The following is a 72089-nucleotide window of genomic DNA, read 5'->3' on the forward strand; positions in this document are numbered from 1 at the left end:
GGGTAACAACTTCCTTTTTCAACACCAATTCTTAATTTTTGTCTTTGTTAGTTAGTTGTTACATTGCATGATAGGTTGCATGTTAGTTATAATTTGTATATATTCTATCATTTCTTTTTATGTTAGGACTTCTTGGTTAGGGTGATGATTTCTTTTCCAAGAAACTGTTTTTAGGGCACCCTAACAATTTGAAAAAAAAAATTTGTTGAACTTGCTTGAAGAATTTATTTTGGAACATGGTTTTTGAGCTAAGAACACAAGCATGTGAGCTTTGCGCCTAATTGCGTGGTTACATTTTATAACCACTTATTTCCCATTCTTGTGTGCATTATTCTCTTTTCTATGATTGTAATCTTTGAATTGTTTGATTCTTTATGTCCATTATTCCATGTATATCTACATTTATATGATTGAGGCCATCATTTTATTTAGCTCACTTATCCAAATAGTCTACCTTTCATCAACCATTGTTAGCCAAATTTGAGCCTATTTAATCCCTTTTGTTCTTAATTTTAGCACATCACTATCCCTAAGTGAAAAATAATAAATATCCTTAATTTGGATCTTTGATTAGCTTAGGCTAGTGAGGGTGTGTATCATTTAGGTATGTGAAACTTGGGACATTGGTTGAGGTAAAAGTGTAATTTTTGTATTTTTGTTGAAAATATTGGAAATTGGGTACATATTCATGCACTATATGTAAAACCATATGCATTGATACGTTTGTATATACTTTTGAAAAAACAAAAAAATGAGAAAAAATGATAAAGAAAAATATATATATATATATATATATATAGAAAAAGAAAAAAAAGAGAAAAAGAAATAAAAAGGGGACAAAAATGCCCCAAAGTAAAGTTCAATAAAAATAAATGCATATGGAATGTGAATTAAAGAGAATGCATGAGTATGTGAAAAGTGAGAATCGTGGGTAGCTAGGTTGTGTATTAGAATTGTATAGGTTGTTATATGTGTTTGGTGAGAGCTTAGGTTAATCAAAGATTCAAATTTCAGGCTCACTTGACCATATGCATCCTACCTTGACCCTAGCCCCATTACAACCTATGAACAATTCCTCATGATGAATGTATACATGCATTGAATAATTGTTGATTGTTAGATGAAAAACAAATCAGAGAAAGCATGATTAGAAGAGAATTGAGTGGATCGACCCTATACACTTGAGCGACTAGAGCGGATACACATCCGGTGAGGGTTTGATGCTCAATTCCTTGTTCTCGGCTTTCATGAGCATTCTTCTTGCAAGTCTACTTGAACTTCATTTTAATGTTTGAATTGGTAGGATTCATGGATCATCATATGATCTTAGCCCTACTTGTTTATACATGCTCTTGGATATTGATTTGCTTTTGACCAAGTAGGTAGAATTATTTTGCATTTAATTGCATTCATATAGATAGGTGCATATAGTTTCTTTGCATTGAATAAATGTTCATACCCTTTTCTTGTCCTTCTTTATTCTTAGCATGAGGACATGCTTGGTTTAAGTGTGGGGAGATTTGATAAACCCCAATTTTGTGATTTATCTTGGGCTTATTTTGGGGGATTTTATCACCTTTTCTCACATTTATTCAATGAAATAGCATGGTTTTGCAATTCTCCCTTGATTTGTGCTTAAATATGAAAACATGCTTTTTAAGCCCTAAAATTGGTGATTTTAATTCACTTTAATTCCATTTAATGCCTTGATATGTTTGTTGAGTGATTTCAGGTTCATAAGGCAAGTATTGGATGGAAGAAGTGAGGAGAAAAGCATGCAAGTGGGAGAACTCATGAAGAAATGAAGGAACCGTAAAGCTGTCAAGCCTGACCTCCTGGCACTCAATCAACCATAACTTGAGCTATAGAGGTCTAAATGAGGCACTTCCAGTTGCGCTGGAAAGCTAACATCTGGAGCTTCAAAATGATATAAAATTTACCATAGTTGCATCGCGTATAGGGACGCACACACGCCATGTACATGTGCGCACCGATGGAGCACGTGGTTCACTAAAGTGAAATCGTGGCCAGTGATTTTGCAGCTCATTTTGAGCCCAATCCAACTTATTTCTAAGGCTATTTCATGCAGAATTCAAGCTTGGGCAAGGGGGGGGGAATAATTGTTTGGTAGTATAGCATCATGTAGGTTAGTTTCTAGAGAGAGAAGCTCCATCTTCTCTCTAGAATTAGGTTAGGTTAGTTTAATTCCATCTTAGATCTAGGTTTTGATTATTGTTCTCATCTTGTTTCTTCTACAATTTCTTGGTTCTACACTTTCATTCTCTTGTTAATTTCTTGTTTTGCTTTCTTTTATATTTATGAATAATTGTTGGATCTTATTTTTCTTTAATGCAATTTTATGTTTCCATGCTCTTCTATGTTTATCTTCATTGTTATTGTTGATTTCTTGCTTGTGATAGTTATGGATTTTGCTAATTCTTGCATTTGATGATGTTTACTTTTCTTGCACTCTAGGTGTTTGTTAAAATGCTTTCACTAGTTTTTGAGTAGTTTCCTTTACTCTTGGCCTAGGCTAAGGGAATTAAGTGATGCCAGGGCATTTTGGCCAGTTTCATTGACCTTTCTTTACTGTTTTTAGGGTAGTTTCATGCATTTTCTTAAGAAATAAGCTAGTTTTGGGTGGATATTCACTTACATCTTGATTCAAGCATAAATTGTGCACTTTACATGATTTCATGAGAATTTTGCATGAATTGTATGAGAAATTGGATGATGCATGTCTCATGACTTGGATTAGAACTTTGATGCACTTTGCTGCTTGATTTCAGGACAAGGGAAGCAAAGAAAAACCACGTTAGCATTCACATTAGTTCAACTAACGTGAGCTCTAACGTGGAATGGGAGCTAGCTTGCAAAGTTAGTGAGAAAGGTAATCGCCAATAACGCCCTCAAAGCCATCAAAGCACACGTTAAGAGTCACGTTAACTAAGTTAACGTGAAATCTAACGTGGAAGAAGACAATAAGGCCAACGTTAGTGACACTCTCCTTTGTCACTAACGTTGGACCAAGCTCATAATTGGCCATGTTAGTTGCCACGTTAACTTAGTTAACGTGGACTCTAACGTTAAGAAGCAAAAGAGAAGCCAACGTTAGTGACATTCACCTTTGTCACTAACGTTGGCCAAGCCTCCATGAGCCACGTTAACTCCCACGTTAACTTAGTTAACGTGGAGGCTAACGTGGAGAGAGCAATTGATCGCAAATGTTAGTGACACTTACCTTTGTCACTAACGTTGGGGTGAACCACCAAGAGCCACCATGAGCAACGTTAACTCCCACATTAACTTTGTTAACGTGGAAGCTAACGTGGATAAAGAGATGATGAGCCAACGTTAGTGACACTCACCTTTGTCACTAACGTTGGAGATGGCTAGCATGACTACGTTAGAAGCCACGTTAACTTAGTTAACGTGGACTCTAACGTGGGAAGTAGGGGCACATTGGAACGTTAGTGAAAAAGGTAAGTGTCACTAATGCTCTCGAAGAATTGGCATTGCTACGTTAGAAGCCACATTAACCTAGTTAACGTGGACTCTAACGTAAGGAGAAGGGGTGACTCACCACGTTATTAGGAAAGGTAAGTCCCAATAATGTATGCAAAGGACCAAGAGGCAACGTGATCATATTTGGGTTAGGAACGTTAGTGAAAAAGGTGATTGTCACTAACGTACTCGAACCCACACTTTCACTTAACGTTGACACCACTAACGTTCTGAGCCAATGTCCCTGCTTACTTCACCTTTTCTCTCTGCAAGCAAAGCTAAGCCCAATGAAGAGGATAACTGCTTCAAACTCAAGATCCAGAGGCCCATACCCAAGACTTGAAGAGCCAACTAGAAGATTAGAAGAGTAGTATATATAGGAGTAGCTTTGAATTAGAATGGGGTTGGAAACTTTAGGAGCCTTGGGCATATAACTACTCTCTGTATTTTACTTTCTCTGCAACTTCTAGCTTTACTTTCATGATGTATTCTCCATCTTTGTTTTCAATTTCCAGAGCTATGAACAACTAAACCTATTTCATTGGGTTAGGGAGCTCTGCTGCAATTTGATGGATCAATATTAGTTTCCAATCTTCTTCTTCTATCTTTTCTCTTGATTTTACTAGAAAGCTTTCAATCTTCATCCAATTGGGTAGTTATCTTGGAAAAGAAACTATTCATACTTGGATCTCTTCGGAACCTTGGAAGAGGAATGAAGAGATCATGCTAGAAACGCTTTCTCATGCTGGACCAAATTGGGTTTGGATGGATATGTGACTATAATCCTACCAATACTTGATTTGGGAATGCATGTGGTATAATCAGTGACCATACTTCATCTCTTCTCATGAGTAATTGACCAAGGAATTGGCTATTGATCAAGATTTGAGAGATTGGATTACCAAGAAATTGGAATTCGATCACTTAAGATTGCCAAGGAGATCAATGAATGCATTGATTGAGGAAGAGATGAAAATGAATTTGATCCGGAGAATGCAACACCTCCTAAGCCCAATGAACTCCCATTTCTGATCTTACCAATTCTCTTTAATTTCTGCCATTTACTTTTATGAGCATTTCCCCATTCCCATTTAAGATTCTGCAATTTACTTTCTACAATTTACATTCAGCTCTTTATTTCTAGCATTTACTTTTTCTGCTATTTACTTTTCCACAATTTAATTTTCTGCAAATCTCAAATCAAATTCTGGTTCGCTCAACTAGAACATTCCTCTAATTAAAGTTGTTTGATCAATCAATCTCTGTGGGATTCGACCTCACTCTATAGTGAGTTTTTACTTGACGACAATTCGGTACACTTGCCGAAGGAAATTTGTTGAGAGACAAGTTTCCGTGCATCAAGTTTATGGCGCCGTTGCCGGGGATTGATTTTGTATCAATAATGATTAAGTTGGAGGATAACTAGATTGAGCATTTTTCATTCTGCTGATTTAAATTTCTGTATGAGCAATTTACTTTCAGTTTCGGTAGGTTTTCTTCCCATCCCTTTACCCCTTTATTCCTGTTTTTTACAATCTTTTTCACTCACCCACTAACTGTTTGATATATTGCATCACTCACACTAACAACAATTTTTAACAAGAATAGTTTCTGCATTTATTTCCTTGCTTGTGCCGTGTTGATTGTATGACAGGAAGAAGAAGCGGGGCTTTAACTTCCTTTGATTCTGAACCTGAGAGGACCTTCCTTAGATTAAGGAGGGAGCAAGAGGAAAAAGAGTAGTAGGTGCTGAAGAAGAGGAAGAATACTTTGAACCCAACATGGAAGAGAATTTGGAGAACAATCATGAAGAAGAAGCTCATAATCATGTCAGAGAAGGCCATGCAAACCGGGTTGGGCAAGAAAGGAGGGTCTTAGGATCCTATATCAATCCTAATCCAAGAAACTGTGGAAGCAGCATTCAGAAACCCACCATACATGCCAACAATTTCGAGTTAAAACCTCAGCTCATCACCCTGGTGCAGAATAATTGTTCATTTGGAGGAGGTGCTCAAGAAGATCCTAATCAACACTTGACCACCTTCTTGAGGATTTGTGACACAGTGAAGTCAAATGGAGTCCACCCAGATGTCTATAGGCTGCTCTTGTTCCCTTTTTCACTCAGGGATAAGGCATCCAAGTGGCTTGAATCCTTTCCAAAGGAGAGCTTGACTAATTAGGAGGAGGTAGTGAACAAGTTTTTAGCAAGGTTTTACCCCCCTCAAAGGATCAATAGGCTGAGAACTGAAGTGCAGACGTTCAGACAGCAAGATGGGGAGACACTTTATGAAGCATAGGAGAGATTCAAAGATTTAACAAGGAGATGTCCACCAGAGATGTTTAATGAGTGGGTCCAACTTCACATCTTCTATGGAGGTCTTTCCTATGAGTCAAAGAAGGCTGTGGATCATTCATCAGGAGGCTCTTTAAACAAGAAGAAAACTATTGAAGAAGCCATAGATGTCATCGAAACAGTTGCTGAGAATGACTACTTCTATGCCTCTGAAAGAAGTAACACTCGAGGACTAATGGAGCTGAACCACATAGATGCACTGTTAGCCCAAAACAAGATGATCACCAAGCAGCTAGCAGATCTTACCAAGAAGGTGGAAGAGAACCAAGTTGCAGCAGCCATCACCTTATCACCAACTCAAGAAGGAGTAAACATAGGAGAAGAAGGTGATTGGGAGCAAGCCAACTATGTGGGAAACTCACCTAGACAAGTCCATGATCCATACTCCAAAACTTATAACTCTGGATGGAGAAATCATCCCAACTTTGGATGGGGAAATCAACAAGATCAAAGCCAAGATCAAAGACGTCCAAATCCCAGCAGCATTGCTCACCAACATGCCACACCTAGACCATATCAACACTCACATAATGATGAGCGGATAATTTATACACTTTTTGGCATTGTTTTTAGTATGTTTTTGGTATGATCTAGTTAGTTTTTAGTATATTTTTATTAGTTTTTAGTTAAAATTCACTTTTCTGGACTTTACTATGAGTTTGTGTGTTTTTCTGTGATTTCAGGTATTTTCTGGCTGAAATTGAGGGACCTGAGCAAAAATCTGATTCAGAGACCAAAAAGGACTGCAGATGCTGTTGGATTCTAACCTCCCTGCACTCGAAGTGGATTTTCTGGAGCTACAGAAACCCAATTGGCGCGCTCTCAACGGCGTTAGAAAGTAGACATCCTGGGCTTTCCAGCAATATATGATAGTCCATACTTTGCCCAAGATTTGATGGCCCAAACCGGCGTTCAAAGTCACCTCAAGAAATCCCAGCGTTAAACGCTGGAACTGGCACCCAAATGGGAGTTAAACGCCCAAACTGGCACCAAAGCTGGCGTTTAACTCCAAGAAGAGTCTCTACACGAAAAATGCTTCATTGCTCAGCCCAAGCACACACCAAGTGGGCCCGGAAGTGGATTTTTATGTCATTTACTCATTTCTGTATACCTTAGGCTACTAGTTCTTATAAGTAGGACCTTTTACTATTGTATTAGAGAAGAGACTTTGGTAGCTATCTTCGTTTTGTATGCTATCTTAGATCATTGGGAGGCTGGCCATTCGGCCATGCCTAGACCTTGTTCTTATGTATTTTCAACGGTGGAGTTTCTACACACCATAGATTAAGGTGTGGAGCTCTGCTGTACCTCGAGTATTAATGCAATTACTATTGTTCTTCCATTCAATTCCGCTTGTTCTTTATCCAAGATATCACTTGTTCTTCAACATGATGAAGGTGATGATTGACGCCCATCACTATTCTCACTCATGAACAAGGTGACTGACAACCATTCTTGTTCTACAAGCATCTGAGGCTTAGTGAATATCTCTTGGATTCCTGATTGCACGATGCATGGTTGATCGCCTGACAACCGAGTGCTCGCCTGACAAACGAGCCAACCATTCCGTGAGATCAGAGTCTTCGTGGTATAGGCAAGAACTGATGGCGGCATTCAAGAGAATCCGGAAGGTCTAACCTTGTCTGTGGTATTCTGAGTAGGATTCAATGATTGAATGACTGTGACGTGCTTCAAACTCCTAGCAGGCTAGGGCGTTAGTGACAGACGCAAAAGTATCAATGGATATTATTCCGGCCTGAACGAGAACCGACAGATGATTAGCCTATGCTGTGACAGAGCATCAGAGACGTATTTTCACTAAGAGGATGGGAGGTAGCTGCTGACAACAGTGAAACCCTACATGAGCTTGCCATGGAAAGGAGTAAGAAGGATTGGATGAAGGCAGTAGGAAAGCAGAGAGACGGAAGGGAAGGCATCTTCATGCGCTTATCTAAAGTTCCTACCAATGAATTACATAAGTATCACTATCTTTATCTTTTATGCTATTTTCGTTCATCATCATATACATTTGAGTTTGCCTGACTAAGATTTACAAGATGACCATAGCTTGCTTCAATACTAACAATCTTCGTAGGATCGACCCTTACTCACGTAAGGTATTACTTGGACGACCCAGTGCACTTGCTGGTTAGTTGTGCGAAGTTGTGTAATGCCATGGAATTGAACTACCAAGTTCTTGGAGTTCATGACCGGGGATTATGAGAGTTGTGAAAAAGTATTGTTCACAATTTCGCGCACCAAGTTTTTGGCGCCGTTGCCGGGGATTGTTCAAGTTTTGAGCAAGCTTTTGGTAACAATGCCTGGGATTGTTCTAGTTTGGACAACTGACGGTTCATCTTGTTGCTTAGATTAGGTATTTTTTTTTTCGAAATTCTTGAAGATGAATTCTAGAGTTTCATGATGATTTGTTGAAATCTGGCTGGCTGAGAAGCCATGTCTAATCTGATTGGACCGAGGTTTCAACTTATCACCACAAGAGCTTGTTGATTTTCATCAATTTTGCTTTTGGAGCAGTGATCTGCTAAGGCTTGGCTGACCTTTGGTCATGTCTAGTGTTTTGGACCGAAGCTTTCTTTGAAAGCTTGGCTGGCTGTGAAGCCATGTCTAATTCCTGGACCGGAGTCTTAGACTAGCATTGCACTGAGTCCTGGAATTCTCATTAAGAATTTTGATATCTTTTTCCACTTAATTTTCGAAAAAACACAAAAAAATTACAAAAACAAAAAAATCCAAAAATATTTCCTGTTTGAGTCTAGAGTCTCATCTTAAGTTTGGTGTCAAATGCATGTTTTTGTTATATTTTTCGAATCCATGCATGTATTTCTTTGTTTTGATCTTTGAATTCTATTGACTTGAGTGTCTTGTGTGTCTCATGAGCATTTTCATTTTGTTAGTGTCAGTAATATACAAACTGCTAAGTTTGGTGTCTTGCATGCATTGTTATTTGATTCTTGTTGCATTTTGATTATCAAAAATCTAAAAATATTTTTAATTTGTGTCTTTTCAAGTCAATGATACAAAGAATTGAAGATTCAGAACATACTGCAGAGGAATTATACAGAAAAAGCTGAGCATTCAAAAATGCCCAGTGAAGAAGACAGACTGGCGTTTAAACGCCAGCCAGGGTACCTGGTTGGGCGTTTAACGCCCAAAGAGGTAGCATTTTGGGCGTTAAACGCCAGAATGTATACCATTCTGGGCGTTTAACGCCAGGATGGTGCTAGGGGGAAGATTTTGTTTTCAAAATCAATTTTTTTTCAAGTTTTCAAAGTTTTTCAAAATCAAATCTTTTTCAAATCATATCTTTTCAATCAAATGTTTTTAAAATCAATTTCTTTCCTTTTTGAAAGATACTTACTAACAATTAATGATTTGATTGAACATTTTTTGCCTTTTCTGTTGAGGAAGGTTTATGTTTGAATCATATCTTTTCTTGTTAGGCAAGTCACTAATTTTCAAAATCAAATCTTTTAAAATTGTTTTCAAAACATATCTTTTAAAATTGTTTTCAAATCATATCTTCTCAATCACATCTCTTTAAAACTAATCATATCTTCTCAACCACATCTTTTTCAAAATAGTTTCCAATCAAATCTTTTTAACTTCTAATCTCAAAATCTTTTTCAAAAATCACTTGATTTCTCCTCCAACTTCAATTTTCGAAAATTATCAGTCAATTTTTCAAAATATTTTTAAAATTTTCTTAATTTAATTTTCGAAAATCCTCTTCCCTCTCTCTTACATCCTTCTATTTATGGAGTACTACTCCTTCTTAATGCACAATTCGAACTCTATCTCATCAAGTTCGAATTCGTCTACCTTCTTTCTTCTATTTTTCTTTTCCTCTGACACTTCAAGGAATCTCTATACTGTGACATAGAGGATTCCACATTTTTCTTTTTCTCTTCTCTTTCATATGAGTAGGAGCAGAGACAAAGGCATTCTTGTTAAAGCTGACCCTGAACCTGAGAGAACCTTGAAGCGAAAGCTAAGAGAAGCTAAAGCACAACTCTCTGTTGAGGACCTGACCGAATTCTTCAAGGAAGAAGAACCCATGGCAGCCGAAAACAACAACAATGCCAACAATGCAAGGAAGGTGCTGGGTGACTTCACTGCACCTACTCCTGATTTCTATGGGAGAAGCATCTCTATCCCTGCCATTGGAGCAAACAACTTTGAGCTTAAGCCTCAATTAGTTTCTCTAATGCAACAGAATTGCAAGTTCCATGGACTTCCAATGGAAGATCCTCATCAGTTCTTAGCTGAATTCTTGCAAATCTGTGACACAGTCAAGACTAATGGGGTTGACCCTAAGGTCTACAGACTGATGCTATTCCCTTTTGCTGTAAGAGACAGAGCTAGAATATGGTTGGATTCTCAACCTAAAGAAAGCCTGGACTCTTGGGAAAAGCTAGTCAATGCCTTCTTGGCAAAGTTCTTTCCACCTCAAAGATGGAGTAAGCTTAGAGTGGAAGTCCAAACCTTCAGACAGAAGGATGGAGAATCCCTCTATGAAGCTTGGGAAAGATACAAACAATTAATCAGAAGATGTCCCTCAGACATGCTTTCTGAATGGAGCATCATAGGTATTTTCTATGATGGTCTCTCTGAACTATCCAAGATGTCTTTGGATAGCTCTGTTGGAGGATCTCTTCATCTGAAGAAGACGCCTGCAGAGGCTCAAGAGCTAATTGAAATGGTTGCAAATAACCAATTCATGTACACTTCTGAAAGGAATCCTGTGAACAATGGGACTAGTCAGAAGAAAGGAGTTCTTGAGATTGACACTCTGAATGCCATACTGGCTCAGAACAAGATATTGACTCAACAAGTCAATTTGATTTCTCAAAGTCTGTCTGGAATGCAAAATGCACCTGGCAGTGCTAAGGAAGCTTCATCTGAGGAAGAAGCTTATGATCCTGAGAACCCTTCAATGGAAGAGGTGAATTACCTAGGAGAACCCTATGGAAACACCTATAATTCTTCATGGAGAAATCACCCAAATTTCTCATGGAAGAATCAAGAGAGACCTCAACAAGGTTTCAATAACAATAATGGTGGAAGAAACAGGTTTAGCAATGGCAAGCCTTTTCCATCATCTTCTCAGCAACAGACAGAGAGTTCTAAGCAGAATACCTCTGACTTAGCAACAATGGTCTCTGATCTAATAAAGACCACTCAAAGTTTCATGAATGAAACAAGGTCCTCCATCAGAAATTTGGAAGGACAAGTGGGTCAGCTGAGCAAGAAAGTTACTGAACTCCCTCCTAGCACTCTCCCAAGTAATACAGAAGAAAATCCAAAAGGAGAGTGCAAAGCCATAAACATGGCCGAATATGGAGAGGAAAGAGAGGAGGTGGACGCCACTGAGGAAAACCTCAATGGGCGTGCACCAATCTCCTCTGAGTTCCCCAATGAGGAACCATGGGAATCTGAGGCTCAAAATGAGACCATAGAGATTCCATTGGACTTACTTCTGCCTTTCATGAGCTCTGATGAGTATTCTTCCTCTGAAGAGGATGAGTATGTCACTGAAGAGCAAGTTGCTAAATACCTTGGAGCAATCATGAAGCTAAATGACAAGTTATTTGGAAATGAGACTTGGGAGGATGAACCCCCTTTGCTCACCAAAGAACTGGATGACTTGTCTAGACAGAAATTACCTCAAAAGAGACAAGATCCTGGGAAGTTTTCTATACCTTGCACCATAGGCACCATGACCTTCAAGAAGGCCTTGTGTGACTTAGGGTCAAGTGTAAACCTCATGCCCCTCTCTGTAATGGAGAAATTAGGGATCTTTGAGGTGCAAGCTGCAAAAATCTCATTGGAGATGGCAGACAACTCAAGAAAACAAGCTCATGGACTTGTAGAGAATGTTTTGGTAAAAGTTGAAGACCATTACATCCCTACTGATTTCGTAGTCCTAGAAACTGGGGAGTGCATGGATGAATCCATCATCCTTGGCAGACCCTTCCTAGCCACAGCAAAGGCTGTGATTGATGTTGATAGAGGAGAGTTGATCATTCAAGTGAATGAAGAATCCTTGGTGTTTAAAGCCCAAGGACATCCCTCTATCATCATGGAGAGGAAGCATGAAGAGCTTCTCTCAAAACAGAGCCAAGCAGAGCCCCCACAGTCAAACTCTAAGTTTGGTGTTGGGAGGCCACAACCAAACTCTAAGTTTGGTGTTGAACCCCCACATACAAACTCTAAGTTTGGTGTTGGGAGGTTCCAACACGGTTCTGAGTATCTCTGAGGCTCCATGAGAGTCCTCTGTCAAGCTAATGACATTAAAGAAGCGCTTGTTGGGAGGCAACCCAATGTTTTATAGTTAACTATTTTCTTTTGTTATTTTATCTTTTTTGTAGGTTGATGATCATAAGAAGACACAAAAACAATGAAAAAAGCAAAAACAGAATGAAAAATAGGAAGAAAAACAGCACACCCTGGAGGAAGATGCTGCTGGCGTTTAAACGCTAGTAAGCCTAGCAGTTGGGCGTTTAACGCCCAGTCTGGCACCATTCTGGGCGTTTAACGCCAGAAAGGGGCACCAGACTGGCGTTAAACGCCAGAAAAGGGCTAGAACCTGGCGTTAAACGCCAGGAATGGGCACCAGCCCGGCGTTTAACGCCAGAAATGGCTCAAAACGTGAATTTTGATGCCATTTGGTGCAGGGATGACTTTTCCTTGACACCACAGGATCTGTGGACCCCACAGGACCCCACCATCACTCTCTCTCTTCTTCCCCCATTCACCAATCACCTCAACACCTCTTCCCCAAAAACCCTTCACCTATCAAATCCCATCTTTCTCTTCACCACTCACATCCATCCTTCATAAAACCCCACCAACCTCACCCTTCATTTTCACACAACCTAAACACCACTTCTCTCCCTCTTTGGCCGAACACACCACCATCTCCCTCTTCTTCATTTCTTCTTCTTCTACTCTCTTCTTTCTTCTTTTGCTCGAGGACGAGCAAACATTTTAAGTTTGGTGTGGTAAAAGCGTTGCTTTTTTGTTTTTCCATAACCATTTATGGCATCCAAGGCCGGAGAAACCTCTAGAAAGAGGAAAGGGAAGGCAAAAGCTTTCACCTCCGAGTCATTGGAGATGGATAGGTTCATCTCAAGGGTGCATCAAGACCACTTCTATGAAGTTGTGGCCTTGAAGAAGGTGATCCCCGAAGTCCCCTTTTCACTCAAAAAGGGTGAATATCCGGAGATCCGCCATGAGATCCGAAGAAGAGGTTGGGAAGTACTTACCAACCCCATTCAACAAGTCGGAATCTTGATGGTTCAAGAGTTCTATGCCAATGCATGGATCACCAAGAACCATGACCAAAGTGTGAACCCGAATCCAAAGAATTATCTCACTATGGTTCGGGGGAAATACTTGGACTTTAGTCCGGAGAGTGTGAGGGTGGCGTTCAACTTGCCTATGATGCAAGGAGATGAGCATCCTTACACAAGAAGGGTCAACTTTGATCAAAGGTTGGACCAAGTCCTCACAATCATATGTGAAGAGGGCGCACAATGGAAGCAAGATTCAAGAGGAAAGCCGGTTCAATTGAGAAGGCATGACCTCAAGCCCGTGGCTAGAGGATGGTTAGAGTTCATACAACGCTCAATCATCCCCACTAGCAACCGGTCCGAAGTTACCATAGACCGGGCTATCATGATCCATAGCATCATGATTGGAGAAGAAGTGGAAGTTCATGAGGTCATAGCCCAAGAACTCTACAAGGTGGCGGATAAGTCCTCTACCTTAGCAAGGTTAGGCTTTCCTCACCTCATTTGTCACCTCTGTTATTCAGTTGGAGTTGACATAAAGGGAGATACCCCCATTGATGAGGACAAGCCCATCACCAAGAAAAGGATGGAGTACACAAGAGACCCCTCTCATCAAGAGATCCCTGAGATACCTCAATAAGTAGCTGTGTTCAAGAATCATCATACTTAACTAGGAGAATCAATAACACTATCTGGATTCTGAGTTCCTAAAGAAGCCAATCATTCTGGATTTCAAAGGATAGAGTGAGATGCCAAGACTATTCAGAGGCAAAAAGCTAAAAGCCCCGCTCATCTAATTAATACTGATCTTCATAGATGTTTTTGGAGTTCATTGCATATTCTCTTCTTTTTATCTTATTTGATCTTCAGTTTCTTGGGGACAAGCAACAATTTAAGTTTGGTGTTGTGATGAGCGGATAATTTATACACTTTTTGGCATTGTTTTTAGTATGTTTTTGGTATGATCTAGTTAGTTTTTAGTATATTTTTATTAGTTTTTAGTTAAAATTCACTTTTCTGGACTTTACTATGAGTTTGTGTATTTTTCTGTGATTTCAGGTATTTTCTGGCTGATATTGAGGGACCTGAGCAAAAATCTGATTCAGAGACCAAAAAGGACTGCAGATGCTGTTGGATTCTGACCTCCCTGCACTCGAAGTGGATTTTCTGGAGCTACAGAAACCCAATTGGCGCGCTCTCAACGGCGATGGAAAGTAGACATCCTGGGCTTTCCAGAAATATATGATAGTCCATACTTTGCCCAAGATTCGATGGCCCAAACCGGCGTTCAAAATCACCTCAAGAAATCCCAGCGTTAAACGCTGGAACTGGCACCCAAATGGGAGTTAAACGCCCAAACTGGCACCAAAGCTGGCGTTTAACTCCAAGAAGAGTCTCTACACGAAAAATGCTTCATTGCTCAGCCCAAGCACACACCAAGTGGGCCCGGAAGTGGATTTTTATGTCATTTACTCATTTCTGTATACCTTAGGCTACTAGTTCTTATAAGTAGGACCTTTTACTATTGTATTAGAGAAGAGACTTTGGTAGCTATCTTCGTTTTGTATGCTATCTTAGATCATTGGGAGGCTGGCCATTCGGCCATGCCTAGACCTTGTTCTTATGTATTTTCAACGGTGGAGTTTCTACACACCATAGATTAAGGTGTGGAGCTCTGCTGTACCTCGAGTATTAATGCAATTACTATTGTTCTTCCATTCAATTCCGCTTGTTCTTTATCCAAGATATCACTTGTTCTTCAACATGATGAAGGTGATGATTGACGCCCATCACTATTCTCACTCATGAACAAGGTGACTGACAACCATTCTTGTTCTACAAGCATCTGAGACTTAGTGAATATCTCTTGGATTCCTGATTGCACGATGCATGGTTGATCGCCTGACAACCGAGTGCTCGCCTGACAAACGAGCCAACCATTCTGTGAGATCAGAGTCTTCGTGGTATAGGCAAGAACTGATGGCGGCATTCAAGAGAATCCGGAAGGTCTAACCTTGTCTGTGGTATTCTGAGTAGGATTCAATGATTGAATGACTGTGACGTGCTTCAAACTCCTAGCAGGCTAGGGCGTTAGTGACAGACGCAAAAGTATCAATGGATATTATTCCGGCCTGAACGAGAACCGACAGATGATTAGCCTATGCTGTGACAGAGCATCAGGGACGTATTTTCACTGAGAGGATGGGAGGTAGCTGCTGACAACAGTGAAACCCTACATGAGCTTGCCATGGAAAGGAGTAAGAAGGATTGGATGAAGGCAGTAGGAAAGCAGAGAGACGGAAGGGAAGGCATCTTCATGCGCTTATCTGAAGTTCCTACCAATGAATTACATAAGTATCACTATCTTTATCTTTTATGCTATTTTCGTTCATCATCATATACATTTGAGTTTGCCTGACTAAGATTTACAAGATGACCATAGCTTGCTTCAATACTAACAATCTCCGTGGGATCGACCCTTACTCACGTAAGGTATTACTTGGACGACCCAGTGCACTTGCTGGTTAGTTGTGCGAAGTTGTGTAATGCCATGGAATTGAACTACCAAGTTCTTGGAGTTCATGACCGGGGATTATGAGAGTTGTGAAAAAGTATTGTTCACAATTTCGCGCACCACATAACAACCTCTCTCAACACATATACCAAAGCCAACCTAACCATTCTCATCCCTCCATTCTCAACTCACTATCACCTTCTGATGACAGACTCTCAAGGATTGAGAACTTACTTGAAAGCATATGCAAAGAGATCCAAGACAGTAAAGCATTCCGAGAAGAAGTGCAACAGAATCAAGATGCTGCCATCAAGAAACTTGAGACACAAATTGGGTACCTATTCAAGCAGATTCCCAGCCACAACCTTTGCAGCGATACTAACTCAAACCAAAGGGAGGAGTGTCAAGCTATCACCCTCAGAAGTGGGAAAGAATTAAAGGAATCCTCCCAGAAACCACAAGAAGAGGGCTCAAATGAAAAAGAATCAAAGCAAGATGGAGCTCAAGCTTCCATTGCAAGTTCGCAAAAAGAAGAAGGAATGCTGAAGCTAGACGCCCCAAGAGTTCCATACCCTCAGCAGTTGAGGACGAAGGGGGATGACAACCAATTCTTGAGATTTTTGGAAATCTTCAAGAAACTACAAATCAACATATCCTTTGCTGAAGCAATAGAACAAATGCCACTCTACGCCAAGTTTTTAAAGGAGCTAATGACTAAGAAGAGAAGCTGGAAGAACAACGAGACTATGATACTAACCGAAGAATGTAGTGCTATCATTCAGCATAAACTGTCCTAGAAATTGAAAGATCCTGGGAGCTTCTAGATCCCTTGTATTATAGGAGAAATCACAATAGAGAAGGCTTTATGTCACTTAGGAGCTAGCATCAACTTGATGTCAGTAGCTATGATGAGGAAGATGAAGATCGAGGAGGCTAAACCAACAAAAATGGCCTTACAACTGGCAGACCAATCGTTCAAGTTCCCCCATGGCGTAGTAGAAGATTTGCTGGTGAAAGTGGGAGATTTCATATTCCTGGTAGATTTTGTAGTGCTGGACATGCAAGAGGAAGCCAAGGCCTCCATCATCCTGGGAAGGCCGTTCTTAGCCACTGTTGGAGCTGTCATTGATGTCCAAAAGGGTGATCTCACCCTGAGATTACACAATGAAAAGATGACAATCAATGTGTTCAAGGCCATGAGTTACCCACCAGAACAATTGGGGGAATGTATGAGGTTAGACTCACTTGAAGAGGAAGTGCAGGAGAGTTTTGAAGAGGAAGAACCTGAAGAGTTAACAGAGGAGGAGTCAACATCTAGTGAAGAGGTTGCAACAACAGAGAACGCATACAAGGTGCACAAAAGGAAGAGAATGAAAAGATAGAGGCACCCAAACTTGAACTCAAAGCACTGCCACCCACTCTCAAATATGCATACTTAGGAAAGAATGAAAGTTACCCAGTAATCATAAACTCATCCCTCAGCCAAGATTAAGAGGATGAACTACTCCAAGTATTGCGAAAGCATAAGGATGCCATTGGATGGACCCTCGCTGACCTGAAGGGAATCAGTTCAGCCATATGCATGCACAAGATACTGTTGGAAGATGATGCCAAACCATCCATTCAATCCCAAAGGAGGCTTAACCCAATCATGAAGGAAGTGGTACAGAAAGAAGTTATGAAATTATGGCAGGGAGGAGTAATCTACCCGATCTTAGACAGCCCCTGGGTCAGCCCCGTGCATGTCGTGCCCAAAAAAGGAGGAATCACTGTAGTCCCCAATGAGAAGAACGAACTAATTCCAACAAGGACCGTCACAGGATGGCGGATGTGCATAGACTACCAAAAACTCAATGAGGCTACACGAAAGGATCATTTCCCCTCCCATTCATGGATCAGATGTTGGAAAGACTCGTAGGACATGCATATTATTGTTTTCTCGACGGCTATTTAGGATACAACCAAATAATGGTTGATCCCAGAGACCAAGAGAAAACCTCATTTACTTGCCCGTATGGAGTGTTTGCCTACCGGCGCATGCCATTTGGGCTATGTAATGCACCTGCGACTTTCCAACGTTGCATGCTTTCTATCTTCTCAGATATGATAGAGAAATTCATTGAAGTTTTTATGGATGATTTCTCGGTATTCGGAGATTCCTTTACTAGCTGCCTGAATCACCTAGCCTTGGTATTGAAAAGGTGCCAAGAGACCAATCTGGTCTTGAACTGGGAGAAATGTCACTTTATGGTGACAGGAGGAATAGTCATTGGCCATAAAGTTTCTAACCAAGGCATTGAGGTGGACAGGGCTAAGGTGGAACTTATTGAAAAACTTCCTCCACCTAGTGATGTCAAGGTAATTAGAAGTTTTTTAGGACATGCTGGCTTTTACAGAAGGTTTATTAAAGATTTTTCAAAGATAGCCAAGCCCTTGAGCAATCTCCTTGTATCCGACACACCATTTATCTTCGATGAAACATGCATGCTAGCATTCGAGAATTTAAAAAAGAGATTGTCCTCTGCTCCTATCATTTCCCCACCTGATTGGAACTTACCCTTTGAATTGACGTGTGATGCATCTGATTTTGCAGTTGGAGCAGTGTTAGGGCAGAGGAAAGATAACTTAGTCCATGTGATATACTATGCTAGCAAAGTCCTCAATGTTGCTCAAAGAAATTATACCACTACTGAAAAGGAGTTGCTAGCAATAGTTTTTGCATGTGACAAGTTCAGATCATACCTCATTGGTACTAAAGTGATTGTTTTCACAGATCACACAGCACTTAAATATTTGTTTGCCAAGCAAGAATCAAAACTAAGACTAATAAGATGGATCTTATTGTTGTAGGAATTCAATATTGAAATCAGAGATAAGAAAGGAGTGGAAAACAAGGTAGCAGATCACCTATCCAGAATCCGTCATGAGGAAGGTGGAACACATGATAGAAGTATGAACGAGCTCTTCCCTGATGAGCAATTGATGACAATTCACAAAGCACCATGGTTTGCAGACATTGCCAACTTCAAGGCAACCGGGGCCCTACCGCCAGGGATCAATAAACATCAAAAAAGAAAGCTCATAAATGATGCAAAATATTTTGTCTAGGATGAGCCATATCTCTTCAAGAAGTGTTCAGATGGAATCCTTAGAAGATGTGTCTCGGAAGAAGAAGGACGAGAGGTTCTATGGACTTGCCACGGCTCATGCTATGGAGGCCATTTTGGAGGGGACAGAACTGCAGCAAAGGTGTTACAAAGCGGATTCTTTTGGCCCACCCTTTTCAAGGATGCCAAAGAACTAGTAAAGAGCTGCAATGAATTCCAAAGATGTGGAAACTTGCCCAAAAAAAATGAGATGCCACAAAATTTCATCTTGGAACTGGAACTATTTGATGTGTGGGGAATCGATTTCATGGGACCATTCCCAACCTCATATTCAAACAAGTACATCTTGGTAGTAGTGGATTACGTTTCCAAGTGGGTAGAAGCTATTGCCACTCCAACAAATGATAACAAGATGGTCATGAACTTCCTCAAGAAGAACATCTTTAGCCGTTTTGGAGTCCCCCGAGCACTCATCAGTGATGGAGGTAGTCATTTTTATAACAGACCACTAGAAGCTCTCCTCCTACGATATGGGGTAAAACACAAGGTTGCCACACCTTACCATCCCCAAACAAGTGGGCAAACTGAGATACCCAACAGAGAGCTAAAAAGGATTTTGGAAAAGACTGTGGGTGCATCAAGAAAGGATTGGTCGAAAAAGCTGGACGATGCTCTTTGGGCATACCGAACAACATTCAAAACACCAATTGGAATGTCCCCATATCAACTGGTGTATGGAAAAGCTTGTCATTTACCACTGGAGCTGGAACACAAAGCTCTCTGGGCTCTCAAGATACTAAATTTTGACAGCATTGCTGCTGGTGCAAGGAGGATCTTGCAGCTGCAAGAGATGGAAGAATTTAGATCACAAGCCTATGAAAATTCCAAGATTTATAAAGAAAGGGCAAAGAGAAGACATGACCTGCATCTTGCACCCAGGAGTTTCGAAAAGGGGCAACAAGTACTCCTCTACAATTCCAAATTGAGACTGTTCCCAGAAAAACTCAAATCAAGGTGGTCCGGACCTTTTCTTGTCACAAAAGTCTCGCCATATGGACATATAGAAATCATGGATGAAAGTTTAGAGAGGACTTTCACTGTGAACGGACAAAGGCTGAAGCACTATATGGGCAACATGGGGGAAAACCCCAGAGTAAAGTATCATCTCAAGTAATGGAGGAATCGTCGAGTTAGCGACGCTAAAAGAGCGCTCTGTTGGGAGACAACCCAACCTGAGGTAGTTTCGTTTTCATTTTCATTTCAATAAAGATCACAAATTGTTTCCCCGGTATTGCGAGGAGCTAAGTTTGGTGTTCACACCAAAACAATCCAAGAGTGAAAGTGTAATTCTAAGTTTGGTGTTCTACCAACGATATTAGTTAGAATCACACTACACCCCCAAAACACATTGCTAGCTCCAACCAATCAGGGGAACCAATTAGCTGTAGTTTAGTCTTTAGTTAATAATAGTTTTGTTAACAACATGATATGAGGTTCTCTGCATGTATGCAAACTTTTGTACTGGGCAAGGAACTAAGTTTGGTGTTCACACACCAAATTCAGTTCAGAAGTTCACAAGCATACATGCAAGCTAACTATTTTTCAAGTGTTTCGGGAAACTTCCAATAACTTTGCAGGAACCTTATGAGGAAATGGTGCACCTTCATCCAAGGAAGTGAAGTAGCAAAGACTATGGATGATGACTGGCGTGCGAAATTGTGATCACTACAACTTCGCACAACTAACCAGCAAGTGCACTGGGTCGTCCAAGTAATAAACCTTACGCGAGTAAGGGTCGATCCCACGGAGATTGTTGGTATGAAGCAAGCTATGGTCACCTTGTAAATCTTAGTCAGGCAGACTCAAATGGGTATAGTGATATACGAATAAAGCATAAAGATAAAGATAGAGGTACTTATGTAATTCATTGGTAGGAACTTCAGATAAGCGTATGAAGATGCCTTCCCTTCCGTCTCTCTGCTTTCCTACTGTCTTCATCCAATCCTTCTTACTCCTTTCCATGGCAAGCTTATGTAGGGTTTCACCGTTGTCAGTGGCTACCTCCCATCCTCTCAGTGAAAATGTTCCTATGCTCTGTCACAGCATATGGCTAATCAGCTGTCGGTTCTCGGTCAGGCAGGAATAGAATCCAGTGATTCTTTTGCATCTGTCACTAACGCCCCGCCTGCTAGGAGTTTGAAGCATGTCACAGTCATTCAATCATTGAATCCTACTCAGAATACCACAGACAAGGTTAGACCTTCCGGATTCTCTTGAATGTCGCCATCAGTTCTCGCCTATACCACGAAGACTCTGATCTCACGGAATGGCTGGCTCGTTTGTCAGGCGATCAACCATGCATCGTGTATCAGGAATCCAAGAGATAAACACTAGAGCCTTGTTTGCTTGTAGAACAGAAGTGGTTGTCAGTCACTTTGTTCATAAGTGAAAATGATGATGAGTGTCACGGATCATCACATTCATCAAGTTGAAGAACAAGTGATATCTTGGACAAAGAACAAGCGGAATTGAATAGAAGAACAATAGTAATTGCATTAATACTCGAGGTACAGCAGAGCTCCACACCTTAATCTATGGTGTGTAAAAACTCCACCGTTGAAAATACATAAGAACAAGGTCTAGGCATGGCCGAATGGCCAGCCTCCCAAAGTGAGTTCAATCATAAAAACATGATCAAAAAGCTCTCTAATACAATAGTAAAAGGTCCTACTTATAGAAAACTAGTAGCCTAGGGTGTACAGAGATGAGTAAATGACATAAAAATCCACTTCCGGGCCCACTTGGTGTGTGCTTGGGCTGAGCAATGAAGAAATTTCGTGTAGAGACTCTTCTCGGAGTTAAACGCCAGCTTTTATGCCAGTTTGGGCGTTTAACTCCCATTTGGGTGCCAGTTCCGGCGTTTAACGCTGGGAATTCTGAGGGTGACTTTGAACGCCGGTTTGGGCCATCAAATCTTGGGCAAAGTATGGACTATCATATATTGATGGAAAGCCCAGGATGTCTACTTTTCAAAGCCGTTGAGAGCGCGCCAATTGGGTTTCTGTAGCTCCAGAAAATTCACTTCGAGTGCAGGGAGGTCAGAATCCAACAGCATCTGCAGTCCTTTTCAGTCTCTGAATCAGATTTTTGCTCAGGTCCCTCAATTTCAGCCAGAAAATACCTGAAATCACAAAAAAACACACAAACTCATAGTAAAGTCCAGAAAAGTGAATTTTAACTAAAAACTAATAAAAAGTATACTAAAAACTAACTAAAACTACTAAAAACATACTAAAAACAATGCCAAAAAGGGTACAAATTATCCGCTCATCACAACACCAAACTTAAATTGTTGCTTGTCCTCAAGCAACTGAAAATCAAATAAGATAAAAAGAAGAGAATATACTATAGACTCCAAATTATCAATGAAACTTAGCTCCACATTAGATGAGCGGGACTAGTAGCTTTTTTCCTCCGAACAGTTTTGGCATCTCACTTTATCCTTTGAAATTCAGAATGATTGGCTTCTTTAGAAACTCAGAATCCAGATAGTGTTATTGATTTTCCTAGTTAAGTATGATGATTCTTGAACACAGCTACTTATTGAGTCTTGGCCGTGGCCCAAAGCACTCTGTCTTCCAGTATTACCACCGGATACATACATGCCACAGACACATAATTGGGTGAACCTTTTCAGATTGTGACTCAGCTTTGCTAAAGTCCCCAATTAGAGGTGTCCAGGGTTCTTAAGCACACTCTTTTTGCCTTGGATCACAACTTTATTTCTTTCTTTTTCTTTTCTTTTTCTTTCTCCCCTTTTTTTTCGTTTTTCTCCTTCTTTTTTTTTGTATTCACTGCTTTTTCTTGCTTCAAGAATCATTTTTATGATTTTTTCAAATCCTCAGTAACATGTCTCCTTTTTCATCATTCTTTCAAGAGCCAACATTCATGAACCACAAATTCAAAAGACATATGGACTGTTCAAGCATACATTCAGAAAACAAAAAGTATTGCCACCACATCAAACTAATTAAGCTAGTTTTAAAGATGAATTTGAAATCCTGTACTTCTTGTTCTTTTGTGATTAAAAACAGTTTTCATTTAAGAAAGGTGATGGATTCATAGGACATTCATAACTTTAAGGCATAGACACTAAGACACCAATGATCATAAGACACAAACATAGACAAACATAAGCATGAAAATTTCGAAAAACAGGAAAATAAAGAACAAGGAGATTAAAGAACGGGTCCACCTTAGTGATGGCGGCTTGTTCTTCCTCTTGAAGGTCTTATGGAGTGCTTGAGCTCCTCAATGTCTCTTCCTTGTCTTTGTTGCTCCTCTCTCATGATTCTTTGATCTTCTCTAATTTCATGGAGGAGAATGGAGTGTTCTTGGTGCTCCACCCTTAGTTGTCCCATGTTGGAACTCAGTTCTCCTAGGGAGGTGTTGATTTGCTCCCAATAGTTTTGTGGAGGAAAGTGCATCCCTTGAGGTATCTCAGGGATTTCATGATGAGTGGGATCTCTTATTTGCTCCATCCTTTTCTTAGTGATGGGCTTGAGGTCATGCCTTCTCAGTTGAACCGGCTTTCCTCTTGAATCTCTCTTTCATTGAACGCCCTCTTCATAAATGTCTATGAGGACTTGGTCCAACCTTTGATCAAAGTTGACCCTTCTTCATGGCCACAACTTCATAGAAGTGGTCTTGATGCACCCTTGAGATGAATCTCTCCATCTCCCATGACTCGGAGGAGGAGGCTTTTGCCTTCCCTTTCCTCTTTCTAGAGGTTTCTCCGGCCTTGGATGCCATAAATGGTTATGGAAAAACAAAAAGCAATGCTTTCACCACACCAAACTTAAAAGGTTTGCTCGTCCTCGAGCAAAAGAAGAAAGAAGAGAGTAGAAGAAGAAGAAATGGAGGAGATGGAGGTGGCTTTGTGGTTCGGCCTTTATGGGTGGGTTTGGGTGGGAAAGTGGTTTAAATTTTGAATGGTGAGGTAGATGGGGTTTTATGAAGGATGGATGTGAGTGGTGAAGAGAAAGTGGGGTTTGATAGGTGAGGAGTTTTTGGGGAAGAGGTGTGAGGTGATTGGTGAATGAGTGAAGAAGAGAGAGGGTGGTGGGGTTGGTGGGGATCCTGTGGGGTCCACAGATCCTGTGGTGTCAAGGAAAAGTCATCCCTGCACCAAATGGCAAGCAAAATCATGTTTTGAGCCAATTCTGGCGTTAAACACCGGGCTGGTGCCCATTTCTGGCGTTTAACGCCAGGTTCTTGCCCTTTTCTGGCGTTTAACGCCAGTCTGGTGCCCCTTTCTGGCGTTAAACGCCCAGAATGGTGCCAGACTGGGCGTTAAACGCCCACCTGCTAGCCTTACTGGCGTTTAAACGGCAGTAAGTTCTTCCTCTAGGGTGTGCTGTTTTTCTTCCTGTTTTTCATTCTGTTTTTGCTTTTTCAATTGATTTTGTGACTTCTCATGATCATCAACCTACAAAAAACATAAAATAACAAAAGAAAATAGATAAAATATAACATTGGGTTGCCTCCCAACAAGCGCTTCTTTAATGTCAGTAGCTTGACAGAGGGCTCTCATGGAGCCTCACATTTTCTCAGAGCAATGTTGGAACCTCCCAACACCAAACTTAGAGTTTGAATGTGGGGGTTCAACACCAAACTTAGAGTTTGGTTGTGGTCTCCCAACACCAAACTTAGAGTTTGACTGTGGGGGCTCTGTTTGACTCTGATTTGAGAGAAGCTCTTCATGCTTCCTCTCCATGGTGATAGAGGGATATCCTTGAGCCTTAAACACAAAGGATTCTTCATTCACTTGAATGATCAGTTCGCCTCTATCAACATTAATCACAGCCTTTGCTGTGGCTAGGAAGGGTCTGCCAAGGATGATGGTTTCATCCATGCACTTTCCAGTCTCTAGGACTATGAAATCAGCAGGGATGTAATGGTCTTCAATCTTCACCAAAACATCCTCTACAAGTCCATGAGCTTGTTTTCTTGAGTTGTCTGCCATCTCTAATGAGATTCTTGCAGCTTGCACCTCAAAGATCCCTAGCTTCTCCATTACAGAGAAAGGCATGAGGTTTACACTTGACCCTAAGTTACACAGAGCCTTCTTGAAGGTCATGGTGCCTATGGTACAAGGTATTAAAAACTTCCCAGGATCTTGTCTCTTTTGAGGTAATTTCTGCCTAGACAAGTCATCCAGTTCTTTGGTGAGCAAAGGAGGTTCATTCTCCCAAGTCTCATTTCCAAATAACTTGTCATTTAGCTTCATGATTACTCCAAGGTATTTAGCAACTTGCTCTTCAGTGACATACTCATCCTCTTCAGAGGAAGAATACTCATCAGAGCTCATGAATGGCAGAAGTAAGTCCAATGGAATCTCTATGGTCTCATTTTGAGCCTCAGATTCCCATGGTTCCTCATTGGGGAACTCAATGGAGGTCAGTGCACGCCCATTGAGGTCTTCCTCAGTGGCGTTCGCTGCCTCTCCTTCCTCTCCAAATTCGGCCATGTTGATGGCCTTGCACTCTCCTTTTGGATTTTCTTCTGTGTTGCTTGGGAGAGTACTAGGAGGGAGTTCAGTAACTTTCTTGCTCAGCTGTCCCACTTGTGCCTCCAAATTCCTTATGGAGGACCTTGTTTCAGTCATGAAACTTTGAGTGGTTTTGATTAGATCAGAGACCATGGTTGCTAAGTCAGAGGGGTTCTGCTTAGAATTCTCTGTCTGTTGCTGAGAAGATGATGGAAAAGGCTTGCCATTGCTAAACCTGTTTCTTCCATCATTATTGTTGTTGAAACCTTGTTGAGGTCTCTGTTGATCCTTCCATGAGAAATTTGGGTGATTTCTCCATGAAGAATTATAGGTGTTTCCGTAGGGTTCTCCTAGGTAATTCACCTCTTCCATTGAAGGGTTCTCAGGATCATAGGCTTCTTCTTCAGATGAAGCATCCTTAGTACTGCTTGGTGCATTTTTCATTCCAGACAGACTTTGAGAAATCAAATTGACTTGTTGAGTCAATATTTTATTCTGAGCCAGAATGGCATTCAGAGTATCAATCTCAAGAACTCCTTTCTTCTGATTAGTCCCATTGTTCACAGGATTCCTTTCAGAAGTGTACATCAATTGGTTATTTGCAACCATTTCAATTAGCTCTTGAGCTTCTGCAGGCGTCTTCTTCAGATGAAGAGATCCTCCAGCAGAGCTATCCAAAGACATCTTGGACAGTTCAGAGAGACCATCATAGAAAATACCTATGATGCTCCATTCGGAAAGCATGTCAGAAGGACATTTTCTGATCAATTGTTTGTATCTTTCCCAAGCTTCATAGAGGGATTCTCCATCCTTCTGTCTGAAGGTTTGGACTTCCACTCTAAGCTTACTCAATTTTTGAGGTGGAAAAAACTTTGCCAAGAAGGCATTGACAAGCTTTTCCCATGAGTCCAGGCTTTCTTTAGGTTGTGAGTCCAACCCTGTCCTAGCTCTGTCTCTTACAGCAAAAGGGAATAGCATAAGTCTGTAGACTTCAGGGTCAACCCCATTAGTCTTGACAGTGTCACAGATTTGCAAGAATTCAGCTAAGAACTGATGAGGATCTTCCAATGGAAGTCCATGGAACTTGCAATTCTGTTGCATTAGAGAAACTAATTGAGGCTTAAGCTCAAAGTTATTTGCTCCAATGGCAGGGATAGAGATGCTTCTCCCATAGAAGTCGGGAGTAGGTGCAGTAAAGTCACCCAGCACTTTCCTTGCATTGTTGGCATTGTTGTTGTTTTCGGCTGCCATGTGTTCTTCTTGTTTAAAGATTTCTGTTAGGTCCTCTGTAGAGAGTTGTGCCTTAGCTTCTCTTAGCTTTCGCTTCAAGGTCCTTTCAGGTTCAGGGTCAGCTTCAACAAGAATGCTTTTGTCTTTGTTCCTGCTCATATGAAAGAGAAGAGAACAAGAAAATGTGGAATCCTCTATGTCACAGTATAGAGATTCCTTGAGGTGTCAGAGGAAAAGAAAAGTAGAGGACAGAAGTAGAAAATTCGAACTTATCAAAGAAGATGTAGTTCGAATTTTGCATTAAGGAATAATGTTAGTCCATAAATAGAAGGATGTGAGAGGAGGGAAGGTAATTTTCGAAAGTTAAGTAAAAGAATTTTGAAAACATTTTGAAAAACATTAATTAATTTTCGAAAATAAGAGTGGGAAAGAAATCAAGTTATTTTTGAAAAAGATTTTGAAATTAGAAGTCAAAAAGATTTGATTGAAAACTATTTTGAAAAATATGTGGTTAAGAAGATTTGATTGAAAAGTTATGGTTAAAAAAAATATGTGATTGAGAAGATATGATTTGAAAACAATTTTAAAAAGATTTGATTTTAAAAATTGATGACTTGCCTAACAAGAAAAGATATGATTCAAACATTAAGCCTTTCTCAACAGAAAAGGCAACATACTTGAAATGTTGAATCAAATCATTAATTGATGGCAAGTATCTTTGAAAAAGGAAAGAAATTGATTTTGAAAACATTTGATTGAAAAGATATGATTTGAAAAAGATTTGATTTTGAAAAACTTTGAAAACTTGAAAAAAATTGGTTTGAAAACAAAATCTTCCCTCTTGTGCCATCCTGGCGTTAAACGCCTAGAATGGTGCACATTCTGGCGTTTAACGCCCAAAACTATACCCTTTTGGGCGTTAAACGCCCAACCAGGTACCCTGGCTGGCGTTTAAACGCCAGTCTGTCCTTCTTCACTGGGCATTTTGAACGCCCAGCTTTTTCTGTGCAATTCCTCTGCTGTATGTTCTGAATCTTCAATTCTCTGTATTATTGACTTGAGAAGACACAAATTAAAAATATTCTTGGATTTTTAATAATCAAAATGCAACTAAAATCAAATAACAATGCATGCAAGACACCAAACTTAGCAGTTTGTATACTACTGACACTGACAAAATGAGAATGCATATGGAAAACAACAAAACACTCAAGTCAAGAGAATTCAAAGATCAGAGTAAGAAATAATCAAGAATTACTTGAAGATCTTTAAGACACATGAATGAATGCATGCAATTGACACCAAACTTAAGATGAGACTCTAGACCCAAACAAGAAACATAAAATAATTTTTTTGTTTTTATGATTTTATAAATTTTTTTGGATTTTTTTCGAAAATTATATGGAAAAGAAAAACAAAGGTATCAAAATTCTTAATGAGAATTCCAGGAATCATGCAATGTTAGTCTAAAGCTTTAGTCTAAAGGAATTAGACATGGCTAGCCAAGCTTCAGCAAGACATTGCATTCAAGAGCTAAATTGATGAGAATCAATCAGCTTTGGTGATGATAAGAACATCACCTTGAAACACTAGAATTCATTCTTAAGAACTCTGAAGAAAAATACCTAATCTAAGCAACAAGATGAACCGTCAGTTGTCCATACTCGAACAATCCCCGGCAACGGCGCCAAAAACTTGGTGTGCGAAATTGTGATCACTACAACTTCGCACAACTAACCAGCAAGTGCACTGGGTCGTCCAAGTAATAAACCTTACGCGAGTAAGGGTCGATCCCACGGAGATTGTTGGTATGAAGCAAGCTATGGTCACCTTGTAAATCTTAGTCAGGCAGACTCAAATGGGTATAGTGATATACGAATAAAGCATAAAGATAAAGATAGAGGTACTTATGTAATTCATTGGTAGGAACTTCAGATAAGCGTATGAAGATGCCTTCCCTTCCGTCTCTCTGCTTTCCTACTGTCTTCATCCAATCCTTCTTACTCCTTTCCATGGCAAGCTTATGTAGGGTTTCACCGTTGTCAGTGGCTACCTCCCATCCTCTCAGTGAAAATGTTCCTATGCTCTGTCACAGCATATGGCTAATCAGCTGTCGGTTCTCGGTCAGGCCGGAATAGAATCCAGTGATTCTTTTGCGTCTGTCACTAACGCCCCACCTGCTAGGAGTTTGAAGCACGTCACAGTCATTCAATCATTGAATCCTACTCAGAATACCACAGACAAGGTTAGACCTTCCGGATTCTCTTGAATGCTGCCATCAGTTCTCGCCTATACCACGAAGACTCTGATCTCACGGAATGGCTGGCTCGTTTGTCAGGCGAGCACTCGGTTGTCAGGCGATCAACCATGCATCGTGTATCAAGAATCCAAGAGATAAACACTAGAGCCTTGTTTGCTTGTAGAACAGAAGTGGTTGTCAGTCACTTTGTTCATAAGTGAGAATGATGATGAGTGTCACGGATCATCACATTCATCAAGTTGAAGAACAAGTGATATCTTGGACAAAGAACAAGCGGAATTGAATAGAAGAACAATAGTAATTGCATTAATACTCGAGGTACAGCAAAGCTCCACACCTTAATCTATGGTGTGTAGAAACTCCACCGTTGAAAATACATAAGAACAAGGTCTAGGCATGGCCGAATGGCCAGCCTCCCAAAGTGAGTTCAATCATAAAAACATGATCAAAAAGCTCTCTAATACAATAGTAAAAGGTCCTACTTATAGAAAACTAGTAGCCTAGGGTGTACAGAGATGAGTAAATGACATAAAAATCCACTTCCGGGCCCACTTGGTGTGTGTTTGAGCTGAGCAATGAAGAAATTTCGTGTAGAGACTCTTCTTGGAGTTAAACGCCAGCTTTTATGCCAGTTTGGGCGTTTAACTCCCATTTGGGTGCCAGTTCCGGCGTTTAACGCTGGGAATTCTGAGGGTGACTTTGAACGCCGATTTGGGCCATCAAATCTTGGGCAAAGTATGGACTATCATATATTGCTGGAAAGCCCAGGATGTCTACTTTCCAACGCCGTTGAGAGCGCGCGAATTGGGCTTCTGTAGCTCCAGAAAATCCACTTCGAGTGCAGGGAGGTCAGAATCCAACAGCATCTGCAGTCCTTTTCAGTCTCTGAATCAGATTTTTGCTCAGGTCCCTCAATTTCAGCCAGAAAATACCTGAAATCACAGAAAAACACACAAACTCATAGTAAAGTCCATAAAAGTGAATTTTAACTAAAAACTAATAAAAAGTATACTAAAAACTAACTAAAACTACTAAAAACATACTAAAAACAATGCCAAAAATGGTACAAATTATCCGCTCATCAATGACAAAGAGGAGGGCAACTAGAAACCATCACTCGAAGGTTGTATTGTTACTTAATTCCATGTACTGAGAATGTTAAAATTGGAAGCCCAAATACACCTTTGATTAATAGTTACTCGTTAGTTGGAACCTTTTCAATTCTATTTTTTAGTTTCTCACAGCTTAGGTCTATGTTTGCTAGTCTGAATGTCACTACATCTTTTCCTTACTTAATTGTATGCTTGACCTTTTTAATCAAATAAAAAGAGAATGAGTGTTTTATAAAGGACCAGAGTGGAGTTCATATTATGGAGTAAGTTCCTAAGTTTGTGGTGTAATCATAAGTTAGCTAAGTTGGTTCACCAACAAGGTGGGAAGACAACTATCTGTCATGAATCCTATGCTTTTAACACACCCCATGAGGCTACTTAAATAACAAGATCCTAATAAGAAAAAGGGAAAGAACAATCAAAGTTGAAGAATAAAAGAAAATAGCAAGAAAAGAGGCTAGGTACCACGGGTTTGAGTCTTGAGGAATGTGTCTGTGGTGTTCTTGTACCAAGGATCTACTTGGATTACTAAGCTCTCAAGGGTGCTTTATCACCTGGTAACTTGGGTTAACTAACCCGGGATTATCAGCTGAAAGTCCACTATCAAGAGCAATCTTTGCTACAGAACATTTAGTAGCCCAAAGAGGTGCTGGACACCAAGACCTCAAGGAAAGAAAATAAACAAACCATGTGTCTGTGGTGTGTATGTATGGGGGAGAGACTTGAGAAAGTAAGTCCTTAGGGGTGTTTCAACACCTAGCACCTTGAACCAACTGGTTCGGGAGTGTTGGCTGAAAGCTTTTTCTAAAGAGTTGCCCCCTTACAGAGCACTTAGCCCAAGAACACAAATAAGCCCTGAAATGACAACAAAAGGATCAATGAATAAAAGTCTCATGGGATGCAATCAAGTGAGTATTCTAGGACATGATAAAGGTCTGAAAGCCAATAAAGGAATGAACCTAAGTTGCTATGCATGAAACCACCATAAAACCAGGGACATGACTTCCACAAGAATGACTCATTTATCTTAGAATTCCATTCATTATTCTCTTGTTCTAGTACTTGCTTAGGGACAAGCAAGCTTTAAGTTTGGTGTTGTGATGCCAGGGCATTTTGGCCAGTTTCACTGACCTTTCTTTACTGTTTTTAGGGTAGTTTCATGCATTTTCTTAAGAAATAAGCTAGTTTTGGGTGGATATTCACTTATTGATTCAAGCATACATTGTGCACTTTACATGATTTCATGAGAATTTTGCATGAATTGTATGAGAAATTGGATGATGCATGTCTCATGACTTGGATTAGAACTTTGATGCACTTTGCTGCTTGATTTCAGGACAAGGGAAGCAAAGAAAAACCACGTTAGCATTCACGTTAGTTCAACTAACGTGACCACGTGACCTCTAACTTGGAATGGGAGCTAGCTTGCAAAGTAGTGAGAAAGGTAATCGCCAATAACGCCCTCGAAGCCATCATAGCCCACATTAAGAGTCACGTTAACTAAGTTAACGTGAACTCTAACGTGGAAGAAGACAATAAGGCCAATGTTAGTGACACTCTCCTTTGTCACTAACGTTGGACCAAGCTCATAATTAGCCATGTTAGTTGCCACGTTAACTTAGTTAACGTGGACTCTAACGTTAAGAAGCAAAAGAGAAGCCAACGTTAGTGACATTCACCTTTATCACTAACGTTGGCCAAGCCTCCATGAGCCACGTTAACTCCCACGTTAACTTAGTTAACGTGGAAGCTAACGTGGAGAGAGCAATTGATTGCTAACGTTAGTGACACTTATCTTTGTCACTAACGTTGGGGTGAACCACCAAGAGCCACCATGAGCAACGTTAACTCCCACGTTAACTTTGTTAATGTGGAAGCTAACGTGCATAAAGAGATGATAAGCCAACGTTAGTGACACTCACCTTTGTCACTAACGTTGGAGATGGCTAGCATGACTATGTTAGACGCTACGTTAACTTAGTTAACATGGACTCTAACGTGGGAAGTAGGGGCACATTGGAACGTTAGTGACAAAGGTAAGTGTCATTAATGCTCTCGAAGAATTGGCATTGCTACGTTAGAAGCCACATTAACCTAGTTAACGTGGACTCTGACGTAAGGAGAAGGGGTGACTCACCACGTTATTGGGAAAGGTAAGTCCCAATAACATATGCGAATGACCAAGAGGCAACGTTAGTGGTCACGTTAGTGCCACTAACGTTGAAGTCAACGTGATCATATTTGGGTTAGGAACGTTAGTGAAAAAGGTGATTGTCACTAACGTTCTCGAACCCACACTCTCACTTAACGTTGACACCACTAACGTCCTAAGCCAAAGTCCCTGCTTACTTCACCTTTTCTCTCTGCAAGCAAAGCTAAGCCCAATGAAGAGGATAACTGCTTCAAACTCAAGATCCAGAGGCCCATACCCAAGACTTGAAGAGCCAACTAGAAGATCAGAAGAGTAGTATATATAGGAGTAGCTTTGAATTAGAATGGGGTTGGAAACTTTAGGAGCCTTGGGCATAGAACTACTCTCTGTATTTTACTTTCTCTGCAACTTCTAGCTTTACTTTCATGATGTATTCTCCATCTTTGTTTTCAATTTCCAGAGCTATGAACAACTAAACCCATTTCATTGGGTTAGGGAGCTCTGCTGCAATTTGATGGATCAATATTAGTTTTCAATCTTCTTCTTCTATCTTTTCTCTTGATTTTACTAGAAAGCTTTCAATCTTCATCCAATTGGGTAGTTATCTTGGAAAAGAAACTTTTCATACTTGGATCTCTTCGGAACCTTGGAAGAGGAATGAAGAGATCATGCTAGAAACGCTTTCTCATGCTGGACCAAATTGGGTTTGGATGGATATGTGACTATAATCCTACCAATACTTGATTTGGGAATGCATGTGGTATAATCAGTGACCATACTTCATCTCTTCTCATGAGCAATTGACCAAGGAATTGGCTATTGATCAAGATTTGAGAGATTGGATTACCAAGGAATTGGAATTCGATCACTTAAGATTGCCAAGGAGATCAATGAATGCATTGATTGAGGAAGAGATGAAAATGAATTTGATCCGGAGAATGCAACACCTCCTAAGCCCAATGAACTCCCATTTCTGATCTTACCAATTCTCTTTAATTTCTGCCATTTACTTTTATGAGCATTTCCCCATTCCCATTTAAGATTCTGCAATTTACTTTCTGCCATTTACATTCAGCTCTTTATTTCTAGCATTTACTTTTTCTGCTATTTACTTTTCTGCAATTTAATTTTCTGCAAATCTCAAATCAAATTCTGGTTCGCTCAACTAGAACATTCCTCTAATTAAAGTTGTTTGATCAATCAATCTCTGTGGGATTCGACCTCACTCTATAGTGAGTTTTTACTTGACGACAATTCGGTACACTTGCCGAAGGAAATTTGTTGAGAGACAAGTTTCCGTACATCATTGAGTAACCTTGATTCATTGGGTCTCAATGAATTGGTGATTTGAGAACCCTTGGTGATAAACTTGATAGCCATTGACACTAGCCTACTACTAGGTTAATTAGTAGTGAGGTTAGACCTTATGGGTTGATGTTGATCAAGCCATTTGACGTACCTCAAGCTTAGGAGTAGATTATACGTACTTAAAGCTTTTGGAGGTAGACTTAATGAGCTTGGTTCCTCATAATTATCAATATTTGGTTTGTGGACAAGGATGGTGACCTCAATTACCTTTGTCTAACCAAGAGTACTTTTCTATTTCTTTTGTTAGTTCATTGTTCATTTACTTTCTTGTTATTTACTTTTCTTGTAAAAAATATAAAATCAAACCCCCTTGCATCCTCATAGCCAATAATTGAGCATTTCATTGCAATTCTTTGTGAGATGACCCGAGTTCACATACTTTGTTAATTCTTATTTGGGGTTTGTACTTGTGACAAACAAAATATTTTTGTATGAAAGGATTATTGATTGGTTTAGAAACTATACTTCACAACGAGACCCCATTAGATAAATTCTAAAACGTCAAGAATTCGTTCATCAAAATGAACATGAAATTGAAACTAGATCTAAGATGAAATTAACCTAATCTAACCTAAATCTAGAGAGAAGAGGGAGCTTCTCTCTCTAGAAACTAACCTACATGATGCTATACTACCAAACAATTGCTCCTCCCTTGCCCAAGCTTGAATTCTGCATGAAATAGCCTTAGAAATGAGTTGGATTGGGCCCAAAGTGCTTCAGAAATCGCTGGGGGCGATTTCACTTTAGTGGGCCATGAGCAGTTTTGGCGCGCACGCGTATATGCCACTTGCGTGCCCCTATACGCGAAGCAACTGATGAGCGGATAATTTGTACCCTTTTTGGCATTGTTTTTAGTATGTTTTTAGTAGTTTTAGTTGAGTTCTTAGTATATTTTCATTAGTTTTTAGTTAAAATTCACTTTTCTGGACTTTACTATGAGTTTGTGTGTTTTTCTGTGATTTCAGGTATTTTCTGGCTGAAATTGAGGGACCTGAGCAAAAATCTGATTCAGAGATTGAAAAGGACTGCAGATGCTGTTGGATTCTGACCTCCCTGCACTCGAAGTGGATTTTCTGGAGCTACAGAAGCCCAATTGGCGCTCTCTCAACGGCGTTGGAAAGTAGACATCCTGGGCTTTCCAGCAATATATGATAGTCCATACTTTTCCCAAGATTTGATGGCCCAAACTGGCGTTCAAAGTCACCCTCAGAAATCCCAGCGTTAAACGCCGGAACTGGCACCTAAATGGGAGTTAAACGCCCAAACTGGCATAAAAGCTGGCGTTTAACTCCAAGAAGAGTCTCTACACGAAATTGCTTCATTGCTCAGCCCAAGCACACACCAAGTGGGCCCGGAAGTGGATTTTTATGTCATTTACTCATCTCTGTACACCCTAGGCTACTAGTTTTCTATAAGTAGGACCTTTTACTATTGTATTACAGAGCTTTTGATCATGTTTTTATGATTGAACTCACTTTGGGAGGCTGGCCATTCGGCCATGCCTAGACCTTGTTCTTATGTATTTTCAACAGTGGAGTTTCTACACACCATAGATTAAGGTGTGGAGCTCTGCTGTACCTCGAGTATTAATGCAATTACTATTGTTCTTCTATTCAATTCCGCTTGTTCTTTGTCCAAGATATCACTTGTTCTTCAACTTGATGAATGTGATGATCCGTGACACTCATCATCATTCTCACTTATGAACAAAGTGACTGACAACCACTTCTGTTCTACAAGCAAACAAGGCTCTAGTGTTTATCTCTGGGATTCCTGATACACGATGCATGGTTGATCGCCTGACAACCGAGTGCTCGCCTGACAAACGAGCCAGCCATTCCGTGAGATCAGAGTCTTCGTGGTATAGGCGAGAACTGATGACGGCATTCAAGGGAATCCGGAAGGTCTAACCTTGTCTGTGGTATTCTGAGTAGGATTCAATGATTGAATGACTGTGACGTGCTTCAAACTCCTAGCAGGCGGGGCGTTAGTGACAGACGCAAAAGAATCACTGGATTCTATTCCGGCCTGACCGAGAACCGACAGCTGATTAGCCATATGCTGTGACAGAGCATAGGAACATTTTCACTGAGAGGATGGGAGGTAGCCACTGACAACGGTGAAACCCTACATAAGCTTGCCATGGAAAGGAGTAAGAAGGATTGGATGAAGACAGTAGGAAAGCAGAGAGACGGAAGGGAAGGCATCTTCATACGCTTATCTGAAGTTCCTACCAATGAATTACATAAGTACCTCTATCCTTATCTTTATGTTTTATTCATACATCACTATATCCAATTGAGTCTGCCTGACTAAGATTTATAAGGTGACCATAGCTTGCTTCATACCAACAATCTCCGTGGGATCGACCCTTACTCGCGTAAGGTTTATTACTTGGACGACCCAGTGCACTTGCTGGTTAGTTGTGCAAAGTTGTGTTTATGCCATGGTATTGAGCACCAAGTTCTTGGGGCCATTACTAGGGATTATTTGAGTTGTGAAAAGTAGTGATCACAATTTCGCACACCAAGTTTTTGGCGCCGTTGCCGGGGATTGTTTTGTGTATGGACAACTGACGGTTCATCTTGTTGCTTAGATTAGGTATTTTTCTTCAGAGTTCTTAAGAATGAATTCTAGTGTTTCAGGGTGATGTTCTTATCATCACCAAAGCTGATTGATTCTCATCAATTTAGTTCTTGAATGCAATGTCTTGCTGAAGCTTGGCTAGCCATGTCTAATTCCTTTAGACTAAAGCTTTAGACTAACATTGCATGATTCCTGGAATTTTCATTAAGAATTTTGATACCTTTATTTTCTTTTCCACTTAATTTTTGAAAAAAAAAACACAAAAAAAATTACAAAATCATAAAATCCAAAAATTTCTTGTTTGAGTCTAGTGTCTCATCTTAAGTTTGGTGTCAATTGCATGCATTCATTCATGTGTCTTAAGGATCTTCAAGTAATTCTTGATTATTTCTTACTCTAATCTTTTAATTCTCTTGACTTGAGTGTTTTGTGTGTCTCATATGCATTCTCATTAGTGTCAGTAGTATACAAACTGCTAAGTATGGTGTCTTGCATGCATTGTTATTTGATTTTAGTTGCATTTTGATTAATTAAAAATCCAAAAATATTTTTAATTGTGTCTTCTCAAGTCAATAATACAGAGAATTGAAGATTCAGAACATACAGCAGAGGAATTGCACAGAAAAAGCTGGGCATTCAAAACGCCCAGTGAAGAAGGACAGACTGGCGTTTAAACGCCAGCCAGGGTACCTGGTTGGGCGTTTAACGCCCAAAAGGGTATAGTTTTGGGCATTAAACGCCAGAATGTGCACCATTCTGGGCGTTTAACGCCAGGATGGCACAAGGGGGAGGATTTTGTTTTCAAATCAATTTTTTTTCAAGTTTTCAAAGTTTTTCAAAATCAAATCTTCTTCAAATCATATCTTTTCAATCAAATGTTTTCAAAATTAATTTCTTTCCTTTTTCAAAGATACTTGCTATCAATTAATGATTTGATTGAACATTTCAAGTATGTTGCCTTTTCTGTTGAGAAAGGTTTAATGTTTGAATCATATCTTTTCTTGATAGCCAAGTTATTAATTTTTAAAATCAAATCTTTTTAAAATTGTTTTCAAATCATATCTTCTCAATCACATTTTTTTTAAATCAATCATATCTTCTTAACCTCATCTTTCTCAAAATAGTTTTCAATCAAATCTTTTTGACTTCTAATTTCAAAATCTTTTTCAAAAACCACTTGAATTCTTTTCCACTTTGAGTTTTCGAAAATTATCAATCAATTTTTCAAAATGATTTTAAAAACTTTTCAATTAATTTTCGAAAATTCTCTTCCCCTCTTCCCACATCCTTTTATTTATGGAGTACAACTCCTTCTCAATGCACAATTCGAACTCTCTCTGATCAAGTTCGAATTCTTCTACCTCTTTCTTCTATTATTCTGTTCCTCTGACACCTTAAGGAATCTCTATACAGTGACATAGAGGATTCCACATTTTCTTGTTCTCTTCTCTTTCATATGAGCAGGAGCAGAGACAAAGGCATTCTTGTTGAAGCTGACCCTGAACCTGAAAGGACCTTGAAGCGAAAGCTAAGAGAAGCTAAGGCACAACTCTCTGTAGAGGACCTAACAGAAATCTTCAAAGAAGAAGAACCCATGGCAGCCGAAAACAACAACAATGCAAATAATGCAAGGAAGGTGCTGGGTGACTTTACTACACCTACTCCCGACTTCTATGGGAGAAGCATCTCTATCCATGCCATTGGAGCAAACAACTTTGAGCTTAAGCCTCAATTAGTTTCTCTAATGCAACAGAATTGCAAGTTCCATGGACTTCCATTGGAAGATCCTCATCAGTTTTTAGCTAAATTCTTGCAAATCTGTGACACTGCCAAGACTAATGGGGTAGACCCTGAGGTCTACAGACTTATGCTATTCCCTTTTGCTGTAAGAGACAGGGCTAGGACATGGTTGGACTCACAACCTAAAGAAAGCCTGGACTCATGGGAAAAGCTAGTCAATGCCTTCTTGGCAAAGTTCTTTCCACCTCAAAAATTGAGTAAACTTAGAGTGGAAGTCCAAACCTTCAGACAGAAGGATGGAGAATCCCTCTATGAAGCTTGGGAAAGATACAAACAATTGATCAGAAAATGTCCATCTGACATGCTTTCTGAATGGAGCATCATAGGTATTTTCTATGATGGTCTCTCTGAACTATCCAAGATGTCTTTGGATAGCTCTGCTGGAGGATTTCTTCATCTGAAGAAGACGCCTACAGAAGCTCAAGAGCTGATTGAAATGGTTGCAAATAACCAATTCATGTACACTTCTGAAAAGAATCCTGTGAACAATGGGACTAATCAGAAGAAAGGAGTTCTTGAGATTGATACTCTGAATGCCATTCTGGCTCAGAACAAGATATTGACTCAACAAGTCAATTTGATTTCTCAAAGTCTGTCTGGAATGCAAAATGCACCAAGCAGTACTAAGGATGCTTCATCTGAAGAAGAAGCCTATGATCCTGAGAACCCTTCAATGGAAGAGGTGAATTACCTAGGAGAACCCTATGGAAACACCTATAATTCTTCATGGAGAAATCACCCAAATTTCTCATGGAAGAATCAAGAAAGACCTCAACAAGGTTTTAACAACAATAATGGTGGTAGAAATAGGTTTAGCAATGGCAAGCCTTTTCCATCATCTTCTCAGCAACAGACAGAGAATTCTAAGCAGAACCCCTCTGACATAGCAACTATGGTCTCTGATCTAATCAAAACCACTCAAAGTTTCATGACTGAAACAAGGTCCTCCATTAGGAATTTGGAGGCACAAGTGGGACAACTGAGCAAGAAAGTTACTGAACTCCCTCCTAGTATTCTTCCAAGCAATACAGAAGAAAATCCAAAAGGAGATTGCAAGGCCATCAACATGGCCGAATTTGGAGAAGAAGGAGAGGAAGTGAACGCCACTGAGGAAGACCTCAGTGGGCGTGCACTGACCTCCATTGAGTTCCCCAATGAGGAACCATGGGAATCTGAGGCTCAAAATGAGACCATAGAGATTCCATTGGACTTACTTCTGCCTTTCATGAGCTCTGATGAGTATTCTTCCTCTGAAGAGGATGAGTATGTCACTGAAGAACAAGTTGCTAAATACCTTGGAGCAATCATGAAGCTAAATGACAAGTTATTTGGAAATGAGACTTGGGAGAATGAACCTCCTTTGCTCACCAAAGAACTGGATGACTTGTCTAGTCAGAAATTACCTCAAAAGAGACAAGATCCTGGGAAGTTTTCAATACCTTGTACCATAGGCACCATGACCTTCAAGAAGGCTCTGTGTGACTTAGGGTCAAGTGTAAACCTCATGCCTCTCTCTGTAATGGAGAAGCTAGGGATCTTTGAGGTGCAAGCTGCAAGAATCTCATTAGAGATGGCAGACAACTCAAGAAAACAAGCTCATGGACTTGTAGAGGATGTTTTGGTGAAGATTGAAAACCATTACATCCCTGCTGATTTCATAGTCCTAGAGACTGGGAAGTGCATGGATGAAACCATCATCCATGGCAGACCCTTCCTAGCCACAGCAAAGGCTGTGATTGATGTTGATAGAGGCGAGCTGATCATTCAAGTGAATGAAGAATCCTTTGTGTTTAAGGCTCAAGGATATCCCTCTGTCACCATGGAGAGGAAGCATGAAGAGCTTCTCTCAAATCAGAGTCAAACAGAGCCCCCACAATCAAACTCTAAGTTTGGTGTTGGGAGGCCACAACCAAACTCTAAGTTTGGTGTTGAACCCCCACATTCAAACTCTAAGTTTGGTGTTGGGAGGTTCCAACATTGCTCTGAGAAAATGTGAGGCTCCATGAGAGCCCTCTGTCAAGCTACTGACATTAAAGAAGCACTTGTTGGGAGGCAACCCAATGTTATATTTTATCTATTTCTCTTTGTTATTTTATGTTTTTTGTAGGTTGATGATCATAAGAAGACACAAAATCAATTGAAAAAGCAAAAACAGAATGAAAAACAGGAAGAAAAATAGCACACCCTGGAGGAAGAACCCACTGGCGTTTAAACGCCAGTGAGGCTAGCAGTTGGGGCGTTAACCGCCCGTCTGGCACCATTCTGGGCGTTTAACGCCAGAAAGGGGCACTAGACTGGCGTTAAACGCCAGAAAAGGGCAAGAACCTGGCGTTAAACGCCAGGAATGGGCACCAGCCCGGCGTTTAACGCCAGAAATGGCTCAAAACATGATTTTGCTTGCCATTTGGTGCAGGGATGACTTTTTCTTGACACCATAGGATCTGTGGACCCCACAGGATCCCCACCAACCCCACCACTCTCTCTCTTCTTCACTCATTCACCAATCACCTCAATACCTCTTCCCCAAAAACCCTTCACTTATCAAATCCCATCTTCCTCTTCACCACTCACATCCATCCTTCATAAAACCCCACCTACCTCACCATTCAAATTCAAACCACTTTCCCACCCAAACCCACCCTCACTTGACCGAACTTTACCCTTCCTCCTCTCCTATATATACCCTTCTTCACCCCTTCATTTTCACACAACCTAAACACTACTTCTCCCCCTCTTTGGCCAAACACAAAAGCCATTGCCTTCTTCCTCATTTCTTCTTCTTCTACTCTCTTCTTTCTTCTTTTGCTCGAGGACGAGCAAACCTTTTAAGTTTGGTGTGGTAAAAGCGTTGCTTTTTCGTTTTTCCATAACCATTTATGGCATCCAAGGTTGGAGAAACCTCTAGAAAGAGGAAAGGGAAGGCAAAAGCTTCCACCTCCGAGTCATGGGAGATGGAGAGATTCATCTCAAGGGTGCATCAAGACCACTTCTATGAAGTTGTGGCCTTGAAGAAGGTGATCCCCGAGGTCCCTTTTTCACTCAAAAAGAGTGAATATCCGGAGATCTAACATGAGATCCGAAGAAGAGGTTGGGAAGTCCTTACCAACCCCATTCAACAAGTCGGAATCTTGATGGTTCAAGAGTTCTATGCCAATGCATGGATCACCAAGAACCATGATCAAAGTGTAAACCCGGATCCAAAGAATTATCTTACTATGGTTCGGGGGAAATACTTGGATTTTAGTCCGGAAAGTGTAAGGTTGGCATTCAATTTGCCCATGATGCAAGGAGATGAACATCCTTACACTAGAAGGGTCAACTTTGATCAAAGGTTGGACCAAGTCCTCACAGTCATATGTGAAGAGGGCGCCCAATGGAAGAGAGATTCAAGAGGGAAGCCGGTTCAATTGAGAAGGCATGACCTCAAACCCGTGGCTAGAGGATGGTTGGAGTTTATCCAACGCTCAGTCATTCCCACTAGCAACCGGTCCGAAGTTACTCTAGACCGGGCCATCATGATTCATAGCATCATGATTGGAGAAGAAGTGGAAGTTCATGAGGTTATAGCCCAAGAACTCTATAAAGTGGCAGACAAGTCCTCTACCTTAGCAAGGTTAGCCTTTCCTCATCTCATTTGTCACCTCTGTTATTCAGTTGGAGTTGACATAGAGGGAGACACCCCTATTGATGAGGATAAGCCCATCACTAAGAAAAAGATGGAGCACACAAGAGACCCCTCTCATCATGAGATCCCTGAAATGCCTCAAGGGATGCACTTTCCTCCACAAAACTATTGGGAGCAACTGAACACCTCCCTAGGAGAATTGAGTTCCAACATGGGACAACTAAGGGTGGAGCATCAAGAACACTCCATCATCCTCCATGAAATTAAAGAAGATCAAAGAATCATGAGAGAGGAGCAACAAAGACAAGGAAGAGACATTGAGGAGCTCAAGCACTCCATAGGATCTTCAAGAGGAAGAAGAGCCGCCATCACTAAGGTGGACCCATTCTTAATCTCCTTGTCTTTATTTTCTGTTTTTCGAATTTTAGTGCTTATGTTTATCTATGTTTGTGTCTTGTGATCATTAGTGTCTTAGTGTCTATGCCTTAAAGTTATGAATGTCCTATGAATCCATCACCTTTCTTAAATAAAAAATGTTCTTACTTGAAAAAGAAAAAGAATTGCATGAATTTTGAATTTTATAGCAGTTTAATTATTTTGATGTGGTGGCATTACTTTTGTCTTCTGAATGTATGCTTAAACAGTGCATATGTCTTTTGAATTTGTGGTTCATGAATGTTGGCTCTTGAAAGAATGATGAAAAAGGAGACATGTTACTGAGGATCTGAAAAATCATAAAAATGATTCTTGAAGCAAGAAAAAACAGTGAATACAAAAAAAAAGGCGAAAAAAAAACCGAAAAAAGAAAGAGAAAAAGAAAGAATAAAGTTGTGATCCAAGGCAAAAAGAGTGTGCTTAAGAACCCTGGACACCTCTAATTGGGGACTCTAGCAAAGCTGAGTCACAATCTGAAAAGGTTCACCAATTATGTGTCTGTGGCATGTATGTATCCGGTGGTAATACTGGAAGACGAGTGCTTTGGCCACGGCCAAGACTCATAAAGTAGCTGTGTTCAAGAATCATCATACTTAACTAGGAGAATCAATAACACTATCTGGATTCTGAGTTCCTAAAGAAGCCAATCATTCTGAATTTCAAAGGATAGAGTGAGATCCAAAACTGTTCAGAGGCAAAAAGCTAAAAGCCCCGCTCATCTAATTAATACTGATCTTCAGATGTTTTTTGGAGTTCATTGCATATTCTCTTCTTTTTATCTTATTTGATCTTCAGTTGCTTGAGGACAAGCAACAATTTAAGTTTGGTGTTGTGATGAGCGGATAATTTGTACCCTTTTTTGGCATTGTTTTTAGTATGTTTTTAGTAGTTTTAGTTGAGTTCTTAGTATATTTTCATTAGTTTTTAGTTAAAATTCACTTTCTGAACTTTACTATGGTTTGTGTGTTTTTTCTGTGATTTCAGGTATTTCTGGCTGAAATTGAGGGACCTGAGCAAAAATCTGATTCAGAGACTGAAAGGACTGCAGATGCTGTTGATTCTGACCTCCCTGCACTCGAAGTGGATTTTCTGGAGCTACAGAAGCCCAATTGGCGCGCTCTCAACGGCGTTGGAAAGTAGACATCCTGGGCTTTCCAGCAATATATGATAGTCTATACTTTGCCCAAGATTTGATGGCCCAAACCGGCGTTCAAAGTCACCCTCAGATTCCCAGCGTTAAACGCCGGAAACTGGCACCCAAATGGGAGTTAAAACGCCCAAACTGGCATAAAAGCTGCGTTTACTCCAAGAGAGTCTCTACACGAAATTTCTTCATTGCTCAGCCCAAGCACACCAAGTGGGCCCGGACGTGGATTTTTATGTCATTTACTCATCTCTGTACACCCTAGGCTACTAGTTTTCTATAAGTAGACCTTTTACTATTGTATTACAGAGCTTTTGATCATGTTTTTATGATTGAACTCACTTTGGGAGGCTGGCCATTCGGCCATGCCTAGACCTTGTTCTATGTATTTTCAACGGTGGAGTTTCTACACACCATAGATTAAGGTGTGGAGCTCTGCTGTACCAGTATTAATGCAATTACTATTGTTTCTATTCAATTCCGCTTGTTCTTGTCCAAGATATCACTTGTTCTTCAACTTGATGAATGTGATGATCCGTGACACTCATCATCATTCTCACTTATGAACAAAGTGACTGACAACCACTTCTGTTCTACAAGCAAACAAGGCTCTAATGTTTATCTCTGGGATTCCTGATACACGATGCATGGTTGATCGCCTGATAACCGAGTGCTCGCCTGACAAACTGGTGCGCGAAATTGTGATTACTACAACTTCGCACAACTAACCAGCAAGTGCACTGGGTCGTCCAAGTAATACCTTACGCGAGTAAGGGTCGATCCCCACGGAGATTGTTTGTATGAAGCAAGCTATGGTCCCTTGTAAATCTCAGTCAGGCAGACTCAAATGTATAATGGTGATGAACGAAAATAACATAAAGATAAAGATAGAGATACTTATGTAATTCATTGGTAGGAACTTCAGATAAGCGCATGAAGATGCCTTCCCTTCCGTCTCTATGCTTTCCTACTGTCTTCATCCAATCCTTCTTACTCCTTTCCATGGCAAGCTCGTGTAGGGTTTCACCGTTGTCAATGGCTACCTCCCATCCTCTCAGTGAAAGCGATTTGCATATGCCCTGTCACGGCATAGCGGAATTCAGCTGTCATTCTCGGTCAGCCGGAATAATATCATTGATACTTTTGCGTCTGTCACTAACGCCCCGCCTGCTAGGAGTTTGAAGCACGTCACAGTCATTCAATCATTGAATCCTACTCAGAATACCACAGACAAGGTTTAGACCTTTCCGGATTCTCTTGAATGCCGCCATCAGGTCCTGCCTATACCACGAAGATTCCGATTAAAGAATCCAAGAGATATTCACTAGAGCCTTGGTTGCTTGTAGAACAAAAGTGGTTGTCAGTCACCTTGTTCATAGGTGGAATGATGATGAGTGTCACGGATCATCACATTCATCAAGTTGAAGAACAAGTGATATCTTAGAACAAGAACAAGCGGAATTGAATGGAAGAACAATAATAATTGCATTAATACTCGAGGTACAGCAGAGCTCCACACCTTAATCTATGGTGTGTAGAAACTCCACCGTTGAAAATACATAAGAACAAGAGTGATCATTGGTTTCGGCCCCAGAGAGGGAACCAGAAGAACCAAGATCTGATCTAAGAACTATGTCCAAAGATGATAAATACAATAGTAAAGGTCCTATATATAGAGAACTAGTAGCCTAGGGTGTACAGAGATGAGTAAATACATAAAAATCCACTTCCGGCTCACTTGGGTGTGCTTGGGCTGAGCAATGAAGAATTTTCGGTGTAGAGACTCTTCTTGGAGTTAAACGCCAGCTTTTATGCCAGTTTGGGCGTTTAACTCCCAATTAGGTGCCAGTTCCGGCGTTTAACGCTGGAATTTCTTGAGGTGACTTTGAACGCCAGTTTGGGCCATCAAATCTTGGGCAAAGTATAGACTATCATATATGCTGGAAAGCCCAGGAGTCTACTTTCCAACGCCGTTGAGAGCGCGCCAATTGGGGTTTTGTAGCTCCAGAAAATCCACTTCGAGTGCAGGGAGGTCAGAATCCAACAGCATCTGCAGTCCTTTTGAGTCTCTGGATCAGATTTTTGCTCAGGTCCCTCAATTTCAGCCAGAAAATACCTGAAATCACAGAAAAACACAAACTCATAGTAAAGTCCAGAAAAGTGAATTTTAACTAAAAAACTAATAAAAATATAATAAAACTCAACTAAAACTACCAAAAACATACTAAACACAATGCCAAAAAGCGTACAAATTATCCGCTCACACAACACCAAACTTAAATTGTTGCTTGTCCTCAAGCAACTGAAAATCAAATAGATAAAAGAAGAGATATACTATAGACTCCAAATTATCAATGAAACTAAGCTCCAAATTAGATGAGCGGACTAGTAGCTTTTTGCCTCCGAACATTTTGGCATCTCACTTTATCCTTTGAAATTCAAATGATTGGCTTCTTTAGGAACTCCGAATCCAGATAGTGTTATTGACTCTCCTAGTTAGTATGATGATTCTTGAACACAGCTACTTATTGAGTCTTGGCCGTGGCCCAAAGCACTCTGTCTTCCAGTATTACCACCGGATATACATGCCACAGACACATAATTGGGTGAACCTTTCAGATTGTGACTCACTTTGCTAAAGTCCCCAATTAGAGGTGTCCAGGTTCTTAAGCACACTCTTATTGCCTTGGATCATAACTTTATTTCTTTCTTTTTCTTTTTTTCTCTTTCTCCCTTTTTTTTTTTTTTTTTTTTTGTATATTCACTGCTTTTTTCTTGCTTCAAGAATCATTTTATGATTTTTCAGATCCTCAGTAACATGTCTCCTTTTTCATCATTCTTTCAAGAGCCAACAATTTAACATCATGAATCACAAATTCAAAAGACATATGCACTGTTTAAGCATACATTCAGAAAACAAAAAGTATTGCCACCACATCAAACTAATTAAGCTAGTTTTAAAGATGAATTTGAAATCCTGTACTTCTTGTTCTTTTGTGATAAAAACAGTTTTCATTTAAGAAAGGTGATGGATTCATATTCATAGCTTTAAGGCATAGACACTAAGACACTAATGATCATAAGACACAAACATGGATAAACATAAAGCACTAAAATTCGAAAAACAGAAAAATAAAGAACAAGGAGATTAAAGAACGGGTCCACCTTAGTGATGGCGGCTCTTTCTTTCTCTTAGAAGATCCTATGGAGTGCTTGAGCTCCTCAATGTCTCTTCCTTGTCTTTGTTGCTCCTCTCTCATGATCCTTTGATCTTCTCCAATTTCATGGAGGAGGATGGCATGTTCTTGGTGCTCCACCCTTAGTTGTCCCATGTTGGAACTTAATTTTCCTAGGGGGGTGTTAATTTGCTCCCAGTAGTCTTGTGGAGGAAAGTGCATCCCTTGAGGTATCTCAGGGATTTCTTGATGAGAGGGGTCTCTTGTTTGCTCCATCTTTCTCTTGGTGATGGGCTTGAGGTCATGCCTTCTCAGTTGAACCGGCTTTGGATGCCATAAATGGTTATGGAAAAACAAAAAGCAATGCTTTTACCACACCAAACTTAAAAGGTTTGCTCGTCCTCGAGCAAAAGAAGGAAGAAGATAGTAGAAGAAGAAGAAATGGAGGAGAGGGAGATGGCTTTGTGGTTAGGCCAAAAGGGGAAGAAGCAGTGGTTTGAATTTGGATGGTGAGGTAAGTGGAGTTTTATGGAGGTGAGTGGTGAAGAGAGAGATGGGATTTGATAGGTGAGGGGTTTGTGGGGATCCTGTGGGGTCCACAGATCCTTAGGTGTCAAGGAAAAGTCATCCCTGCACCAAATGGCATCAAAAATCACGTTTTGAGCCAATTCTGGCGTTAAACGCCGGGCTGGTGCCCATTCCTGGTGTTTAACGCCAGGTTCTTGCCCTTCTCTGGCGTTTAACGCCAGTCTGGTGCCCCTTTCTGGCGTTAAACGCCCAGAATGGTGCCAGACTGGGCGTTAAACGCCCAACTGCTAGCCTCACTGGCGTTTAAACGCCAGTGAGTTCTTCCTCCAGGGTGTGCTATTTTTTTCCTGTTTTCATTCTGTTTTTGCTTTTCTCATTGATTTTGTGACTTCTTATGATCATCAACCTACAAAAAAGATAAAATAACAAAAGGAAATAGTTAATTATAAAACATTGGGTTTGCCTCCCAACAAGCGCTTCTTTAATGTCAGTAGCTTGACAGAGGACTCTCATGGAGCCTCATAAATGATCAGAGCAATGTTGGAACCTCCCAACACCAAACTTAGAGTTTGAATGTGGGGTTCAACACCAAACTTAGAGTTTGGTTGTGGCCTCCCAACACCAAACTTAGAGTTTGACTGTGGGGGCTCTATTTGTCTGATTTGAGGGAAGCTCTTCAAGCTTCCTCTCCATGGTGACAGAGGGATATCCTTGAGCCTTAACACATAGGATTCTTCATTCACTTGAATGATCAGTTCACCTCCATCAACATCAATCACAGCCTTTGCTGTGGCTAGGAAGGGTCTGCCAAGGAGATGGATTCATCCATGCACTTCCCAGGATCTTGTCTCTTTTGAGGTAATTTCTGCCTAGACAAGTCATCCAGTTCTTTGGTGAGCAAGGGAGGTTCATCTTCCCAAGTCTCATTTCCAAATAACTTGTCATTTAGCTTTATGATTGCTCCAAGGTATTTAGCAACTTGCTCTTCAGTGACATACTCATCCTCTTCAGAGGGAGAATACTCATCAGAGCTCATGAAAGGCAGAAGTAAGTCCAATGGAATCTCTATGATCTCATTTTGAGCCTCAGATTCCCATGGTTCCTCATTGGGGAACTCAGAGGAGATTGGTACACGCCCATTGAGGTCTTCCTCAGTGGCGTCCACCTCCTCTCTTTCCTCTCCATATTCGGCCATGGTTATGGCTTTGCACTCTCCTTTTAGATTTTTTTCTGTATTACTTGGGAGAGTACTAGGAGGGAGTTCAGTAACTTTCTTGCTCAGCTGACCCACTTGTCCTTCCAAATTTCTGATGGAGGACCTTGTTTCATTCATGAAACTTTGAGTGGTTTTGATTAGATCAGACCATGTTGCTAGTCAGAGGGGTTCTGCTTAGAACTCTCTGTCTGTTGCTGAGAAGATGATGGAAAAAGGCTTGTTATTGCTAAACCTGTTCCTTCCACCATTATTGTTATTGAACCTTGTTGAGGTCTCTCTTGATTCTTCCATGAAAAATTTGGGTGATTTCTCCATGAAGAATTATAGGTGTTTCCATAGGGTTCTCCTAGGTAATTCACCTCTTCCATTGAAGGGTTCTCAGGATCATAAGCTTCTTCCTCAGATGAAGCATCCTTAGTACTGCCAGGTGCATTTTGCATTCCAGACAGACTTTGAGAAATCAAATTGACTTGTTGTCAATATCTTGTTCTGAGCCAGTATGGAATTCAGAGCGTCAATCTCAGAACTCCTTTCTTCTGATTCCCATGTTCACAGGATTCCTTTCAGAAGTGTACATGAATTGGTTATTTGCAACCATCTCATCATTTCCTGAGCCTCTGTAGGCGTTTTCTTCAGATGAAGAGATCCTCCAGCAGAGCTATCCAAAGACATCTTGGACAGTTCAGAGAGACCATCATAGAAAATACCTGATGCTTCAAAAGCATGTCTGAGGATATTTTCTGATTATTGTTTGTATCTTTCCCAAGCTTCATAGAGGGATTCTCCATCCTTTTGTCTGAAGGTTGGACTTCCACTCTAAGCTTACTCCATCTTGTGGTGGAAAGAACTTTGCCAAGAAGGCATTGACTAGCTTTTCCCAAGAGTCCAGGCTTTCTTTAGGTTGATAGTCCAACCATATTCTAGCTCTGTCTCTTACAGCAAAAGGAATAGCATCAGTCTATAGACCTCAGGGTTACCCTATTAGTCTTGACTGTGTCACAGATTTGCAAGAACTCAGCTAAAACTGATGAGGATCTTCCATTGGAAGTCCATGGAACTTGCAATTCTGTTGCATTAGAGAAACTAATGAGGCTTAAGCTCAAAGGTGTTTGCTCCAATGGCAGGGATAGAGATGCTTCTCCCATAGAAGTCGGGAGTAGGTGCAGTGAAGTCACCCAGCACCTTCCTTGCATTGTTGGCATTGTTGTTTTTCGGCTGCCATGGGTTCTTTTTCTTTGAAGAATTCGGTCAGGTCCTCAACAGAGAGTTGTGCCTTAGCTTCTCTTAGCTTCCGCTTCAAGGTCCTTTCAGGTTCAGGGTCAGCTTCAACAAGAATGCCTTTGTCTTTGTTCCTGCTCATATGAAAGAGAAGAAAACAAGAAAATATGGAATCCTCTATGTCACAGTATAGAGATTCCTTGAGGTGTCAGAGGAAAAGAAAAGTAGAAGACAGAAGTAGAAAATTCGAACTTATCAAAGAAGATGGAGTTCGAATTTTGCATTAAGGGATAGTGTTAGTCCATAAATAGAAGGATGTGAGAAGAAGGGAAGTAATTTTCGAAAATAAGAGTGAAAAAGAAATCAAGTGATTTTTGAAAAAGATTTTGAAATTAGAAATCAAAAAGATTTGATTGAAAACCATTTTGAAAAAGATGTGATTAAAAAGATATGATTTGAAAACAATTTTAAAAAGATATGATTTGAAAACAATTTGAAAAGATATAATTTTAAAAATTAATGACTTGCTTAACAAGAAAAGATATGATTCAAACATAAAACCTTTCTCAACAGAAAAGGCAAAAAATGTTCAATCAAATCATTAATTGTTAGTAAGTATCTTTGAAAAGGAAGAAATTGATTTTGAAAACATTTGATTGAAAAGATATGATTTGAAAAAGATTTGATTTTGAAAAACTTTGAAAAAAGGAAAAAAAAATTGATTTTGAAAACAAAATCTTCCCCCTTGTGCCATCCTGGCGTTAAACGCCCAGAATGGTGCACATTCTGGCGTTTAACGCCCAAACCACTACCCTTTTGGGCGTTAAACGCCCAACCAGGCACCCTGGCTGGCGTTTAAACGCCAGTCTGTCTTCTTCACTGGGCATTTTTGAATGCCCAGCTTTTTCTGTGTGATTCCTCTGCAGTATGTTCTGAATCTTCAATTCTCTGTATTATTGACTTGAAAAGACACAAATAAAAAATATTTTTGGATTTTTAATAATGAGGAATAATCAAAATGCAACTAAAATCAATAACAATGCATGCAAGACACCAAACTTAGCAGTTTGTATATATGGGAAACAACAAAACACTCAAGTCAATAGAATTCAAAGATCAAAACAAGAAAATCATCAAGAACAACTTGAAGATTAATGAAGACACATGAATGAATGCAGTAAGAACAGAAACATGCAATTGACACTAAACTTAAGATGAGACTCTAGACTCAAACAAGAAAATAAAATATTTTTTGGTTTTTATGATTTTGTAATTTTTTTTTTTTGGTTATTTTTTGAAAATTAGGTGAAAAGGAAAATAAAGGTATCAAAATTCTTAATGAGAATTCCAGGAATCATGCAATGTTAGTCTAAAGCTTTAGTCTAAAGGAATTAGACATAGCTAGCTAAGCTTCAGCAGACATTGCATTCAAGAGCTAAATTGATGATGATCAATCAGCCTCGGTGATGATAAGAACATCACCTTGAAACACTAGAATTCATTCTTAAGAACTCTGAAAAAAAATACCTAATCTAAGCAACAAGATGAACCGTCAGTTGTCCATACTCGAACAATCCCCGGCAACGGCGCCAAAAACTTGGTGCGCAAATTGTGATTACTACAACTTCGCACAACTAACCAGCAAGTGCACTGGGTCGTCCAAGTAATACCTTACGCGAGTAAGGGTCGATCCCACGGAGATTGTGTATGAAGCAAGCTATGGTCACCTTGTAAATCTCAGTCAGGCAGACTCAAATGTATAATGGTGATGAACGAAAATAACATAAAGATAAAGATAGAGATACTTATGTAATTCTTGGTAGGAACTTCAGATAAGCGCATGAGATGCCTTCCCTTCCGTCTCTATGCTTTCCTACTGTCTTCATCCAATCCTTCTTACTCCTTTCCATGGCAAGCTCGTGTAGGGTTTCACCGTTGTCAATGGCTACCTCCCATCCTCTCAGTGAAAGCGATTTGCATATGCCCTCACGGCATAGCGGAATTCAGCTGTCGGTTCTCGGTCAGGCCGGAATAATATCCATTGATACTTTTGCGTCTGTCAAACGCCCCGCCTGCTAGGAGTTTGAAGCACGTCACAGTCATTCATCATTGAATCCTACTCAGAATACCACAGACAAGGTTTAGACCTTCCGATTCTCTTGAATGCCGCCATCAGGTCCTGCCTATACCACGAAGATTCCGATTAAAGAATCCAAGAGATATTCACTAGAGCCTTGGTTGCTTGTAGAACAAAGTGGTTGTCAGTCACCTTGTTCATAGGTGAGAATGATGATGAGTGTCACGGATCATCACATTCATCAAGTTGAAGAACAAGTGATATCTTAGAACAAGAACAAGTGGAATTGAATGGAAGAACAATAATAATTGCATTAATACTCGAGGTACAGCAGAGCTCCACACCTTAATCTATGGTGTGTAGAAACTCCACCGTTGAAAATACATAAGAACAAGAGTGATCATTGGTTTCGGCCCCAGAGAGGGAACCAGAAGAACCAAGATCTGATCTAAGAACTAGATGTCCAAAGATGATAAATACAATAGTAAAAGGTCCTATATATAGAGAACTAGTAGCCTAGGGTGTACAGAGATGAGTAAATGACATAAAAATCTACTTCCGGGCCCACTTGGTGTGTGCTTGGGCTGAGCAATGAAGCATTTTCGTGTAGAGACTCTTCTTGGAGTTAAACGCCAGCTTTTATGCCAGTTTGGGCGTTTAACTCCCAATTAGGTGCCAGTTCCGGCGTTTAACGCTGGAATTTCTTGAGGTGAATTTGAACGCCGGTTTGGGCCATCAAATCTTGGGCAAAGTATAGACTATCATATATTGCTGGAAAGCCCAGGATGTCTACTTTCCAACGCCGATGAGAGCGCGCAAATTGGGCTTCTGTAGCTCCAGAAAATCCACTTCGAGTGCAGGGAGGTCAGAATCCAACAGCATCTGCAGTCCTTTTGAGTCTCTGGATCAGATTTTTGCTCAGGTCCCTCAATTTCAGCCAGAAAATACCTGAAATCACAGAAAAACACACAAACTCATAGTAAAGTCCAGAAAAGTGAATTTTAACTAAAAACTAATAAAAATATAATAAAAACTCAACTAAAACTACCAAAAACATACTAAAAACAATGCCAAAAAGCGTACAAATTATCCGCTCATCACAAACGAGCCAGCCATTCCGTGAGATCAGAGTCTTCGTGGTATAGGCGAGAACTGATGGCGGCATTCAAGAGAATCCGGAAGGTCTAACCTTGTCTGTGGTATTCTGAGTAGGATTCAATGATTGAATGACTGTGACGTGCTTCAAACTCCTAGCAGGCGGGGCGTTAGTGACAGACGCAAAAGAATCACTGGATTCTATTCTGGCCTGACCGAGAACCGACAGCTGATTAGCCATATGCTGTGACAGAGCATAGGAACATTTTCACTGAGAGGATGGTAGGTAGCCACTGACAACGGTGAAACCCTACATAAGCTTGCCATGGAAAGGAGTAAGAAGGATTGGATGAAGACAGTAGGAAAGCAGAGAGACGGAAGGGAAGGCATCTTCATACGCTTATCTGAAGTTCCTACCAATGAATTACATAAGTACCTCTATCCTTATCTTTATGTTTTATTCATACATCACTATATCCAATTGAGTCTGCCTGACTAAGATTTACAAGGTGACCATAGCTTGCTTCATACCAACAATCTCCGTGGGATCGACCCTTACTCGCGTAAGGTTTATTACTTGGACGACCCAGTGCACTTGCTGGTTAGTTGTGCAAAGTTGTGTTTATGCCATGGTATTGAGCACCAAGTTCTTGGGGCCATTACTAGGGATTATTTGAGTTGTGAAAAGTAGTGATCACAATTTCGCACACCAGCAACATATAGCAAATTTTTAATCATTTCGAAGCCCCGGATGTTAGCTTTCCAACACAACTAGAACCGCCTCATTTGGACCTTCGTAGATCTAGTTATGGTTGATTGAGTGCGAAGAGGTTAGGCTTGACAGCTTTACGGTTCCTTCATTTCTTCATGAGTTCTCCCACTTTGCATTCTTTTTCTTCATTCCTTCAATCCAATCTTTGCCTTCTAAACCTGAAACCACTTAACAAACATATCAAGGCATCAAATGGAATTAAAGTGAGTTAGAATTAGCTATTTTAAGGCCTAAAAAGCATGTTTTCACATTTAAGCACAAATCAAGGGAGAATTGCAAAACCATGTTATTTCATTGAATAAATGTGAGAAAAGTTGATAAAATCCCCCAAATTAAGCACAAGATAAACCACAAAATTGGGGTTTATCAAATCTCCCCACACTTAAACCAAGCATGTCCTCATGCTAAGAACAAAGAAGGACAAGAAAAGGGTATGAACATTGGTGCATGAAATTGTGATCATCAATGGCGCCATCAACATGGTACACTCAATTGCAATCTCAACTCTTTATCACAACTTCGCACAACTAACCAGCAAGTGCACTGGGTCGTCCAAGTAATAAACCTTACGCGAGTAAGGATCGATCCCACGAAGATTGTTGGTATGAAGCAAGCTATGGTCATCTTGTAAATCTCAGTCAGGCGGATTCAAATGATTATGGAGGATTAATGATTAAAAGATAAATAAAACATAAAATAAAGATAGAGATACTTATGTAATTCATTGATGAGAATTTCAGATAAGCGTATGGAGATGCTTTGTCCCTTCCGTCTCTCTGCTTTCCTACTGTCTTCATCCAATCCTTCTTACTCCTTTCCATGGCAAGCTGTATGTTGGGCATCACCGTTGTCAATGGCTACAGTCCCGTCCTCTCAGTGAAAATGTTCAACGCGCTCTGTCACAGCATGGCTATTCATCTGTCGGTTCTCGATCATGTCGGAATAGAATCCAGTGATTCTTTTGCATCTGTCACTAACGCCCCACAATCGTGAGTTTGAAGCTCGTCACAGTCATTCAATCCCTGAATCCTACACAGAATACCACAGACAAGGTTTAGACCTTCCGGATTCTCAAGAATGGCCGCCAATGGATTCTAGCTTATACCACGAAGATTCTAATTAAGGAATCCAAGAGATATACATTCAAGCCTTGTTTGCATGTAGAACGGAGGTGGTTGTCAAGCACGCGTTCATAAGTGAGAATGATGATGAGTATCACATAATCATCACATTCATCATGTTCTTGGGTGCGAATGAATATCTTAGAACAAGAATAAGCTGAATTGAATGGAAAATAGTAGTAATTGCATTAATACTCGAGGTACAGCAGAGCTCCACACCTTAATCTGTGGTGTGTAGAAACTCCACCGTTGAAAATACATAAGTGATAATGGTGATCATTGGCTTCGACCCCAGAGAGGGAACCAGAAGAACCAAGATGAAAATACAATAGCAAAAGGTCTTATTTATAGAGAACTAGTAGCTTAGGATTTACAGAAATGAGTAAATGACATAAAAATCCACTTCCGGGCCCACTTGGTGTGTGCTTGGGCTGAACATTAAAGCTTCCATGTGTAGAGACTTTTTTTGGAGTTAAACGCCAGCTTTTGTGCCAGTTTGGGCGTTTAACTTCCACTTCTGTGCCAGTTCGGGCGTTTAACACTGGGAATTCTGAAGCTGACTTGGAACGCCTGTTTGGGCCATCAAATCTCGGGCAAAGTATGGACTATTATATATTGCGGGAAAGCCCAGGATGTCTACTTTCCAACACAATTGAGAGCGCCAATTGGGCTTCTGTAGCTCCAGAAAATCCACTTCGAGTGCAGGGAGGTCAGAATCCAACAGCATATGCAGTCCTTTTTCAGCCTCTGAATCAGATTTTTGCTCAGGTCCCTCAATTTCAGCCAGAAAATACCTGAAATCACAGAAAAATACACAAACTCATAGTAAAGTCCAGAAAAGTGAATTTTAAATAAAAACTAATAAAAATATAATAAAAACTAACTAAAACATACTAAAAACATACTAAAAACAATGCCAAAAAGCGTATAAATTATCCGCTCATCACAACACCAAACTTAAATTGTTGCTTGTCCCCAAGCAACTGAAAATCAAATAGGATAAAAAGAAGAGAATATACAATGAATTCTAAGAACATCTATGAAGATCAGTATTAATTTGATGAGCAAGGCTTTTAGCTTTTTGCCTCTGAACAGTTTTGGCATCTCACTTTATCCTTTGAAGTTCAGAATGATTGGCTTCTATAGGAACTCAGAATCCGGAAAGTGTTACTGATTCTCCTAGTTAAGTATGATGATTCTTGAACATAGCTACTTTATGAGTCTTGGCCGTGGCCCAAAGCACTCTGTTTTCCAGTATTACCACCGGATACATCCATGCCACAGACACATAACTAGGTGAACCTTTTCAGATTGTGACTCAGCTTTGCTAGAGTCCCCAATTAGAGGTATCCATGGTTCTTAAGCACACTCTTTTTGCTTTGGATCATGACTTTAACCGCTCAGTCTCAAGTTTTCACTTGACACCTTCACGCCACAAGCACATGGTTAGGGACAGCTTGGTTAGCCGCTTAGGCCAGGATGTTATTCCTGTAGGCCCTTCTATCCACTGATGCTCAAAGCCTTGGATCCTTTTTATTATCCTTGCCTTTTAGTTTAAAGGGCTATTGGCTTTTTCTGCTTACTCTTTTTTTTTTTTTGAATTCACTGCTTTTTCTTGCTTCAAGAATCATTTTTATGATTTTTCAGATCCTCAGTAACATGTCTCCTTTTTCATCATTCTAAGAAAGGTGATGGATTCATAGGACATTCATAACTTTAAGGCATAGATACTAAGACACAAACATAAATAAAACATAAAGCATAATTTTCGAAAAATAGAAAAATAAAGAACAAGGAGATTAAAGAACGGGTCCACCTTAGTGATGGCGGCTTGTTCTTCCTCTTGAAGATCTTATGGAGTGCTTGAGCTCCTCAATGTCTCTTCCTTGCCTTTGTTGCTCCTCTATCATGATTCTTTGATCTTCTCTAATTTCATGGAGGAGGATGGAATGTTCTTAGTACTCCACCCTTAGTTGTCCCATGTTGGAACTCAATTCTCGTAGGGAGGTGTTGATTTGCTCCCAATAGTTTTGTGGAGGAAAGTGCATCCCTTGAGGCATCTTAGGGATTTCATGATGAGGAATTTCCTCATGTCCATGAGTGGGATCTCTTGTTTGCTCCATCCTCTTCTTAGTGATGGGCTTGTCCTCATCAATGAGGATGTCTCCCTCTATGTTAATTCCAACTGAATTACAGAGGTGACAAATGAGATGAGGGAAGGCTAACTTTGCCAAGGTAGAGGACTTGTCGGCCACCTTATAAAGTTCTTGGGATATAACCTCATGAACTTCTACTTCCTCTCCAATCATGATGTTATGAATCATGATAGCCCGGTCTATAGTAGCTTCGGACCGGTTGCTAGTGGGAATGATTGAGCGTTGGATAAACTCCAACCATCCCCTAGCCACGGGCTTGAGGTCATGCCTTCTCAGTTGAACCGGCTTTCCTCTTGAATCTCTCTTCCATTGAGCGCCCTCTTCACAAATGTCTATGAGGACTTGGTCCAACCTTTGATCAAAGTTGACCCTTCTAGTGTAGGGGTGTTCATCTCCTTGCATCATGGGCAAGTTGAATGCCGACCTTACATTTTCCGGACTAAAATCTAAGCATTTCCCCCGAACCATTGTAAGCCAATTCTTTGGGTCCGGGTTCACACTTTGATCATGGTTCTTGGTGATCCATGCATTGGCATAGAACTCTTGAACCATTAAGATTCTGACTTGTTGAATGGGGTTGGTAAGAACTTCCCAACCTCTTCTTCGGATCTCATGTTGGATCTCCGGATATTCACTCTTTTTGAGTTTGAAAGGGACCTCGGGGATCACCTTCTTCATGGCTACAACTACATAGAAGTGGTCTTGATGCACCCTTGAGATGAATCTCTCCATCTCCCATGACTCGGAGGTGGAAGCTTTTGCCTTCCCTTTCCTCTTTCTGGAGGTTTCTCCGGCCTTAGGTGCCATAAATGGTTATGGAAAAACAAAAACAAACGCTTTTACCACACCAAACTTAGAAGATTTGCTCGTCCTCGAGCAAAAGAAAAAAGAAGAGAGTAGAAGAAGAAGAAATAGAGGAGATAGAGGGGGCTTTGTGTTTTGGCCAAGGGGGAGAAGTAGTGTTTAGGTTGTGTGAAAACGAGAGAGTGAAGTTGGGTTATATAGGATTGGAGAGGGGGGTATGGTTCGGCCATTATGGGTGGGTTTGGGAGGGAAAGTGGTTTGAATTTGAATGGTGAGGTAGGTGGGGTTTTATGAAGGATGGATGTGAGTGGTGAAGAGAATGGTGGGATTTGATAGGTGAAGGGTTTTTGGGGAAGAGGTATTGAGGTGATTGGTGAATGGGTGAAGAAGAGAGAGAGTGGTGGGGTAGGTGGGGATCCTGTGGGGTCCACAGATCCTGAGGTGTCAAGGATAGCTCATCCCTACACCAAGCGGCGTGCAAAACGCCCTTTCTGCTAATCCTAGCATTAAACGCCAGGCTGCTGCCTTTTTCTGGCGTTATACGCCAGTTTCTTGCCCATTCCTGGTGTTAAACGCCAGTCTGGTGCCCCTTTCTGGCGTTAAACGCCCAGAATGGTGCCAGACTGGGCGTTAAACGCCCATTTTGCTGTCTTCACTGGCGTTTAAACGCCAGCAAGCTTTTCCTCCGGGGTGTGCTGTTTTTCTTTCTGTTTTTGCTTTTTCAATTGTTTTTGTGACGTCACATGGTCATCAACCTATAGAAAACATAAAATAACAATGGAAAATAGATAAATATAACATTGGGTTGCCTCCCAACAAGCGCTTCTTTAATGTCAGTAGCTTGACGTGGGCCCTCATGGAGCCTCACAGATGTTCAGAGCAATGTTGGAACCTCCCAACACCAAACTTAGAGTTTGATTGTGGGGGCTCTGTTTGACTCTATTTTGAGAGAAGCTCTTCATGTTTCCTCTCCATGGTTACAGAGGGATATCCTTGAGCCTTAAACACAAGGGATTCTTCATTCACTTGAATGATCAATTCTCCTCTGTCAACTTCAATCACAGCCTTTGCTGTGGCTAGGAAGGGTCTGCCAAGGATGATGGATTCATCCATGCACTTTCCAGTCTCTAGGACTATGAAATCAGCAGGGATGTTATGGTCTTCAATCTTTACCAGAACATCCTTTACAAGTCCATAAGCTTACTTTCTTGAATTGTCTGCCATCTCTAGTGAGATTCTTGCAGCTTGTACCTCAAAGATCCCTAGCTTCTCCATTACAGAGAGAGGCATGAGGTTTATGCTTGACCCTAGTTCACACATAGCCTTCTCGAAGGTCATGGTGCCTAATGTACAAGGTATTGCGAACTTCCCAGGGTCCTGTCTCTTTTGAGGTAATCTCTGCCTAGTCAAGTCATCCAGTTCTTTGGTGAGCAAAGGGGGTTCATCCTTCCAATTCTCATTACCAAATAACTTGGCATTTAGCTTCATGATTGCTCCAAGGTACTTAGCAACTTGCTCTTCAGTAACATCTTCATCCTCTTCAGAGGAAGAATACTCATCAGAGCTCATGAATGGCAGCAGTAAATCCAATGGAATCTCTATGGTCTCAGTGTGAGCCTCAGATTCCCATTGTTCCTCATTAGGGAACTCATTGGAGGCCAGTGGATGTCCATTGAGGTCTTCCTCAGTGGCGCTCACTGCCTCTTTCTCCTCTCTAAATTCGGCCATGTTGATGGCCTTACACTCTCCTTTTGGATTCTCTTCTGTATTGCTTGGAAGAGTACTAGGAGGGAGTTCAGTAACTTTCTTACTTAGCTGACCCACTTGTGCCTCCAAGTTTCTAATGGAGGACCTTGTTTCAGTCATGAAACTTTGAGTGGTTTTGATTAGATCAAAGACCATGGTTGCTAAGTCAGAGTGACTCTACTTAGAATTCTCTGTCTGTTGCTGAGAAGATGATGGAAAAGGCTTGCCATTGCTAAACCTGTTTCTTCCACCATTATTGTTGTTGAAACCTTGTTGAGGTCTCTGTTGATCCTTCCATGAGAGATTTGGATGATTTTTCCATGACGGATTATAGGTGTTTCCATAGGGTTCTCCCATGTAATTCACCTCTTCCATTGATGGGTTCTCAGGATCATAAGCTTCTTCTTCAGATGAAGCGTCCTTAGTACTGCCTGGTGCAGCTTGCATTCCAGACAGACTTTGAAAAATCATATTGACTTGCTGAGTCAATATTTTGTTCTAAGCCAATATAGCATTCAGAGTATCAATCTCAAGAACTCCTTTTTTCTAATTCGTCCCATTGTTCACAGGATTCCTTCAGAAGTGTACATGAATTGGTTATTTGCAACCATTTTAATGAGTTCTTGAGCTTCTGCAGGCGTCTTCTTCAGATGAAGAGATCCTCCAGTAGAGCTGTCCAATGACATCTTGAACAGTTCAGACAGACCATCATAGAAGATACCTATGATGCTCTATTCAGAAAGCATGTCAGAAGGACACTTTCTGATCAATTGTTTGTATCTTTCCCAAGCTTCATAGAGGGATTCACCTTCCTTCTGTCTGAAGGTTTGGACTTCCACTATAAGCTTACTCAATTTTTGAGGTGGAAAGAACTTTGCCAAGAAGGCATTGACTAGCTTTTCCCAAGAGTTCAGGCTTTCTTTAGGTTGTGAGTCCAACCATATCCTAGCTCTGTCTCTTACAGCAAAAGGGAATAGCATAAGTCTGTAGACTTCAGGGTCAACCCCATTGGTCTTGACAGTGTCACAGATTTGCAAGAGTTCAGCTAAAAACTGATGAGGATCTTCCAATAGAAGTCCATGGAACTTGTAATTCTGTTGTATTAGAGAAACTAATTGAGGCTTAAGCTCAAAGTTGTTTGCTCCAATGGCAGGGATAGAGATGCTTCTCCCATAGAAGTCGGGAGTAGGTGCAATAAAGTCACCCAGCACCTTCCTTGCATTGTTGGCATTGTTGTTGTTTTCGGCTGCCATGTCTTCTTCTTGTTTGAAGATTTCTGTTAGGTCCTCTACAGAGAGTAGTGCTTTAGCTTCTCTTAGCTTTCGCTTCAAGGTCCTTTCAGGTTCAGGGTCAGCCTCAACAAGAATGCTTTTGTCTTTTCTCCTGCTCATATCAAAGAGAAGAGAACAAGAAAATATGGAATCCTCTATGTCACAGTATAGAGATCCCTTGAGATGTCAGAGGAAAAGAAGAATAGAAGGAGGAGGTAGAAGAAGAAGAATTCGAAGAGAGATAGAGTTTGAATTGTTGATGGTGGAGGAGTGTTAGTCCTTAAATAGAAGGATGTGAGAAGAGGGGAAGAATTTTCGAAAATAAATTAAAAGAATTTGAAGAAATTTTGAAAAATTGAAGAATGATTTTTGAAAATTAAAGTTGGGAAAGAAATAAAGTGATTTTTGAAAAAGATTTTTGAAAGAAGAAATCAAAAAGATATGATTGAAAAGTTATGGTTTTAAAAAGATATGATTGAAAAACAATTTAAAAAAGATTTGATTTTTAAAATTAATGACTTGGCTAATAAGAAATTTAAAAGATATGATTCAGACATTAAACCTTTCTCAACAGAAAAGGCAACATACTTGAAATGTTTGAATCAAATCGTTAATTGTTAGCAAGTATTTTTGAAAATGGAAAGAAATTGATTTTGAAAATATATGATTGAAAAGATATGATTTGAAAAAGATTTGATTTTGAAAAATTATGGAGATTTGAAAAAAATCTGAATTAGAAACAAAATCTTCCCTCTTGTGCCATCCTGGCGTTAAACGCCCAGAATGGTATCTATTCTGGCGTTTAACGCCCAAAAACTCTACCTTTTTGGGCGTTAAACGCCCAGCCAGGCACCCTGGCTAGCGTTTAAATGCCAGTTTTCCTTCCTCACTGGGCGTTTTGAACGCCTAGCTTTTTCTGTGTAATTCCTCTGCTGTATGTTCTGAATCTTCAATTCTCTGTATTATTGACTTGAAAAGATACAAATAATTTTTTTTTGAATTTTTAATCATGAGGAGTAATCAAAATGCCACAAAGATCAAATAAACAATGCATGCAAGAAACCAAACTTAGAAGTGTGTATACTATTGACACTAACAAATTGAGAATGCATATGAGAAACAACAAAATACTCAAGATAAGAGAATTTAAAGATTAGAGCAAGGAAATCATCAAGAACAACTTGAAGATCAATGAAGAACACAATGCATGTAATTTTCGAAATTTAGAGGAATAAAGACATGCAATTGACACCAAACTTATAATTAGACATTAGACTCAAACAAGAAACATAGAAATATTTTTTATTTTAAGATTTTATAATTTTTTTGTATTTTTTGAAAATTATATGGAAAAGAAAATAAAGAGATTCAAAATTTTTAATAAGAATTCCAGGAATCATGCAATGTTAGTCTAAAGCTTTAGTCTAAAGAAATTAGACATGGCTAGCCAAGCTTCAGTAGGACATTACATTCAATCAATCAGCTTTAGTGATGATGAAAACATCATCTGAAACTCTAGAATTCATTCTTAAAAATTCTGAAGAAAAGATACCTAATCTAAGCAACAAGATGAACCGTCAGTTGTCTAAACTTGAACAATCCCCGGCAACGGCGCCAAAAACTTGGCGCACGAACTTGTGATCATCAATGACGCCATCAACATGGTACGCTCAATTGCAATCTCAACTCTTTATCACAACTTTGCACTACTAACCAGCAAGTGCACTGGGTCGTCCAAGTAATAAACTTTACGCGAGTAAGGGTCGATCCCACGGAGATTGTTGGTATGAAGCAAGCTATGGTCATCTTGTAAATCTCAGTCAGGCAGATTCAAATGGTTATGGAGGATTAATGATTAAAAGATAAATAAAGCATAAAATAAAGATAGAGATACTTATGTAATTCATTGGTGAGAATTTCAGATAAGCGTATGGAGATGCTTTGTCCCTTCCGTCTCTCTGCTTTCCTACTGTCTTCATCCAATCCTTCTTACTCCTTTCCATGGCAAGCTGTATGTTGGGTGATGTGTGGAAAACGATCCAACACAAAACTCATCGGCAAGTGTACCGGGTCGCATCAAGTAGTAAAACTCACTTAGAGTGAGGTCGATCCCACAGGGATTGATGGATCAAGCAACTTTAGTGACTGATTAGTTTAGTCAAGCAAACATTGGTGAGTGAGAATTGTTGCAGCAGAATGTAAATAGCAAGGAAAATTAAAGTGCAGAAAGTAAAATTGCAGAAACTTAAAGTGCAAGAAAGTAAAATAGCTGAAACTTAAATTGCAAGAAATGTAAATTGCATCAAATGTAAAGGGGGTTGGGTGCTGGAAATTAAAGAGAGCAACGAAGCAAGCAATCAAGGAGATCTTGAGAACAAGTAACAGGAAGCTTAAAGTGCAGGAAAATTTAAATCAAGCTCACAACAACTCAAATGTAAATTTCAGAGGAACAAAAGTGTAGGAAGAATAAATTGGGAACAATGTAAGCAGAGAAGTAAAATTGCAGTGAACAAGAACTTAGAGCACTTGCAGGAAATGTAAATTGGAAGCAATGCAACAGAAAGTAAAAACGCTTGAAAGATTAAAAACAGAAAAGTAATGCTTAATTTGCAGCAATTTAAAAGGGTGTTGAAGATCTCAGGGGTGGAGGAGACTAGAAAACAAGTCTAGATCTCCAATCCTTCCTTGATCCAATAGAGAAGATACAAGAAATTAAAGATGAAAGCAATGAAGAGAACTTTGATTCAAATCACAATTCACGTGAAAGTTTGCAGAAGAAGAACCAAGAGAAATCTTAGACTAAGAGGGAAACAGAATTCCTTCTCCCCTCAATCCAAAATTCAAAAACAGAAAATGAAAACTAAAGAGAGAGAGTTTTCTAATGGAGCTACCCTCCAATATTCTCTAATGGGGCTCCCCTTTTTACAAAGATGAAAATGATGCCTTATATAGGCTTTACAAAGTGAAAATAAAATGAAATTGAAATTAAAAATTCACAAAATAAAATTCCTAATCTAGCTTGTTCTTGTGCCTTTGAGTGATGATGTGGGCTTTGCTTGCTTTGGATTTGAGGAGAAATGGGTTTGGTTAGCCTTGATTTAATTTGGAGAAGAATTGAATTAAATTGGATTTTAGTTGAATTTTGGCCCATGTGAAAATTTGCTCCCAGGAGGATGCTCAGCTCACAAGGTGAGCAGAGCATTGGAGCTTATGTGGGGATCCTTTGTAGCGTGCAATGCATCAGGGGAATGCTCAGCTCACAAGTTGAGCTGAGCATTGAGGCCTTGTGCGCACACCTTGCGCGCTTGTCTTCCCTGGCCCGTGTCATATGTTTGTGTGGTGCACCAAGAGTAGCGCTTTGCTCACTTTGTGAGCTGAGCATTGGCTTCCAAGGGGAGGTCCTTGGTTCAAAACTTGAGAGAAGCACGCTGGTGCAATTTCCTTGGGTTTCCTTGTGTCTCCCTCTTCGAGCCTTGGTGGAAGCATTTTGGTCTATTTTTGCTTGTTTTTGGCCCTTAAAGATGCCTTTCACTCATGCCTCAATTGTACGCCAAATATGGATTGCTATATATCGTTGGAAAGCTCTGAAAGTCAGCTTTCCAATGCAACTGGAAGCACATCAATCGGACATCTGTAGCTCAAGTTATAGCCCTTGGAAGGAGGCATGGTCATGCTGTAAGCGCCCCAAATTTAACTTAGCGAAAATTTGCTTTCTTCTTTGATTTGGTCATGGGTTCAAACCTTGGAGCAAGCATTGGCAACTTATTTCCTTAAATTTCTTTTGATGAATGCCCGTCAATGCTCACTTGGTGAGCTGAGCATTGTTTTTCCCTTCCTTGTTTCTTTGCTTCAAATTGTGCTCAGCTCACAAAGTGAGCAGAGCATTGAAACATTGCCTCCTTGGAATTTTTCCTTTGTGCTCCTTTCTTGTGCCACGCTTCTCACTTTTCTTTGCCACACTCTTTTCTTCCTTGGGCCACGCTTCTTAGGCCACGCTTTCTTCTTTTCTTCACCTACAATTAATCAAAACAACCAATTAAAGTATCACCAAATTCACAAAGTTTATAAATCATTAAAAATCAATTAATTTTAGCCCAAACCTCATGATTTAGCATCAATTAAATGGTGGTTGTTTGATTTAAAGAAGTCATGCATTTTCATTCCAAATTACTTACTTAGAATGCAAGAAAGTGCATGAAAACTAGTGAAACAAGTGAAATTAGCTTGAAAAATGGGTATATGATGACTTGTCATCACAACACCAAACTTAAACCTTGCTTGTCCCCAAGCAAGAAAAGAATCATGCAATAAAGATTGACAATCCAAGGTAAGAAGAATAGCAACTCAATGTTCATGGTTAGCTAGTTTTCAATGCATGCTACAATCACAAAAGAAATGTAAATGATTGATGCTTCCATCTAGCTCAATTTATGAAATCTTTTCCTTATAATTCTTCCTTGAAACAAGCTTTTGATTGATTTTTTTTTATTAGCTTCTCCTTTTGGGTGCTTTGCCCCATGAGTTAATAACAAAGCTACGACTTCTAAATACTTTGTTTTCAAGTATTACCACTTGATACATAAGCATCACAAGCATTTAATTAGAGGACTTCATTAAGCTCATTTTTCTTTTCTTTTCTTGACTCTCTAATCATTGATGCTCAGAGCCTTGAGCTTTGAGGGAGTTCTTTTGCACTTGAGCCTAGCCTTGACTTCTAAGTGTTTTGTTTTCAAGCATTTGGCTTGATACATAAACACCACAAGCACTTAACAATGGAATTGTCATTGGTACTCAGAGCCTTCAGCTCTCTCATTCTTTCCCTTTTTTTTGCTTTAATTGTATTTGCTTCTTCAAGGTTTCCATAATTTCAAAAGATTTCACAAGATGTACTAGATGAAAAGCTTCAATTAAATAAAGTCAAATGCAATTGAGCAACAATTAACCATACTAACTTTCCAATACTTGTATGCACATGCTAAGTTCTTCTTTAATTCCTTGTTTGTTTATGATCATGATGCTTTACTGCTTTTGAACTCACAGAATTCAAGTTGGTAGTTATAATGTCACAGCAACATATTACAAATCAAGATTCAAGCTATGCTTTATTCATACACACATGTAAACAGAGAAGATAATAAGACAGTCATGTAATTTAAGTGCTAGAAACAAATGAGAAGAAAAGGAACTCTACAACCTTGTAGTTTATCTTCATTAGTGTTGTCCTTTTTCCTCTATTCTTTCTCTTTCCCTTGCCAAACTCAGTATGCTTGTTCATCCTCAAGCAATAATTAGAACAATGGCTATGGGGCTAAGATGGATCATGAATGTCTTGCACAATGAAATGTTAGCAGTACATGTGTTGCAAGCAAGAAAAATTTAAGATAAAAATCAAGGCACAAGAGACAGAGACATTGTGATTGCAAACTTAAGAAGGTGAGCACAATACATTGCATAAAAGATAAGTGGCACACCAAACTTAGTGTGACACTTTCACTTGGAATCAATGCAAGTATCCATTAAAGATTTGAAGCAAATTGTGTTGCATAGCAACACCAAACTTAGAATGCAATCCTATGTCAATTTATTTGAACTAAAACCAAGCAAATGAAACTATTATTTATTAAGTACAATCACCAAGCCAAGAATCTGTCATTAATAAAGCTCTCTTGGTAATGTATTAACAAACACAGTAAATAAGCAAACTAAAATGAAAGCATTTAAAAACAGAAAAATGACTAAAGAAAGTAGAATGAAAAAGTGTCAAATTAAAAGAAAAGAAAGAAAATAAAACTGCAGAGGCATTATGATTATGCAGACAAGTAGTGTTGCTTGAATGAATTGCATAGAAAATAAGTGGCACACCAAACTTAGAATCTTGGTGTGTTACTTTCATTTTTGATTTGATGCAATCATCCAAAAAGATTGAAAACAATTGTTGCAAGGAAACACCAAACTTAGAATGTAACCATATGCCAATTTATTGAATTTAAACAAAGCTAAGAAAGAAAACAAAGCAGAGAAGAGAAATTATACCTACGGTTGGGTTACCTCCCAACAAGTGCTCTTTTAGTGTCATTAGCTTGACATGTTGTTCTTCACTTTCTTCCTCTTCTTCCAGTTTGTTAAGAGGAATGACCTCAAAGGAGGGAAAGATTCAGCTAGTGTCCCTTGTCTTGGCCTTTCCTCAGCAAGCTTCCTTTTGCAAATTGATGCCAAGGCATCTTAGGCTAGTTTCACTAGCATTTTTCTTTTAGTTTTAGTTGTTTTATACATTTTCTTGAGCTTAAAGTAACCAAGAATGGTTAATTGAACAACAAAGCAATGAACCATCCAAACATTATGATTTTGATGCAATTTTCATGAGTTTTTAGTGATATTACTTGAATGCTATGAATGGATGAATTCTCATGAAATTTTGCAAGACTTTGATGCAATTGTTTGGATGATTTCAGGGAAGAAGAGGCTAGGCAAGGAAGCAACAAAAATCAATAAAGGAAGCTTGATTATTAAATGGAGCTTAAACGCCAAATTCATAAGAAGAAAGGAAATGCTGTAACTGGCGTTTAACCTCCAGTTTGACCTCAAACTGGAAGTTAAACGCCAGAATGAGAAATGGCACTAATGAGCATTCCACGTTTAACCTCCAGTTTGACCTCAAACTGGAGGTTAAACGCCAGAATGATGAATTGAACTAAGGGAGGCACAAAAGCATTTCCACGTTTAACCTCCAGTTTGACCTCAAACTAGAGGTTAAACGTGTTCGACACTTCCTTTCTCACCAAGAAGCATTCCACGTTTAACCTCCAGTTTGACCTCAAACTGGAGGTTAAACGCCAGAAGCTAGATAGGCACCAGGAGAGTTCCACGTTTAACCTCCAGTTTGACCTCAAACTGGAGGTTAAACGTGTTCGATGGTCATTCTCCTCCAGGGTGTGATTTTCATTTCCAAGTTTAACCTCCAGTTTGACCTCAAACTGGAGGTTAAACGTGTTATATGGAACAGCTTGACCATGCCTTCTTCAAACATAAATAACTTGAGCTACAAAACTCCAAATGAGGTGATTCAAAATGCATTGGAAAGAAGACATATAGAGCTTTCCAAGCATATATGGCATGCATGGTGGATACTAAAAATTGAGAGCGAAAACAGCCCGTAATGTGCATAGAAGAGCATATACCAACATGCAATCAGGCCAGCTGACCTCTTCACCTTCCATGGAGTATAACTCGAGTTGTAGAACTCCAATTGAAGTGCTTCCAGTTGCGTTAGAAAGCTGACATCCATAGCTTTCCAACGATGTATAATAGTCCATATTTGGCATCAAATTGGCAAGGTTGACAAGAGAACAAAGTGACGACTCAAGAAAGGGAGGTTAAATGTGCTTTTCCATTTCCAAGTTTAACCTCCAGTTTGACCTCAAACTGGAGGTTAAACGTGTTCGATGGTTTCCTCCTCCAGGGTGTGTTCTTCATTTCCAAGTTTAACCTCCAGTTTGACCTCAAACTGGAGGTTAAACGTGGACGACCCAAATTGCCTCCAGGGTGTGCTTTCTTCATTTCCAAGTTTAACCTCCAGTTTAACCTTAAACTGGAGGTTAAACGTGCTCACCAATGCACACTCCTGGGTTGCTTTCTTCCAATTCTACGTTTAAGTTTTAGTTTGACCTTAAACTAAAACTTAAACCTCAACTTAAACACCACCAATTGAAAGGGTTTCTGGGCCAAATGTATTGAAGTTTAAGTTAGCAATTGAGCACAATTATTAACTTAAACGTATTATGGTGTGAAACCCAAGTGAATATCATGGTTTATGGGATTGGGCCTGAAGAATTGATGAGTCTCGAACTTCAATTTGTTGAGTCTTGTGTCATTACTTGTTTATCACTAAGTTTGCTCAATGATTGTTACAGAATTGGATCACAGCCTCATCAGGATTATGGACCATAAGCCTAAAGCAAAAGGAAATCAAGGAAAGGCCTCAAAGCCCAAGAAACACAACAGAAGCTCAATTTAGAAAGTGTATAAATAGGATAGAATTTAAGTTAGTGTGGACCTTTACATTCTGTAACTTTTCATTTTGCTAGTTTGATATTGTGTAATTGAATTCTGAGCTATGACTCACAAAACCCCTTTCATTGGGTTAGGGAGCTCTATTGTAATTCAATGAATCAATAATAGTTTTATCTTCTTCTTCAATCTTTTCTCTTGAATTTTGTTAGAAAGCTTCTCGATCTAATTCCATTAGGTAATTGTCTTGGGAAAGAAATTACCCATAATTGGAATCCTTCGGAACCTTGGGAAAGGAATGGAGGATTCATGCTAGAGAAGCTTTCTCACAGTGAATTGGATTGGGGTTTGGATGGATATTGTGACATGTAATCCTACCAAATTGTGGTCCATGAAATTGTGTGGTATAATCAGTGATCAAGCTACATCTCTTCTTATGAACATTTAAACCAAGGGATTGGGAATTTGTTTGTTTTTAGAGAGAATTGGTGAGCCAAGGAATTGGGATCCAATCATATAAGATTGCCAAGCAAAATACAATGAATGCATTGGTTGAGGAAGAGATGAAATATTTTGATTCGGAGATCTCAATATCTCCTAACACTCAATGAAATCCCCATCTCTGATCTACACTTTCTATTTTACATTCTGCACTTTCAATTCATGCAATCACCCCAATTCCTTTTTAATTTCAGCAATTTAATTTCTCGCACTTCCATTCTTGCAATTTAAGATTCTGTCATTTCAATTCCTTGCAATTTACATTTCCCGCCAATTTACTTTATGCAATTCACATCCAATTCTTGATTCCGCTCAACTAACCAAACTTCTAATTCGAATTGCTCATTCAACCAATCCTTGTGGGATTCGACCTCACTCTATTGTGAGTTTTTACTTGACGATAACCGGTGCACTTGCCGGAAGGAATTTTGCCGATCTGTGCAATTTCCTAAAATCGTAGCTATACCCAGTTATAGCGCATCAAGTTTATGGCGCCGTTGCCGGGGATTGGTTTTCGATTGACAATTCTCAAATTAGAGGTTAACTAGATTGAGCATTTTTCTTGTTTTTGTTAATTTAGTTCAAGTTACTTGTTGAATTTTAATTCCTGCACTCTGTTATTTGCTTTTTCTTTCTTATGTCTTTCAATTCAAGCAACTAACTCACTAACCCACTAACTATTTGAATTAATTCCTCACTGCTCTAACCAATACTCTTCCATTAACCAAGAGTATTCCACCTGTTTGTTACTTGTGGTGTGTTCTTGTATAACAGGTAGGAGAGGAGAGACATCAACTCCTCCATATACCGAACCAGAGAGGATCCTTCATAGACTTAGAAGGGAAGCAAGAGGGAAGAGAGCATTGAGAGAAGAAGAATCTGAAGGAGAGTCTGAGGACAACTTTGAGGAAGCTCTAGATCTCAACATGGATAGAGAATTTCACAACCATGAGAGGGCTGATGGAAACAATGCCATTCCTGAGAGGAGGGTTCTTGGTTCATACATAAACCCAACCTCTGGGAATTGTGGTAGTAGCATTCAGAAACCACCTATTCAGGCCAACAATTTTGAACTCAAACCACAGCTAATATCATTGGTGGAGAATCATTGTTCATTTGGTGGGAGTGCTAGTGAAGATCCCAACCAACATCTCACAAAATTCCTCAGAATTTGCGACACTGTGAAGTCCAATGGAGTCCAGGAAGATGCCTATAAACTGCTCTTGTTCCCATTTTCACTTAGGGACAAGGCAGCTAAGTGGCTGGAATCATTCCCAAGGGACAGCCTAACAACCTGGGATGAGGTGGAGAGCAAGTTTCTGGCACGTTTCTACCCCCCACAAAAGGTCAATAGGCTTCGATCTGAGGTTCAAACTTTTAGACAACAAGATGGTGAGACGCTCTACGAAGCATGGGAGAGGTTCAAAGAATTGACAAGGAAATGTCCACCAAACATGTTCCCTGACTGGGTGCAATTGCACATTTTCTATGATGGACTTTCTTATGAATCAAGGAAGGCTGTAGACCATTCATCAGGAGGTTCATTGAACAGGAAAAAGACTGTGGAAGAAGCCATTGAAGTGATTGAGACAGTGGCTGAGAATGAGTATTACTATGCTTCAGAGAGGCACAACACTAAGGGAGTCATGGAGCTGAACCATGTTGATGCAATTCTAGCCCAAAACAAGGTGTTTGCCAAGCAACTAGCAGAGCTCACCAGGAAATTAGACACAAAGCAAGTTGCTGCAATACACACACAAGATCAAGAGGAAGTAAGCATTGAAGGAGGTGATTGGGAAGAGGCCAACTATGTGGGAAATCAACAAAGGCAATCATATGATCCACATTCCAACACTTACAACTCAGGATGGAAAAACCACCCAAACTTTGGGTGGGGAAACCAGCAAACCCAACCACAAAACCACAAACCTTACAACCACAACCAACATAACAATTCCACACACCAAAACTCCAACCAAAGATCATACCAAGCCACACAAAACACTTACTCCCAACCACCATATCATGGCCAAAATAACCAATCTGCCCAATCCAATCCGAACCAACAATTTCAAGATCAATTAAACAGGATAGAGGGAATGCTTACAACCATGAGTCAAGACATAACTGATTTGAAAGCTTTTAAGGAAGAAGTAACTTCTAACTTGCAAAACCAAGGAGCTGCCATCCAGAAGCTAGAAAATCAAATTGTGTACTTGTCTAAGCAAACCCCTGGGCCAAGCGTTTCTCATGCTGCCAAGGCTATTGCAAGGGAAGAATGTAAAGCCATAACCCTCAGAAGTGGAAAGAAGCTAAGGGAGATCTCAAAGGAAACCACAGAGGATGAAGCAAAGGAAGATGTGGGAGACAAGGAACAGGGACCATCTTTTACACCATCTGCAACAAAAGAAAAAGAAAAAGAGGTCCTGAAGCCTTATACACCCAAAGTACCATATCCTCAGCGTTTGATGAAAAGTGAAAAGGATGGCCAATTCTCCAGATTCTTGGAGATTTTCAAGAAGCTTCAAATCAACATTCTGTTTGCTGAGGCAATAGAGCAAATGCCACTCTATGCAAAATTCTTAAAGGAATTAATGACCAAGAAGAGAAGCTGGAGAAATGAGGAAACTGTGTTGTTAACTGAAGAATGCAGTGCCATCATTCAACACAAATTGCCTCAGAAATTGAAGGATCCAGGCAGTTTCCAAATCCCATGCATCATAGGAGAAGTCATGGTGGAGAAGGCCTTGTGTGACTTAGGGGCCAGTATCAATTTGATGTCTCTAACAATGATGAAAAGAATGAAGATTGAGGAAGCCAAACCAACAAGAATGGCCCTCCAATTGGCAGATCGAACTTTCAAGTTCCCTCATGGAATAGTTGAAGATTTGTTGGTGAAGGTGGGAGATTTTATATTCCCTGCTGATTTTGTGGTGTTAGATATGGAGGAAGAAGCCAAAGCTTCGATAATCCTGGGAAGACCCTTCCTGGCTACTGCTGGAGCCATCATAGATGTTCAAAAGGGTGAACTCACTCTTAGACTACATGATGAGAAATTGGTGTTTAATGTATTCAAGGCAATGAGCTATCCATCAGAATCACTAAAGGAATGCATGAGGGTGGATGTAGTGGACATTGCAGTACAAGAAATCTTTGAGGAAACAACAAAGGAAGTGGCAGAGGAAGAGTTCACCAAAGATATTGAAGTTAGTGACATCAAGGCTGCTGAAACAACCATGCCAAGCATGTCAGAGAAAGTGAAAGAAGAAAAGGGAGCACCAAAACCTGAGCTCAAAGCATTGCCCCCTAATCTCAAGTATGCATACTTGGGTAGTGATGAGAGCCAT

At 40.0% G+C, this 72089-nt stretch overlaps 1 protein-coding gene and 4 non-coding genes across 5 annotated transcripts in view; 2 read left to right on the forward strand and 3 right to left on the reverse strand.

Moving 5' to 3' along the window:
* Window positions 1–10337: 10337 nt before the first annotated feature.
* On the reverse strand, window positions 10338–10445 carry LOC130964423 (small nucleolar RNA R71). Its single transcript, XR_009080518.1, has one exon. It is a non-coding gene; the product is annotated as a small nucleolar RNA R71 (small nucleolar RNA).
* Window positions 10446–26080: 15635 nt separating this feature from the next.
* Window positions 26081–26188, forward strand: LOC130964837 (small nucleolar RNA R71). The gene has a single exon (XR_009080906.1). It is a non-coding gene; the product is annotated as a small nucleolar RNA R71 (small nucleolar RNA).
* An 11861-nt stretch (window positions 26189–38049) lies between these two features.
* LOC130963987 (small nucleolar RNA R71) lies at window positions 38050–38153 on the reverse strand. Its single transcript, XR_009080102.1, has one exon. It is a non-coding gene; the product is annotated as a small nucleolar RNA R71 (small nucleolar RNA).
* A 31941-nt stretch (window positions 38154–70094) lies between these two features.
* On the reverse strand, window positions 70095–70198 carry LOC130964983 (small nucleolar RNA R71). The gene has a single exon (XR_009081044.1). It is a non-coding gene; the product is annotated as a small nucleolar RNA R71 (small nucleolar RNA).
* A 655-nt stretch (window positions 70199–70853) lies between these two features.
* Window positions 70854–72089, forward strand: part of LOC130962831 (uncharacterized) — a 3085-nt gene continuing 1849 nt past the window's right edge. Inside the window, exons 1-2 of the mRNA XM_057888994.1 lie at window positions 70854–71281; window positions 71396–72089. The exon at window positions 71396–72089 is cut by the window's right edge and continues 54 nt beyond it. Of these exons, the coding sequence (XP_057744977.1) occupies window positions 70854–71281; window positions 71396–72089 (1122 nt within the window). The remainder of the gene's footprint in view (window positions 71282–71395) is intronic.

Source organism: Arachis stenosperma, chromosome 2, assembly GCF_014773155.1.
Source record: "Arachis stenosperma cultivar V10309 chromosome 2, arast.V10309.gnm1.PFL2, whole genome shotgun sequence".
Classification (NCBI taxonomy): Eukaryota; Viridiplantae; Streptophyta; class Magnoliopsida; order Fabales; family Fabaceae; genus Arachis; species Arachis stenosperma.